The 64,493-nt window shown below is 40.0% G+C and overlaps 1 protein-coding gene, 1 non-coding gene and 1 pseudogene across 2 annotated transcripts; 1 reads left to right on the plus strand and 2 right to left on the minus strand.

Moving 5' to 3' along the window:
• The first annotated feature begins 26,579 nt into the window (after positions 1 to 26,579).
• On the plus strand, positions 26,580 to 43,253 carry EXOC1L (exocyst complex component 1 like). The gene is made up of 3 exons (XM_061420209.1): positions 26,580 to 26,951; positions 36,417 to 36,547; positions 42,876 to 43,253. Exons 1-3 carry the CDS (start codon positions 26,831 to 26,833, stop codon positions 43,140 to 43,142), a joined length of 519 nt encoding a protein of 172 aa, XP_061276193.1. The 5' UTR covers positions 26,580 to 26,830; the 3' UTR covers positions 43,143 to 43,253.
• On the minus strand, positions 40,805 to 40,876 carry TRNAC-ACA (transfer RNA cysteine (anticodon ACA)). Its single transcript has one exon. It is a non-coding gene; the product is annotated as a tRNA-Cys (tRNA).
• Positions 43,254 to 59,202: 15,949 nt separating the features above from the next.
• Positions 59,203 to 60,709, minus strand: LOC133249571 (eukaryotic translation initiation factor 2 subunit 3-like; annotated as a pseudogene).
• Between the last annotated feature and the right edge of the window lie 3,784 nt (positions 60,710 to 64,493).

A 64,493-nucleotide genomic window follows, 5' to 3' on the forward strand; every position in this document is an offset into this window, starting at 1 on the left:
CTTGTATAATTCAACTTAATTTTTAAAAAGCAGTAAACACAATCAAGATTTTTTTTAAATGTGAGAGTATATGGAGATAAGTACAAAGATACCCACATCTCTTAAGATTTAAACTGATTCTGAACCTGATGTAAATCATGGTTATGGACATAAGTCTGTCAAGTTAGTTCTAAACATTCACTGAATTTTTGTGCAAAATCAGATCTAATGAATCAGATCACATCCCTAGATACTGCAACAGACTTTTATCCTGAGGCTGATTCTTGACTCAGTGAATGGCACCACTCTGTCCACTTGTCCAAGGAAAAGTTCTGAAAATCATTCTCGACTTCTCCCCGTTTTCAGTTCCTCTCACATCCGTTCTTCCTGCAGCTACCAGAATGGTCTTTATAAAATGCAAATTTTTATCTATGTCCCACCTTTGCTAAAAACCCTTAAATGTTCCCTACTGGCCTGAAGATAAACACCTAACTTCCCTCCATAGACTTCCAAGGCTCTTTCACTTGCCCCCCACACTTTCCTCTAGCCTCTCTTCTCTTCACCAAGTCCATCTCTCTATCTCCAGCCATGGCCCTTGCTCAGTTACTCTGACTTCCCCCAGGTACGAGAATGTCTTTTGGCCCACTCCACCTGAAATGCTCTTTTGCTCTTTCATCCCTGGCTAGCTCCTACTGTCCCATCAGGCCTCTGATTTGATGACTTCCTCCAAGTAGTCCCACTGGCCCTCATAACACCTTACCATAACCCCACTACAGCCCTTAGCATACAGTGTTGTAATAACCCATTTTCCTCCATTTGGCCACTAGACTAAGCTTCTCACCTGTGTACCCTGGAGGAAGCTGTGTGTAGTAAGAGCCCAAGCTTTCAAGTCAGAAAGACCAGTTCCTGCAAGTATAAGTTGTGTGTACCTCAACAAGTTTTTCAGAGAAGGCAATGGCAACCCACTCAAATACTCTTGCCTGGACAATCCCATGGACAGAGGAGCCTGCTAGGCTGCAGTCCATGGGATCGCTAAGAGTCGGACACGACTGCGCGAGTTCACTTTCCCTTTTCACTTTCCTGCATTGGAGAAGAAAATGGCAACCCACTCCAGTGTTCTTGCCTGGAGAATCCCAGAGACGGCAGAGCCTGGTGGGCTGCCGTCTATGGAGTCGCACAGAGTTGGACACGACTGAAGCGACTTAGCAGCAGCAGCAGCAGCAAGTTTTTAACCTGTCTGGGTCTCAGTTTCCTATCTGTAAAGAAAGACCACTATAAAGATTAATGAGACAACATGTAAAGTATTTGCACACAGCCAAGCACTTTTTGGGCTTCCCAGGTGGCGCTAGTGGTAAAGAACCCACCTGCCAGTGCACGAAATGTAAGAGATACGGGTTCAATTCCTGTGTTAGGAAGATCCTCTGGAGGAGGACATGGCAACCCACGCCAGTATTCTCCCCCGGAGAATCCCATGGACAGAGGATCCTGGAGGGCTATGGTCCATAGGGGCACAAAGAATAGGACATGACTGAAGCAGTTTAGCATGCACTCATATAAGCACCTGCTGCTGCTGCTGCTAAGTCGCTTCAGTCGTGTCTGACTCTGTGCGACCCCATAGACGGCAGCCCACCAGGCTTCACCGTTCCTGGGATTCTCCAGGCAAAAACACTGGCGTGGGTTGCCATTTCCTTCTCCAATGCAGGAAAGTGAAAAGTGAAAAGGAAGTCGCTCAGTCGTGTCCGACTCTTCTCGACCCCATGGACTGCAGCCCACCAGGCTCCTCCGTCCACCGGATTCTCCAGGCAAGAGTGCTGGAGTGGGGTGCCATTGCCTTCTCCGCATATAAGCACCTAGTAGGTACTAAATAAATAGCAGTTACAGATGGTAACAGTTCTGCTGCCAAATCTCCTCCATAAACTGGACTGCTCCAAGAGAATGAACACCCTCTTATCACTACCAAGTAGACATAGATGAAAGAGAAAACTGATTTTTCTGACTCTCTTCCAAAAAGATACTCATTAGCTATATATACTTAAGGAGGTTATCTGACTGGTTTTCATGCCTCCATTTATTTATTTGAAAATGCCTCATGTGATTGATCTAATCATATGATACACACGAAAATATTTTTAACAAACACAACATCTTGAAATGATACATTCCTTTGCTTATTATCAATTGAAAGAAAATTAATTTGGGGGGGCAAAATTTTTTGGTTTGCAGGATTTTAGTTCCCCAAACAGGGATTGAACTGGATCTCGACAATGAGAATGCAGAGTCCAAACCACTGGACTTCCAGGGTAATACCCTCAAAGAAATATGGTTTTTAAACATTAAAATATTGAATCTAATTGTAAGCTCAGTTCAGTTCAGTTCAATCGCTCGGTTGTGTCCGACTCTTTGTGACCCCATGAATCACAGCATGCCAGTAAGCTGCTGCTGCTGCTAAGTTGCTTCAGTCGTGTCCAACTCTGTGTGACCCCATAGACGGCAGCCCACCAGGCTTCCCTGTCCCTGGGATTCTCCAGGCAAGAACACTGGAGTGGGTTGCCATTTCCTTCTCCAATGCATGAAAGTGAAAAGTGAAAGTGAAGTCGCTCAGTTGTGTCCAACTCTAGTGACCCCATGGACTGCAGCCTACCAGGCTCCTCCATCCATGGGATCTTCCAGGCAAAAGTACTGGAGTGGGGTGCCATTGCCTTCTCCAGCCCCAGTAAGCTAAGAGACCATAAATAATGTAAAACAGTAAACCCTCACTTTCAGTCATGAGTCTTAATATTTTCCTTTCTGTAGTCTTTTTTGCCAGAAATGAAGTTGTAAAGCAGATTGTTGGGAATTTTACCATACCTTTTGCCCCCATGTGTTCTGACAGTAGGGAACCAAGCAAGTGAGCAGCTAGTAGAGGAAGCCCTAGTAGTTAGGGAGATCTATATTCTGTGCAGCACAGCCTTGCATAACTGAGATTAGATTTTTTACAATCTATCATCCATCTTAGATTCACAGACTATTAGAACTAAAAAATACATTAGCATACTGGAGGAAAAATGGAAGATCAAGCACATATTATATATTTAATTTCCTTCCCTCCACATTCTTCCAAAATGACAGTAAAAAGATTGTGTTAAGATATACAAAATAAAAAGGATGGGAGAAGAAGCATAGCAACAAAATACTGTAAGCCTGAAAACAGTGAATGAGTGGTAATTAACTCAGATAGCTCACTTAGACCTAAATCCTGAAGCTGCAGAGGGAAAGCTGAGAAGCAATCCAGTTCCATTACAGAATCCCAGGAAGATCCAGATCAAGGTTGGCAGCACCAAGTGCCTCTGAAATAGGGGCAAACAGAGGACAATTGAGGGAATGAGTTGATTTCTGTTTAAGAAGCATTAGACCCTCAGATCCCTCTCTCCCATTCAATGCAGCAGATTAGATGTTTCTCCACCACCCCATACAAATTCTGGAAGTTTACTCTGTGGAGATAGAAAACAGAGCTTCTGGACTAGGGGACGCTCAGCCCAGTTGAGAGTCCTTCAGTACTCAGAAATGTTAACAGAATGTATACTGAATGTTGACAAGACCCTACACACAACCCTCCCCAATGTTTTTTCTGAATGAGCTCCAGTTGAAGGGAATCAGGGCTATATCTTTGAACCAGGAAATTGGAAAATATTTCTCTAGAGAACCTGAGTAGTCCAAAATAATATCTATAGATTCAACAAATTTTTCCAGCCAGGTCATCCTTCAGTGAATCTCATAGTCAACAAACCCAGACCTTCCAATCTGCTCAGAGCCCTTAAATATGAACAGATGACCAAGGATCACCAGATCTCCAAAGGAAAGTCTGTGGCACAAAAGACAGAAACTAAAACAAAGGAAGTGGTTGGGGGGAGCCAGCTTGGGGAAAAAAGAGACCATGGAGGCAAAATAATGCTTTAAATAGATGTAGTTAAAGTGCTCAGACAGAGAGGAAAATTTATTTCACCCCAGAAAAAGAACAAGGCACTATCCAACTTCAAGACTTACTATAAATTTACTTAGTAATCAAGACAGTAAGGTATTGGTGAAAGAATGAGCAAAAAGACCAATGGATCAGAATAGAGAGCCTAGAAATCGACCCCTATAAGTACACTCAACTGATCTCTGAAAAAGGAGTCAGTTCCATTCAGTTCAGTCGCTCAGTCATGTCCAACTGTTTGCGACCCCATGAACTGCAGCACACCAGGCCTCGCTGTACATCACCAACTCCTGGAGTTCACTCAAACTCACGTCCATCGAGTCGGTGATGCCATCCAGCCATCTCATCCTCTGTCGTCCCCTTCTCCTCCTGCCCCCAATCCCTCCCAGCATCAGAGTCTTTTCCAATGAGTCAACTCTTCGCATGAGGTAGCCAAAGTACTGGAGTTTCAGCTTTAGCGTCAGCCCTTCCAAAGAACACTTAGGACTGATCTCCTTTAGAATGGACCAGTTGGATCTCCTTGCACTCCAAGGGACTCTCAAGAGTCTTCTCCAACACCACAGTTCAAAAGCATCAATTCTTCAGCGCTCAGTTTTCTTCACAGTCCAACTCTCACATCCATACACGACTACTGGAAAAACCATAGCCTTGACTAGACGGACCTTTGTCGGCAAAGTAATGTCTCTGCTTTTGAATATGCTATCTAGGTTGGTCATAACTTTCCTTCCAAGGAGTAAACGTCTTTTAATTTCATGGCTGCAATCACCATCTGCAGTGATTTTGGAGCCCAACAAAATAAAGTCTGACACTGCTTCCACTGTTTCCGCATCTATTTCCCATGAAGTGATGGGACCAGATGCCATGATCTTCATCTTCTGAATGTTGAGCTTTAAGCCAACTTTTTCACTCTCCACTTTCACTTTCATCAAGAGGCTTTTGAGTTCCTCTTCACTTTCTGCCATAAGGGTGGTGTCATCTGCATATCTGAGGTTATTGATATTTCTCCCGGCAATCTTGATTCCAGCTTGTGTTTCTTCCAGTCCAGTGTTTCTCATGATGTACTCTGCATAGAAGTTAAATAAACAGGGTGACAATATACAGCCTTGACGTATTCCTTTTCCTATTTGGAACCAGTCTGTTGTTCCATGTCCAGTTCTAACTGTTGCTTCCTGGCCTGCATACAAATTTCTCAAGAGGCAGGTCAGGTGGTCTGGTATTCCTATCTCTTTCAGAATTTCCCACAGTTTATTGCGATCCACACAGTCAAAGGCTTTGGCATAGTCAAGAAAGCAGAAATAGATATTTTTCTGGAACTCTCTTGCTTTTTCCATGATCCAGCGGATGTTGGCTATTTGATCTCTGGTCCCTCTGCCTTTTCTAAAACCAGCAAAAGATGGTCTAATGGAGCAAAGCTGTTCACCTCAACAGATGGCGCTGGCACAACTAAACATCCACATGCAGAAAAGGCGTATAGACACAGACCTTACACCTTTCACAAAAACTAACCCAAAATGGATCATAACCTAAATGTAAAACACTGAACTATGAAACTCTTAGAAGATAACGTGGGAGAGAACCTAAGTGACCTTGGATACAGTGATGTCTCTTTAGATACAACATCAAAGACAAAATCCATGAAAGAAAGAATTGATCATCTGGACTTCATTAAGATTAAAAACTTCTGCTCTGTGAAAGACAATACCTAGAGAATGAGAAGACAAGCCACAAACTGCAAGAAAATACTTGCAAAAGCACATCTGATAAAGGACTGTTATGAAAAATATATGAAAACTCTTAAAGATCAACAATAAGAAAAAGACCAACTCAATTTAAAAATGGACAAAAGACCTTAACAGACACCTTACCAAAGAAGATATACAAGTGACTCATAAGTATATGAAAAGATACTCCACGTCATATGTCACCAGGGAAGTGCAAATAAACAATGAGCTACTACTACACACTTATTAGTGTTGCTGAAATCCACAGCATTGAATGAGAACATGAAACGCGAACAAGAATGTGGAGCAACAGGAACTCTCATGTACTGCTAGTGGGAATGCAAAAGTGGCAAACCACTTTTGAAGACAGTTTTGTTTTCTTACAAGATTAAACATATTCTTACTATCCAATCCAACAACAATGCTCCTTAGTATTTACCCAAAGCAGTGGAAAACTTACACCCACACAATAACCTGCATAAGGTGTTTATAGCAGCTTTGCTGATAATGGTCAAAATTCGGAATCAACTGCGATGTCCCTCAGTAGGTGAATAGATAAACTGTAGTGCATCCAGACAATTGAATATTATTCAGTGCCAAAAAGAAGTGAGCTATCAAGCCATGGAAAGACATAGAGACATAGAGTAATCAAAAAATGCATAATACTAAGTGAAAGAAGCCAATCTGAAAAGGCTCTATGATTCCAATTGTTAATATATGACATTCTAAAAAAGATGAAACTATGAAGGTAATTGACCAGTGGCTACCAAGGGTAATGGTGGGTGGGAAGGGAAATGAATAAGCAGAACACAAAGGATTTTTAGGGCTGTGGAAATACTTTGGACAATATTACAGTGATGGGATTTGTCATTAAGCATTCGTCCTAACATAGGGTGTACAACACCAAGAGTGAACCATAATGTAAATTATGGACTTTGGGTGATTATGATGTCAACATAGGATTATCCTTGGTTACGCCAAGTACCACTCTGGTAATGTTGATGTGTGAGGGCAGGGAGTATATGGAAAATCTCAGTACTTCCCTCTCAGTTTTGTTGTAAACTTAAATCTGCTCTAAAAAATAAAGTCTTCTAAAAAAGACAATGTTAAAAAAAAATAAGAAGTTCTTTTGAAAAAGAAACATGAATGTTTGATACCATCAACCAAAATTTCTTGGAAATTACGTGTATAGTAGCAGAAATTAAAGCTCAGTAGAAGATAAAATTAAGGAACACTTCCAGAAAGTAGAAAGCAAAAGCATACAAAGTGCTCACGTCAGCAGCACATTTATTAAATTGGAATGCCATAGAGATCAGTATAGACCCACACAAGGACAATGCACAAATTGGTGACACTTCTAGTATTTTTTAAAAAGAAAGGAAGAACAAGAAAGGATGTGGAGAAATTGGAATTCTTGTGCATTGCTGGTAGCAATGTAAAATGGTCCAGCCACTATGGAAAACAGGCTGTTAGGTCCTCAAAAAAAATTAAATTTAAGTGTTACCACTTAACACATACAATCCAGCAATTCCACTTTCACATTTATACTCAAAAGAATTGAGAACAGGACCTAAACCAGGTATTTGTATACTCATGTTCACAGCAATATTATTCACAATAACGAAAAGGTGGAAGCAACCCAAAAGTACACTGACAGATGAATGGGCAAACAAAACACTGTATATACAAACAATGAAATCTTATTCAACCCTAAAAAGGAAGAAAATTCTGACACATACGACAGCAGGGATAAACCTTGAGGACATGGTATCAAGTGAAAGAAGCCAGACACTAAAGGACAAATATTATGTGGTTCCACTTACATGAAGCTCCCAGAATAGTCAAATATGTAGGGACAGAAAGCAGAATGGAGATTTTACTAAGGACTGGGGGTCAAGGAAGCTTACACTCTAATGGGTACAGAGTTTCAGTCTGGGATGATGAAAAAAATTCCGGAGATGGGTACTGATAATGATTGCACAACAGTGTGAATATACTTAATTCCACTTAACTGTATGTTTAAAATGGTTAAAATCTCATGTATATTTTACCACAATTTTAAAAATGAGAAATTTAAGCATATAACATAGAGACACAGGGGCAAATATGAAAAGGAAGAGAAGTTGGAAGTGTTTTCCTTTGAATAATGGAAGTGGTGGGGGAAGGGATGTTGTTTTCAAACAAGCTTTGTAAAACTACTTATCTTTAAACTATGTGCATGTAAATTTTTGATAGTACTTTAAACAACAACCCTAACTAATTTGAAAAAACTTTTTAATCCTTCAATTTTATAGACAACCAAATCATAGAGAGAGTAGAGTCCTTGGCCAAGGTGATCTGAAACAGTGAGTAGCAGATTAAAGAATTGAACCAACATGTTCTAAACCAAAGTTCAGCATCTCATCATCACAGCACAGTGCTCAGTATTCAGTCATGTTCGACTCTGTGAGACCCTTTGGACTAGAGCCCACCAGGCTCCTCTGTCCATGGGATTTTTCAGGCAAGAATACTGAAGTGGGTTGCCATTACCTCCTCCAGGGGATCTTCCAGGCCCAGGGATCAAACCCTGGGTCTCTTGCATCTCCTGCATTACAGGCAGATTCTTTATCTGCTGAGCTATCAGGAAGCCCATTACAACACATGGTACCTTATGATAGCATCTTCCTGAATTTCTAAAAAAAACTTCTGGGAGTCTTGACTTAAGCCTTCTTAAAATATTTTTCTGCATGTTTTGTTGAATGTACAATAATATTACAGATTTTCCTGTTTTTCCTAGCATTATGTGTTAAAAGTGAATTTTTTTTCTAATCCAAACACACATTTGAAATAAAATACATTTCCAAATCTGCTCCTCTATCCTCATAATTCAAACTGAACAGGATTTTTTGAATCCTGCATTCAATGTTGTTCTGAATAGCAAGAAAGTCTTTGCTATTGATTAAAAAAACACCATCCTTTTTTGGTACTGAGTCTAAAACCTAACCATGGTGACCTTTCAGATCAGATCAGTCGCTCAGTTGTGTCTGACTCTTTGTGACCCCATGAATTGCATCACCAACTGGAGTTCACTCAGACTCATGTCCATCGAGTGAGTGATGCCATCCAGCCATCTCATCCTCTGTCGTCCCCTTCTCCTCCTGCCCCCAATCCCTCCCAGCATCAGGGTCTTTTCCAATGAGTTCCAAAGTACTGGAGTTTCAGCTTTAGCATAATTCCTTCCAAAGAAATCTGATCTCCTTTAGAACGGACTGGTTGGATGTCCTTGCAGTCCAAGAGACTCTCAAGAGTGTTCAAAAGCATCAAATATTTCCACTTCAATTAAACTCAAATCCATACATGACCACACCATAGCCTTGACTAGACGAACCTTTGTTGGCAAAGTAATGTCTCTGCTTTTGAATATGCCTTCTAGGTTGGTCATAACTTTCCTTCCAAGGAGTAAGCATCTTTTAATTTCATGGCTGCAGTCACCATCTGCAGTGATTAAAGTCTGAAACAGAAAATATTTCCACTTCAATTAAACTCAAATCACCTGTTTAATATTAATTTTCTGAATGTTGATTTAAGCCAACTTTTACTTTCACCTTCATCAAGAGGCTTTTAGTTCTTCTTCATGTTCTGCCATAAGGGTGGTGTCATCTGCATATCTGAGGTTATTGATATTTCTCCTGGCAATCTTGATTCCAGCTTGTGTTTCTTCCAGTCCAGTTTTTCTCATTATGAAAAATGCATACAATTAAATGAAGAGGCTGACACCAAGCAATGATATATACTTTACAGGCTTAATTCATGTCCACTTCTATTTTTTTTCCTGACCTGCATACAGATTTCTCAAGAGGCAGGTCAGGTAATTCCCATCTCTTGAAGAATTTTAATTATTTTATCCATACAGTATTGGTTTTGCCATATATCAAAATAAATCAGGTATACATTTTTTTCTGAACCTTCTATCTCCTCCATGCTAACTTTACCATATCACCTCTGGGTCATCTGCCAGAGCTAAATCCAGCCCCAAGCACAGTTATACATGGTTCCCCATCCTGAACCTGCACTGGCGACTTGTTTCATATATGATATTATACATGTTTCAATGCCATTCTTTGGGATTGGAATAAACTGACCTTTTCCAGTCCTGTGGCCACTTTAGTTTTTTACATTTGCTGGCATTTTTTAACTTTACAATATTGTATTGGTTTTGCCATATCCCAAATCATCCCACCCTCTCCCTCTGTGCCCATAGAGAAGTCCAAAAGCCCTCCGTCCTCTCCAACCAGTCTCTCTTTGGGTCAGTGATCCCAGCGTGATTATTGCCAAGATCCAGTTCTTCTGTGGATTCTGCCGACTATCTCATAATACACTATCCATGTTAGGTCAAAGAGACTGTTCTAAATCGAGCCCATATTTGCATGAAATGTTCCTTTGGTATCTCTGATTTTCTTGAAGAGATCTCTAGTCTTTCTCATTCTGTTGTTTTCCTCTATATCTTTGCATTGATCGCTGATTTCTTATCTCTTCTTGCTATTCTTAACTCTGTATTCAAAATATCTACAGACAGCCATTTTGCTTTCATTTCTTTTCCATGGGGATTATTGATCCCTCTCTCCTCTCCCTTGTCCCAAACTCCAAGTTCATCAGGCACTCATCTATCAGATCTAGGCCCTTACATCTTTCTAAATTCCATATATAAGGGATTTAATTTAGTATACTGTATGGTTATGATTTTATCTTGCTGCAATTTACATTTCCCAATATGGAGTTCATCATCTGAGCCACATCAGTCCTGTCTCTTTTGCTGTCTGTATAGCCTCTCTCTTTTGCCTCTCGTCCACAAGGTTTCTGTACATCTGGTGATGTCCATGGTCTTTTGCTGTCTCGTATACAGGGTTTGTTACCAGTGCATTTTCTTGGCAAAACTCTATTAGTCTTTCTAAATTCCATATTAGGGCCAAATATGCCTGTTACTGCAGGTGTTTTAACTTTCTGTATATGCGTTAGTCCCCTATACTGAAAAGGACAACTATTGGTGTTAGTTCTAAAAGGTCTTGTAGGTCTTCATAGAACTGTTCAGCTTCTTCAGCATTACTGGTTGGGGCATAGACTTGGATTACCGTGATGTTGAATGGTTTGCCTTGGAAACGAACAGAGATCATTCTGTCGTTTTTGAGATTGCATCCAAGTGCTGTCTTTCGGACTCTTTTGTTGACCATGATGGCCACTCCATTTCTTCTGGCTTACTTCACTCTGTATAATCTGCTCATCTGTATAATATGCTTCAGTTTCATCACCTCAGTTAGCTGATTCAAATGTATTCTTTTTAATGGCTGAGTAATACTCCATTGCCTTGTATTCATGTACCTGACATAGCTGGTTCTTATCCATTCATCTGCTGATGGACATCTAGGTTGCTTCTATCATCGGTCACATCCACAGCTGGGTATTCTTTTTGCTTTGGCTCCATCCCTTCATTCTGTCTGGAGTTATTTCTCCACTGATCTCCAGTAGCATATTGGGCACCTACTGACCTGGGGAGTTTCTCTTTCAGTATCCTATCATTTTGCCTTTTCATACTGTTCATGGGGTTCTCAAGACAAGAACACTGAAGTGGTTTGCCTTTCCCTTCTCCAGCGGACCACATTCTGTCAGATCTCTCCACCATGACCCACCCCACAAATTGAAGTATGGTTTCAGTGTGTCTGCCCTCTGATGCCCTCTTGCAACACCTACCGTCTTACTTTCTCTTACCTTGGGCGTGGGGTATCTCTTCACGGCTGCTCCAGCAAAGCGCAGCCACTCCTTACCTTGGACGAGTATATCCTCACCACTTCCTGACCTTCAACGTAGGATAGCTCCTCTAGGCCCTCCTGTGCCCGCGCAGTCCTCCGGGCCATGTCCTCGGGCTATTATAAACAGTGCTGTGAACATTGAACATTGGGTACACGACCTGGATGAGTCAAATCACCTGTTTAATATTAATTTTAATGTTAATTTTTTCTCATTAGAAAAATGATATAATTAAAAAGAGTAGCTACACTAAGCACTGATATATAATTTACCAGGTTTAATTCACACTTTAGAATAAAACTCCATGTGGACACTTCTTCCAACAGTAATCCATCAGTTATAAGTTGAACACATACTAATGAGTATGTTTAAAATAATTTTTTAAAGAACTGTAAAGATGTGTCATAAGCATGTCCTCCAATGCTGACAAAAGTACCCATTATTTCCCAGAATAATGTATTTGATAGGTCATCAGTCTTAGAACTCTGTAAATAAAATGTATTATGATTTTAAGGTATCACTCCTTGTTACAGTAGTGTAAATTATTGTGCGTGGTTTCTAATCTTATGTGACTGCCTCAACCAGGTAGGATGGGCCTGAAGGCAAGGTGGCCCAGACTGCATATGTAATAAATGCTCATTAAGCTTTTGGAGTGGCTAAATAATGAATCAGGGTATGGAATCATGGAATGTTAAAGTGGAATGTGTCCCCCGGATCTACAGCTCTAACTTCCTCTTTTCACAATTAAGGAAATACTAAAGAAAGCCTTGAGTGTGTACGCTTAAGTCATACATTTCATGTGCATTTGCTCATGGCAGCCCCACTAGACAGAGAAGGAGAAAGAGTCAGAGAAGTTCAGTAACGTGCCCCGGGTCACACAGGTAGTCAGTGCGAACACTGGGACTCTGACCAAGGTGATAGGAGACCGGAGCATGTGCTTTGATGAAGCACACAGACAAATGTCTACTGATTTATGGTGATCTTAACAGCTTTGTCAGCAACTTTGGAAAACTCAGCAGTGGCCACAGGACTGGAAAAGGTCAGTTTTCATTCCAGTCCCAAAGAAAGGCAATGCCAAAGGATGCTCAAACTACCACACAATTACTCATCTCACATGCTAGCAAACTAATGCTCAAAATTCTCCAAGCCAGGCTTCAGCAATACGTAAACTGTGAACATCCAGATGTTCAAGCTGGTTTTAGAAAAGGCAGGGGAACCAGAGATCAAATTGCCAACATCCGCTGGATCATCAAAAAGCAAGAGAGTTCCAGAAAAAGATCTATTTCTGCTTTATTGACTATGCCAAAGCATCTGACTGTCTGGATCACAATAAACTGTGGAAAATTCTGAAAGAGATGGGAATACCACCACCTGACCTGCCTCTTGAGAAACCTATATGCAGGTCAGGAAGCAACAGTTCGAACTGGACAGTTTGACCTGGTTCCAAATAGGAAAAGGAATATGTCAAGGCTGTATATTATCACCCTGCTTATTTAACTTAAATGCAGAGTATATCATGAGAAACGCTGGGCTGGAGGAAGCACAAGCTGGAATCTAGATTGCCAGGAGAAATATCAATAACCTCAGATATGCAGATGACACCACCCTTATGGCAGAAAGTGAAGAAGAACTAAAGAGCCTCTTGATGAACATGAAAGAGGAGAGTGAAAAAGTTGGCTTAAAGCTCAACGTTCATAAAACTAAGATCATGGCATCCAGTCCCATCACTTCATGGCAGATAGATGGGGAAACAGTAGAAACAGTGGCTGACTTTATTTTTCTGGGCTCCAAAATCACTGCAGATGGTGACTGAAGCCATGAAATTAAAAGACACTTACTCCTTGGAAGGAAAGTTATGACCAACCTAGATAGCATATTAAAAAACAGAGACATCACTTTGTCATCAAAGGTCCATCTAGTCAAGGCTACAGTTTTTCCAGTGGTCATGTATGGATGTGAGAGTTGGACTATAAAGAGGGCTGAGCGCAGAATTGATGCTTTTGAAATGTGGTGTTAGAGAAGACTCTTAAGAGTCCCTTGGACTGCAAGGAGATCCAACCAGTCCATCCTAAGGGAAATTGATCCTGGATGTTCATTGGAAGGACTGATGTTAAAGCTGAAACTCCAGTATTTTGGCCACCTGATGTGAAGAGCTGACTCATTTGAAAAGACCCTGATGTTGGGAAAGATTGAAGGCAGGAGGAAAAGGGGATGACAGAGGATAAGATGGTTGGATGACATCACTGACTCAATAGACATGAGTTTGGGTGGACTCTGGGAGTTGGTGATGGACAGGGAGGCCTGGTGTGCTATGGTTCATGGGGTCACAAAGAGTCAGACACAACTGAGTGACTGAACTGAACTGAACTGATAGCTTTCTGCTGACAGAGTCAGATTGGCTGACTGCCCAGGGCAATAGCTCATTGTCAGATCCATTAGTTCATGTATTAAGTTTAAAATGAGTTTCTGTCTGGTGATGCTCTTAACTATAATTCCTCATTTTTATATAGTAAAATTTGAGAAGACTGTACTTGTAAATTACTCCTGCAAAATGGTTTCTCTGAAATACATATCTTGGAACTGAAAAGTGTCAGCTTTGATTCTCTTTCATTTCTTAAAATAAGGCAACAGAGGCTCAGAGGGAAGAAACAAATTCAAGATCATGCCACAGCTAAGGGAAGATGTGGCACTGGGACTGGGTCTCCTGTCTCCTGAGGCAGGGCTGCCCTGCCCCTCCATGCCCCTTCCCCTAGCACAACACACTCTTGTTCCATGTGTTAATAGAGACCTCTGTCTCACATGCTCTATAAATCCATGTTCCAGACATATGGTCCTGGAACTTTTCATCTCTCCAATTATTTTCATTTGTATTTACAAATATTTCCAACCTCTAATTTACTCCTTACCATTAATAGATGTAAAAGTGGAAACAGTGACAGATTTTATTTTCTTGGGCTCCAAAATCAGAACAGATAGTGACTGCAACCATGAAATTAAAAGATCTTTGCTCCTTGGAAGAAAAGCTATGACAAACCTAGACAGCATATTAAAAAGCAGAGATATCAGTTTGCTGACAAAGGTTAGTACAGTCAAAGCTATGGTTTTTCCAGTAGTCATGTAAGGATACCAGCGTTGGACCATAAAGAAGGCTGAGTGCCAAAGAATTGATTCTTTCAAGTTGTGATGCTGGAGAAGACTCTTGGGAGTCCCTTGGACAACAAGGAGACCAAACCAGTCAATCCTAAAGGAAATCAACCCTGAATATTCATTGGAAGGGCTGATGCTGAAGCTGAAGCTCCAATAGTTTGGCCATCTCATGGGAAGAACTGACTCATTGGAAAAGACCCTGATGCTGGGAAAGATTGAAGGCAAAAGGAGAAGGTGGTGGCAGAAGATAAGATAGTTAGATAGCATCTCTGACTCATTAATAGCAAATTAATAGCACATTACTTTCAGCAAATTCCAGGAGATAGTGAAGGACAGGGAAGCCTGGCGTGCTGCAGTCCATGGGGTCACAAGGAGTCAGACACAGCTTAGTGACTGAACAGCCACATTACTTTCTACATCAGATGCAATTTATGGGCATCCTCACATGGTCTCTTTGCTACTTGTCACTTGAAAAATCTGGCCCCTGCCACCATTGCCTGTCCTCCAAGCACTGCTGAAGTCACGTCCTTCTAAGTGGAAGACTGGAGGCTAGTGTGACTTCCATCATAGCAGAGCCATGGCAGCTCTTACAGACTTACAGAGGCTCTGGGCTGCGAAGCATGGGATACAAATTTCCCATTGGATGTCCAATGGGGGTCAAGTAACACAACAAAAATGGGGCATATTTTGACCGATGAGAGTCATAAGGAGGAAACCAACAGATAAATTCACATCTTTCTCACAAAGAACTGCTTCAACGTGCAGGGGCTCCAGGCCCACCTGGAGACAGCTAATGGGACCATAGTTCCAGCTGTTTTCTTTTGAAGCCTGTGGCCCGGGCAGTAATTATCCACCCTCTCTCTCTGCCTCACACACCCTTTTCCCTCACTCTTGCTGTCCGGGGATTGCACTAGCCTCTCCCAACCCCGCCCCACAATAAAACATTCACATGAATGCTTTGTCTTGGGCTCTGTTTTTTATCCAACTCATGTCATAAGGGTTCAAATTCTGGAGAAGCAAAATTCTAGAAATTAAAAATATCCTTTCACAATGTCAGCTGGAAATTATTGTGGGTAAATGTTTTTTGCTTTTGCTTTTTTTTTTTTTCCTGAGATCTCCTGGTGGAGAGGCAATGGTGCGGGGAACAGAAGAGGCAGAGAAGAGTTCACAGGCCCCCACTTTTGTCTCCAGTTTAAAAAGTACTTTCATATCTTTGCTATCCACAGATATATGATATTTAATAATGAACCTAAAATCTAGAAGAGAAAGTCTTCAAGTGAGGTAAGGAGCTCCGTGTGTATATTCTCTTAGGATATCTAGAATACATAAGCAATCACTTCTACTATAGAGTCTTTGAATTGTTATTAAGTTCAGTGAATAGGGCAGAAACTCTCTCCTCTTTGAAAGGTATATGTTAGCTACCCTCTCTGACCCCAAAGGAGGGAGGAGGTTTATTTATAGTTCAGAAAAGCAGCTTGAGGCCCTTGGAACTCAGAAATACCAGCCCAGTTATATTTTTTACCATTAAATTATACACTTTATAATTTTTTTGATGGAGATTTGTATTTTGGAAGTACAGTTGACTTACAACCTTGTGCTTGTTTCTGGTGTATAGCAAAATGATTCAGTTATATATATTCTCATTCATATTCTTTTCCATTATGGTTTATTATAGGATATTGAGTATAATTTGCTGTGCTATACAGTAGGACTTTGTTATCTTTTTATATATGGTAGCTTGTATGTGCTAATCCCTAACTCCTAATTTATCCATCTCCCCCCTTCCCTTTAGGTTACCATAAGTTTGCTTTCTGTATCCGTGAGATTGTTTCTGCTTCATAAATAAGTTCATTTCTGTCATATTTTAGATTCCACATATAAGTGATATGAAATATGTTGTCTGACTTCCTTCACTCAGTATGATTATCTCTAGGTTCACGCATGTTGCTATAAATGGCGTTATTTATTCTTTTTATGGCTGAGTAGTATTCTGCTGTATTCTGAGATGTGCACCACATCTTCTTCGTCCATTCAGGGACATTTAGGTTGTTTCTATGTCTTGGCAATTGTAATAGTGCTGCTATTGGGGTACATATATCTTTTTGAATTAAAGTTTTCTCTGGATATATGTCCAGGAGTGGGATCACAGAATCATGTGGCAACTCTACTTTTAGTTTTTTTTAAGGAAACCCCATATTATTTTCCATAGTCAGCCCAGTTGTATTAATCATTATTTTTTATATTTTATGATGCTTTGACACTGGGGTGAAGGGCTTGCAGACCCCAGAGGACTGTTCTTCCCAGTGTTAGCTAATTTCTAGAGATGGAGAACAACTTGCCAGGAACATACCTTTATATACAAAGCAATCAATCCAGAGTCCACACCCCAACAACCTCCTTTATCAAACTCTCACACCCCAGCCAATATGCCCCCTGCCCCAACTCACTCCAGAGCCAGTACTTGATAGCTAGGAACCACTCCTATAGCCCAGGGCCTGAATAAATTATTCAAACTACTCAATCCTAAACTGTGCCCTGCCTTGCCTTTCCTGAAGAGATCACAATAAAAGCTTGTGCCCATGCTTTCTCCTCTTCCTCTGGTGTCCTTCCCCACCCTGGTGCTTACCTATGTGGCCCTGCATAGAATGTTGTGCTGTCTGTTCCCAGACATCTATAAGTATAAACTTCCTCCTGCATGAAAATCATTTCTGTCTGCATGTCTTACCACACCCGATTAAAAACAACCCCAGGTACACTTTTCAACACTCAAGTCTAACAGCACCCCTCCTCAGAGACGGGACTTTCAGCTCCAGGGGCTTCTCCTCTAAGTTTAATAATTTCAAATTCTTAAATTTGCTCCCCTAGTCCTAGGGTAGCCATTGCTTTCCTGCTGCATCCATGATGCTGAGGGTTTCTTTTATCTTTTCAGGTAAAGATTCTTTATATCTAGTCAACTGGTGTTCATATTACATTTTTTGCCATCAGAATAACACATTGTGTTTTCTGCCTCTTGACTAGACCCTGACGAATACACAGCTTTATGGTTAATCCTGGCACTTCAGTTTGCTTCAGAGCTTAATAATTTATCAATAGCTCATGAGATATTGCCAAGGTTGGAGGCGGGGTGGGGGAGGAATTATGGAATAAATCCAGCCAGTCAAATTCTGGGAAATCAAAAAGATTCAGATCAACTTACAATATGTTATTCTCAAGAAAATAATGCTAAATTCTTCATAACTGCCAATTCTTCATCTTATGCAGAAATGCTATTCTAAATCTTCACTTTTTACTAGATCGATAATGGAGACATATCAAAGTATCTGTTGTCAATAAAGGTCGTGATATATTTCTAATCTTATGAAAATCAAGAGGGTTTCAAAAACACATGTCATTGTTAGTTGGAGCCATTATAACAAAATGCCATAAATTAGGTGGCTTATCAACAAGCATTTAACTCTCATCATTCTGGAGGCTGGAAGTCTGAGATCAAGGTGTCAGCGTGGTCAGTTCTAGTGAGAACCCTTATCTGGATTAGAGACAAATGACTTCTCCTTGTGTCTTCAAATGATGGAAAGAGAGTAAGCTAGCTGTTCAGTTCAGTTCAGTTGCTCAGTCATGTCCGACTCTTTGCAACCTCATGGACTGCAGCACACCAGGCTTCCCTGTAGCCTCTTTTTATAAAGTCACTAATCCATCATGAGGGCTCGTCTCTCATGACCCATTTACCTCCCAAAGACCCTACCTCCTAATAGGATTTAACGTAAGAATTTTGGGGCAACATAAACATTCAATCCACAAAAACATATATAATAGAGAATGAGATCTTGCCCCATGAAAGGACAGCCTTAAGTCCTGCTGCTGCTGCTAAGTCACTTCAGTCGTGTCCGACTCTGTGAGACCCCACAGACAGCAGCCCACCAGGCTCGCCCGTCCCTGGGATTCTCCAGGCAAGGACACTGGAGTGGGTTGCCATTTCCTTCTCCAATGCATGAAAGTGAAAAGTGAAAGTGAAGTCGCTCAGTCATGTCCAACTCTTCGCAACCCCATGGACTGTAGCCCACCAGGCTCCTCCGTCCATGGGATTTTCCAGGCAAGAGCACTGGAGTGGGGTGCCATTGCCTTAACTCCTAGGATGTAAGAATGACTCAGGAGTGCCAGCTATTACTGTGATGGTAGGTAGTGAGAAGTTCTGGTGGAGTAGGTGGCAAAGTGCCTGGTTCTAATCCAGCTACTTCACACTTGACACTAACTTGGTGACCTTGGAAAGAGCATTAACTTCCCTAAGTCTCAGTTTTGTTATCCTTCAAATGGGATTATTAATACAACCTATTCCACATCCCTTACCGGCTTACTCAACTCACTATTTATACATCAACTATAGGCAAGATCTTGTGGCAAGTATTCCAAGATAAACAAAGAGAGCTGAAACATGGTCCCTGACTTAAAGGAATTTATAGTCCAGTATTTTTCTATACTGCAGTCCATGGGGTGGCAACGAGTTGGACACGACTTAGGGACTGAACAACAACAACAGATTCTTCTGTGCATTCAACAGTATGGAACACCTGCTACCAGGCACTGTGCTGGGAACTAAGAATGTATGTTCAGTCACTCGGTAGTGTCTGACTCTTTGTGACCCTTTGGACTATAGCCCATTAGGTTCTTCTGTCCATGGGATTTTTCAGGCAAGAATGCTGGAGTGGGTTGCCATTTCCTCCTCCAGGGGATCTTCCTGACCCAGGGGTAGAACTCAGTTTTCCTGTGGCTCCTGCATTGCGGGTGGATTCTTTACCACTGAGCCACTGGGGAAGCCCAGGAGCTAAGAATACAGAGGTGTTTATGGCTCTCTCCTTCAAGGGGTTCACAGTCTGATAGAGAGCTAAAACAAGGACACAGATGACTAGAACAAGAGGTTAAGTATGTGATTAAATTTGAAAAAAAGTCAGTGTGGCAGTTCATAAAAGGGAAGGCTTACACCCAGTTGGAGAAGACTCTTGAGAGTCCCTTGGATTGCAAGGAGATCCAACCAGTCCATTCTGAAGGAGATCAGTCCTGGGATTTCTTTGGAAGGAATGATGCTAAAGCTGAAACTCCAGTAATTTGGCCACCTCATGTGAAGAGCTGACTCATTGGAAAAGACTCTGATGCTAGGAGGGATTGGGGGCAGGAGGAGAAGGGGACGACAGAGGATGAGATGGCTGGATGGCATCACTGACTCGATGGACGTGAGTCTGAGTGAACTCCGGGAGTTGGTGATGGACAGGGAGGCCAGCATGCTGCGATTCATGGGGTCACAAAGAGTTGGACATGACTGAGCGATGAACTGAACTGAACACCTAGTTGACAGGGTCAAGAGAAGCTTTGTGGGTCTGGTGGCATTTGAACTGACCATGAACAAAAACCTGAAACAAGGAAAAATGAACTGGGTGATCAGAAAAGTGAGCCTAGGTGACGGTCAGTAAGAGCCTGAAGTAGAGTGGAGTTGGTAGAACTCAAATAGAAGCAATTAATATAAGCGATATGAGATGAACACTGCTTGGAAATCCAGGGGGATAAACATCTAACAGTAACTGAGTTACTGATAAGGATACAGAGGTGAATAGGTGGGCATGGCCTCTTTTCCAATGATTAATTAAGACTGGGAAACATTTTTTAAAATTCCCCAATATGGTGTCTGTTTTTAAATATAGTATAGAAATAGTACTTTGGAGGTTCAGTAAGATCAGCAAGTCAGGAGATAATTGCCACCAAAGAGACAGTTTGTAATATTCACAGATCCCAAGAGGAGGGGTCATGCCATGCCACACCACAGGAGGCTATTCAGAGAAGCACCGAGCTCTGTCAGGAGGCAGAGGGGGAGGGAAAAACCGTGAGCTAGGATGTTTACTGTAGTTTTCAAAGGAAGGAACAAAATAGGGTAAGCAGGCTTAAGATTGCCTGGCTTGATTACTTTCAGCAGGCGCTGGGGCTAGCAGCTATTCCTGGTGGATCAGACAGTAAAGAATCTGCCCGCAGTGCAGAAGACCTGGGTTTGATCCCTGGGTGGAGAAGATCCCCTGAAGAAGGAAATAGCAACCCATCAGCATTCTCACCTGAAGAATTCCATGGACAGAGGAGCCCGGTGGGCTAGTCCATGGGGTCACAGTTGGACACGACTGAGTGACTGACAGCTATCCCTAGATGTCTGGCCCATGGCCTCAAACGATTATGCCAGGTGGGCCAGAGTATGAAAACCTGATAAGGAATGTGATGGAGGTGTGACCTTTCTAGGGTCAGCAAGGCCCCAGATGTCAAACCAAAAGAATACAGAAAATAAAGCACACCGTTAATACAGTCTCCTTTAAAATGTAGGAGTTTATTTAGTTTTGTGTCCCTAACATCCACCATGATCCTTCGTACATAATATGGAGAGATACTGTAAAGGTTTGTTAGCACATCCCCTCTTTTGACTCTTAAACTTTGTTGGAGTTGGACAACTCCAATATATGATTGTATGTCACTTGTGGTGGTCACTACGGAAGGTTCTCAGACTAAGGTAGGTGTCCCTGAGATGGACACTGCGATGCATGCCCCAGTCCCCCTTCAGTGAAGAAGGGCTCACAGCAGACACCTTCTGAGTCTGCCTTTGGGAGACTGTAAACAAGAGTTAAATAAGTGATCCTTTTAAAAATTAAAGATACCGTTAAAACCAAAAAATGAATGAATGAGTGCTTACTTCTTAAGTGGTAAAACTACTTTCTAACATAATTAGTGTTCTTTCAATTTCAAGAGACAGAAATCTAACTCAAACTTGCTTAAGAAAAATAAAGGGAGTTTACTGATAATATGACTGGAAAACTGTCTTCGGGCAAGGCTGGTTCTAAGGAATCAAATGACTTCATCAGAATTCTCTCCATCTTCGCTTGTCTCTCACATATATTTATCTCTATGCATGACCTCATCTTTGTGTTTGTGTGTGTGTGTTTTTCTTAACTCAAAATAGCTTCTCTGCGTTTGGGAACCATGGCCTCCAGCTTACTTTGTGCTTACAGCTCTCAATTCTGTAAGGAGAGAACGATCTTTTTCCCCTAGAATCCCTATGTAAAATTTCAGAGAGGAAACTGATGGACCTTTTCATCAGTCAGTATCCAGTCTGGAGACAGAAACCACAACGGCTATTTGAACAGAGAACAGTTACAAAACAGCAGTTATTAACTTTAGATTAAGGATGGCTGAACAATAAAAGACCAAGGTTTACGGGAATTCCCTGGCAGTCCAGTGGTTAGGGGTAGAAGGCGATGGCAGCCCACTCCAGTGTTCTTGCCTGGAAAATCCCATGGACAGAGGAGCCTGACAGGCTACAGTCCCTGAGGGTCTTGAAGAGTCAGACCTGGCTGAGTGACTTCACTTTCACTTTTCACTTTCACACATTGGAGAAGTAAATGGCAACCCACTCCAGTATTCTTGCCTGGAGAATCCCAGGGACAGAGGTGCCTGATGGGCTACCGTCTCTGGGGTCGCACAGAGTCGGACACGACTGAAGTGACTTAGCAGCAGCAGCCAGTGGTTAGGACTGACACTTTCATTGTCAGGGGTGCAGTTCAATCCCTGATCAGGGAACTAAGATCCCAAAAGTCTACCAGGCTCCTCTGTCCATGGGATTCTCCAGGCAAGAACACTGGACTGGATTGCCATGGCCCCCTCCAGAGTATCTTCCTGACCCAGGGATCAAACCCAAGTCTCCTGCAGCTCCTGCATTGCAGGCAGGTTCTTTACCACTGAGCCACCAGAGATCCTGCATTCTAATTCATTTAAGAGACATTTATTAAGCACCTTCTATGAGAGGAGCTCATCCTTACTAGTCCTAACATCTTTGTGGACACAGGCTAAATTAAAAGGTCTAAAAATGAAAAGGCAGCTGGAAAAAAGACTGAGACAAGAAAATGATACCTTTATAGATTAAATGTCCTAAAAGATAGATCTACACCTTCATAGCAAAGTTTTAAAATACCGCTGCTGCTACTAAGTCGTGTCAGTCGTGTCCCACTCTGTGCGATCCCATAGACGGCAGCCCACCAGGATCCCCCATCCCTGGGATTCTCCAGGCAAGAACACTTGAGTGGGTTGCCATTTCCTTCTCCAGTGCATGAAAGTGAAAAGTGAAAGTGAAGTCACTCAGTCGTGTCCTACTCTTATCGACCCCATAGACTGCAGCCTACCAGGCTCCTCCATCCATGGGATTTTCCAGGCAAGAGTCCTGGAGTTAAAATACTACTCATGGTCAAATCAGAACAAGGCAGCGTGACCCCATGGTTCAGAGGATTAATCTTGAGCACAATTGTGGCCATACAAATCTAGTCTCATTAAAATGTGACATGAGACAGGTAAGCGGTTACTTATATGAAAACTTTCTTAAATCTAAAATTTGAATAACAATAATACCTACCTCGTAGGACTGGTGGGAAGATTACATAAGCTAACATCTGTAAAGCTCTTAGAATAGATCCTGACACTGAATAAATAACCAATATGCACGTGTGCTAAGTCACTTTCGTCGTGTCCAACTCTTTGGGACCCTATGGACTGTAGCCCACCAGGCTTCTCTGTCCCTGGAATTCTCCAGCCAAGAATACTGGAGTGAGTTGCCATGTCGTCCTTCAGGGGATCTTCCCAACCCAGGATCAAAACTGCGTCTCTTTTGTCTTCTGCATTGGCAGGCAGGTTCCTTACCACTAGCCCCACCTGGGAAGCCCTAGGAATCACTATATGTTAGCTCTTACTATGAAGTTGCTATTACTAGTTGGATATCAAGTAAATGCGACTTTCTCTCTGTTAACTAATTTGAAATTCCTTTATCTCCAAAATTAAAAAAAAACTTCTTTGGAAGCATCTAACTGCTATATCTATTTTAGCACTCACAAAAGAGGCCATTCTATAAAAAATAAGTTTATTATATTCATTACCTCTAACATTAAAGTAGTCTTTTTATGAACATAAATCATGTATTCCATGGAACCAAATTTAAACAAAACAAAAACTGGTTCCTCATGTTATTCTATAGACTATGGAAGAAAATACAAACCTTCCCTTTTTCTTCTTTCTTTAAATGTTTGTGCAATTGTATGAAAATACAAACTCTTTCCTGAAAATCGATCTGTATGTATATCTTGTCAAAAGAAAATTTTTTTCACAGAGTACTTTTAGAACTTCTTTTTCATTTCTAAAAGCAAACTGCCTCTGTAAATCCAATGCTTTATAAAATGACACTAGAGTATTTCGAGCAAGAAATGTACTCCCTCTCTGGCTGAGTCAGAGAAGCCCTTTCCTAATGAATACTCTGGCACTGATTGTGAACTGCCGAAGCCTTCCTACTCTAACACATTTTGCAATATTAGTAATAAACCAAAGTCCAAGGTACCGAGACCCTCAGAGAGTCCTCATCGCAGAATGTTAAGAGGTCAGGGAAGAATGGGCATGAAAGGAAGGAATTACATTGCTTTTCTTCTCAGGGACAGGGCTATGCTCTCTAGTAACTCTTATAACAGACAGAGTTAGGGGACTATATGGAGGATCCATAACCAGAAAAAAAGCAAATAGAAACAAAAGAAAATATCTTACAAAGCACATCCATTTAGAATCTATCCTAAGTCATCAAAGCATGTACACACACACACACACACACACACAGACACACACACACACTCACTCACTTCCTGTGCAGGCTGCCATAACAATACCACAGATTGAATGGCTGAAACAACAGAAATTTATTTCTCATAGTTCTGGAGGCTGGGAAGTTTAAGTTCAAGCCAACAGATTCAGTTTCTGGTGAGGAACTGCTTCCTGGTTCTTTTCCTTCATCCTCCTCACAGAAAGGGCAAGGGAGCCCTCTGGGGTCTCTTTTTTTAAGGACACTAATCACATTCATGAGAGCTCCATTCATGACTGAATCACCTCCCAAAGACCTCAGTACCATCACACTGGGGGTTAGAGTTTCGACATATGAATCTGGGGACATAATAAACATTCAGTCCATTGTACAAACTCATGTACACACACATGCACACACACATACAATATTCCTAAACTAGAATTACCAAGCAATACCTTGATTAAAGAGCAAATATTTGCTGGATTAAAAAAAATATACTATGGTATAGTAATAGAGTTTTTGTGTATAAAAAGGTTAAATATTTTAGTACCAACATGATCCTCATTCCTTCAAATAAAAGTTTAAGAAATATAACATAAAAGATTGGCATTTTCCAATCTGGTATATAATCACACACAGGAAGGTATTAAGTTCAGGGTCTATGAATGCATATTTGGTTGCAATAACATTTTACTACTAAAGATATTCTTACCAAAGATAGAAGCAATAAATAAGTATGAGACAGAGATGCATCATCTTCCTCATCAAACTTTGAGGAGGCTACCATGCTTCCACAGAGTACTCTGCTTCCAAAGAGGAAAACATGGGGACAATCACATCTCTCTCTTAGTTTTTGTTTTTTTTTTCTTATTTTTGTTTTTCTTAGCTTTCTTGAAAGGTTAAATGACATAAGCCAACACACAGGGTCCGGCATTTATTCCTGCCAATTAACAGTATTTTGTCTCCTCTCCCAAAGGCTACTCCAAGGCCTCCTTGTATGAGGATGGACAAAACCACGACATTTTGCTGAAGCAAAAGGGCTGTGGGACGTGAATCTGATGAAGACACAGAGTTAGGGCCCAGCCTGTATTCATAGTGTTTACCACTACCTCCTCCAGCACCCACAGAGAAGTCCTGAGAAGAGCAGAACTTTTGTCAGTATTCTCCCAACTAGTTCAGGCCTGTAATTCCAGAAACCAATGAGTTACCTTAGCCCTGAACTCTGTGGAGACCTACCCTCCTATAATGTGCCAAAGGGAAAAATCCGGGTATCATTTGAACATTGTGATCCTGTTACTTATGGACAGATAGGCACTTACTCCCTGATTTCTTCAGCAGATAAATAATTCTGTGGTTGCAAGAGAATGTAAGAATTTTAATGACTGTGTAGGGAAGTGATTGAAGCAAGATACCAAAACTGAAAATTAAAAGAAAAAGAGTTCCTTGGTCTATGAAAAAGAATCATAAGAATAAAATAGATCCAGACAGTTCATAGACTTAGAAATTAGAGTCCACTCTTGTGGGTCTTTTAGAATCCAAGCTACAGTTCCTCAGTTAACACAGAAGTTCATTAATCTATGAGTTATAGGCAAGGAAGTCTTTTCTTCTGAGTAATTCGCCTCCCTGTGTACCCGCTGGGTTATATCTACATGGACAGAGCTTCACAACATTCTTTCCACAGAATATGTTCCTCCATTTAAATACTTTCCTCTCCAGATCTTCTACCCATAGCACTCTCTGATATTCTCCAGGTACAAATATCTTTTCTGTATTCCTTTTCCTCTTGTGTCATTTATCACTTTTACATATTTACAATTATTTGGTGTGCTCCTCTCTTATTAAATTACAAACGTCTCAAGGATAGGAAATTCAGCCTCCCAAGAAACAGATACCATGTTTTGCCCCAGTAGGCACCTAGGGAATTCTTTGGGAGTAATGAAATGAATAACATTACAGGGAGCCCATTTTAAAAATAATTTGGACCCAGGAATTGATGGTGACTCTCCTGAAACAAAGGTCTAGATGAATTGCAGAAGGGGGAAGAGAGGAGGGAAAAAGACTTGTTGGAAGTGTCAGGAGCAAGCACAGAGGCATTTTCTCTCACGGGTGATAGCAAATTTCTTAATGGAAGATGATCCCAATCAATAGAGCCAGACAGCTGATTTATGTAATGGAATCACACTGAAGGAGTGGTCTTCCCCTGCAGAGCCATGTGAAAGGGGAAAAGGGTTACTAGGCTAGGGAGACCAGCGGACTCCACAAGTGTATCTGCTGGTGTTCATAAATATGTTGCCCATCAACAAACCACAGGAGAGCTCTAGAGAGCAGCCTCCTTGAGCCTGGATGCTGGAGAGTGACGGTGGGGCTGGTGCGGCTGCTGTATTTTGGCTGCTGCTGCCGCTGCTGCCACTGGGCAGATACCGCAGTGAGGGGTCTGACCGCGCTGAGTGCTCTCAAGAGCCTGGGTCTGGCCAGGAGCGAGAAGTTGAGAGTGAGGGTTGGGAGGTGGGCAGGACTCACCGAGGAGCTGCAAACCAAAATAAGAAATCTAGGGAGCAGAAGGAGAAAAGAGAGTGCGCTGGAGCCAAGACCTCAGGCCAAGTGGAACTGGAGGAAATGTCATCATTGGTAAAGGAGGACTTGGAGAAGAAACTGTTTAAGCCACTCTCACAGAATCTGTACGAGTTTATTGAAATAGAGTTCTCGGTCCAGGACAGGTATTACCTCTGTGTGTCAGGTAATCTGTTCTTTCTGTTATCATTTCAAAATGTAAATAACCCTGAGAGGCTTAGGTGATAGAGGGGCATTTGAGGGTGTTTACTTTCTACACAGTAACAGCACATGTACCTTCTTGTGATAGAATTTAACTATACCAAGGTAAAGAATTTGGATTTTACAGCATTTTTGTAAGTGCTAAAATGTAAGGCAAAATGTATTGTATTAGTATTTTGGTTAATTGTTCAGAAATGAAACTGGGTATGTGCTTTTTCTGATCTGATTAGTCTCCAATCTTTTATTCAATTCACTTGCATGGCAAACAGTTTTATTTGTGTATGAGCTCATTTTAAAAAATTAAACAGAAAGCTCTCTGAATATTTTTAAACATATTGGATAACTGAGTTATACGGCTCTATTTCCAACCAGTCTGGAAACCAGCGTTCTCTCTTTTCATGCTGGGAAAGAAAAAAAAAAGACCTAAGATTTTCTTCTGAGGTTTATTTAGACTTCCTGGTGGCTTATTTTGAAAAGAGAAATGATCTTTTAAAAATTCTTTCTCACAGTATGCTCACAGAAACAATATTTTAATGGTAGAAATTAGTTCATGAAGATGAAACTTTAAGGAAATGTTCTCTAAACTATTCAACTAAAATATTTTTCCTCGTGTTTTAAACATTCATGAAAATTGTCCAAAGGTAGGTATAAGCTTTTTCACTTAATTATGATTTACTTAACCTGTAATTATTGTGCTGAACTTAGACAAAAATGTTTGTGCCACTATTGAATTTAATATACAGCATTTTCTCTTTTTAATCCATGATTTTTAACAGTTTTCAGGGGCTTAAGGAAAGAGATTAGAAAATCTAACTTTCATTGTACACTTTGCTTTTTAAGGCACACAGTTCAACATTTTCAGAAAGTCTATTATACTTCCCTTCCTGAAACTTTGCTTAAAAGAACTTGCAAAAGTTGTCAAGAGAGAGTACTGTAAGAAAAGTAGAACATCTTTAAAGAAAGTGCTAAGAACGCTTTAAAATCCTATCATTTCTAACAGGTATACTAATATTTACTTAATAATAAGAATAATAAGATTTATCTTATACTTTACCTAGCATATTTTGCCAAATAAAAAGTGTGAGGCTTGGCATACCAGCCAGGTATGCCTGTTTCCTCAGTCCAGGAAAAAGAAAGTCAAATTATGGAAAAAGATCAAATGAAAAAATTTTAGAAACTGCATTATATTCAAACCGTCAGATCACTATATCTTAAAATATTTTGACTTAATGTATTAGAGAAAATGCTTATTCCAACATTTAATAATTAATTTTATTCCTATTGAAATTCTTTATAAAGCTAATTACTCATCATGTAACATTATAGTATATACACATTGTTTTAAATCCTATGAAAATAAAGCAATCATAATCATGTTTATGTATTTACCAGGAATGATTTAAATCTAATTTACTAGATGTATTTTAATGCCCCCCTCCAACAATATAATTAACTAAACTTGTTCTATCTGGCATGGGGGAAAAAAACACTCCTAGAATTAAATTTTTGGAAATGGATGTAATTTTTCTCCCCAATGTCCTCAAGTTCTGAGAAAGACACTGTGGGCTGGGGTCACCTGCTGTCTTTTTTCATAAATAACATGAATCCTTTTAATCAAGATTGGTTAAAAGGTGTTGGCGTTGTTAACATGTGCGAAGGAAACCTCTTTAGGGGTCAAAGTTTTCACCTGAAAAATAATCAAATAAAGTAAGTGATCACTTTCATTAGTAAAATTCAATGATTCTCTTATGTAAGAAGGGAAAACCAAGATTGTCTCAGAGGTGAGGAAGAGGAGATGGTTTTGTGATATTCCAGGTAAAAGTTAACATTAAAATTAATTTTCATTCATCAGCTTCACGACTCTCCTCTGTATCACGTCCATCAATTTGAGAGCACTTTTCCAAATGTAGCATCTCTTTATGACCATCTCAAATGCATTTAGACAGAACAGTAATTTAAAGTCAGAGTGATGCTTGCTAGAGCTAAACCTTTGGCTGTGCTTTACTCAGAAAATAACTCCATTGAGAGGAATCAGACAGGCCATATCTCAGTTGTGGAGGCAGATAACTCCAGATTTTGAAAGTTGGCCACCTTCTGGGAGTAGAGAGACACATAGTTATGATTTCCTCTTTATAGCCTCTAATCCAGCAGTTCTAAATTTGTGAGAGCCAAGAGTCTAGGGTAGTTAAATCCCATTATACATTTCTCAGATTAAAGAAGGTATGTTTAAATAAATTACACTTTCTGTTTATCTGATCTGAGTCTGTCTTTTGCAGGGGTCTCCCAGCCAGGTGATTGTAATTTACTGTTACCTGGATACTTTACTTCGTCAAGGTCAAAAAACAAACATTACCAATTTCTCTCCCTCTCTGTAGTTTGCTAGTACTTACCTTGGGAATTTCATGGCACCTCAGGGTTTACATGGTCATTTTCCCTTGGAATTGGCTTCACCTAACCCAGAATGTCATTATCCTTGGAGTTAAAAGCAGCGTTTTCTTATGAAGGAGGGAGGGGCTCTATCATGTGCGAGAACAAAAAGAGACAGGTCACTTGTGCCATGATGAGAATGCAAATGAGTTAAGGAAATTCTGAAAGATTTGAAATTGCATAGAAAGCATTACCCATAATTGGATGGGAAGTAGCATTGCATGGTGGGATAGACCATGGAAGGCTAGGAGTCAGACAGAGCTGGAGTGAAATGACTGAACTTTGCCTACCTGCCAGCTACGAAATAGGGGGCAACACTATTACTTATTCAATTTAATATTCAGTTAATATTCAATAATACCTACATTTGCACATGGACTTTCCTAGTGGCTCAGTGGTATAGAACCCACCTGCCAATGTAGAAGATGGGTTCGATACCTGGGTTAGGAAGATCCCCCGAAGGAGGAAATGGCAACTCACTCCAGTATTCTTGGGAAAATCCATGGACAGACAAGACTGGCAGGCTGCAGTTCACAGGGTCGCAAAAGAATTGGACACAACGTAACAATTAAACAACAACATTTGCACATAGTGTTCTCTCTTTTTAAAAATTTTATTTTTAATTAGAAGATAATTACTTTACAATGTTGTATTGGTTTCTGCTATACAACAATGTGCGGAGAAGGCGATGGCACCATACTCCAGTACTCTTGCCTGGAAAATCCCATGGACAGAGGAGCCTGGTGGGCTGCAGTCCACGGGGTCACTAAGAGTCGGACATGACTGAGCGACTTCACTTTCACTTTTCACTTTCATGCATTGGAGAAGGAAATGGCAACCCACTCCAGTGTTCTTGCCTGGAGAATCCCAGGGATGGGGGAGCCTGGTGGGCTGCCATCTATGGGGTCTCACAGAGTCGAACACGACTGAAGTGACTTAGCAGCAGCATACAACAATGTGAATCAGCCATAAGTATACATGTATCCCCTCCCTTGTGAACCTCCCTCCCACCCCACTATTCCACCTCTCTAGGTCCTCACAGAGCATGGAAGTGATGCTCTCTTCTTAAATCCTAACTAGGAAAAAAGCAAACTTGATAAATTATATTCCAAATAAATAAAAGGTAGGGTTATATTGTTAAAATATATAGAAAAACATGTATTGTGAAAACATATGCTTAGATGTAGAAATATAGTATATACTGTAAATAAATATTTATAATAAAAATAAAATATAAAGTAAAGACATAGATATATATTTATGTTATATAGTTTATAAATAAATTATATACATATTGCAATACAGAGTATTTTTTAAGTATTCACATATATTTTGAAAAATATTCTCCATAGATAATTAATTTGAAAATAAACAGTATTTGCTAGAATTATGAAAACAGTACACATAAATTCTCCATACATATTACATTTTGATGTCAAAAAGAACTTCTCTGTGCATCAGAGAATTGAATAATTTTGTCAAATCATTTATAATATTAACAACAAGAGTGTCAAATAAGAATGTCAACAGGAAAAGTAAACAAAATACTAAAGACTAGGTGTTTTATGAAGCACAAACATTAATTTCTCATATTCCTGGAGGCTGGGAAATCCAAGAACATGGTGCTTGCAGATTCAGTGTCTGGTGAGGATCTTTGTCCTCATAGACCACTGTCTTCTCCCTGTGACCTTGCAGGGCAGAAAGGTCAAGAGAGCTCTCTGGGGTCTTTTTATAAGGGTATTAATCCCAATAATACCTTCCAAAGACCCCACCTCCTAATACCATAGACTTGACTTAAGGGTTAGATTTCAACATAGGAATTAGAGGAAATAAACATTAAATCTGTAGTACCCAGTTATTGCCCCCAAATCAATCTGATTAAAATATTTCTAGATAATGTTTTTTGAAAACTATCTTTTTATTAAATCAATAATAACATTCTCAACAATCCCAAGACATAACTAATACATTAAGACATTTTCAGTGAGGCTTCTTGTCTTTAATATCTCACGGTAATTTCCCCCTATTACTTAATTTCAATGATGAAAGCAGTTATATAACTCTAGGGTTATGAAATGATGGTAGTTTATGTGTTTAAAATATTTCTGTGCAGCTTACTTACAAGCTGCTTTTTTTCCTCTTATCTGCCAAATTATATTGGATCATTGGCTAATTTCTTTCCACTTAGCCTCCTGAATGACACTTTTACCATGAGTGACTATTTTACTATGATAATAGAGGCAATTATTAACAACAATGTTTATTACAAAATTAAAAGTGAAAATCAATGGTTGGCATGAGGTTAAGATGGTTATTCTGAAAATGCTAACTAAAATAATGACATTGAAGTAGGTTCATTCTGAAATTCCCTGGGTTTATAGATATCACTAAATCATAAGTGGACAGTAATACATCTGATGTCACTAAAACCAACTGTGCAACATTCTAACTACACAAACACCTTTCTGTTTTAAGACCATGTGATAAGTTGCCACTTTGCCACCGCATTAATGTGGATATGGCCACTTAATTTTAGCTGGCAGCAGAGCTCAAGCATGGAGATGAGGCGTTGGGTCCACTCCAACCTGAGCAGACTTCTTCAGCTCTTGGCTAAAGACAATTCTTGGAACCTCCTTGACTACAGAGGAGATTGTTTTGCCAAATCAAGGAGGATGTACTATCTCTGTGCTGCATCATTGTATCAAAAAGTTAACTTTTAAAGCATGATTGCTGTTTTCTTAGTTTGTAGTTAGTGAGACAATGATCACTAATGTAAGAAAACTTGATAACTAGTAGATCCTACCTTCTTATCTCTTTCTTCACTCCCTCCCTTAGACCCATCTTTGCAGCGGTCCCCAACCTTTTTGCCACCAGGGATCATTTCGTGGAAGACACTTTTTCCACAGACCAGAGCAAAAGAGGGATGGTTTAGGGATGATTCAAGCACATCATATTTATTGTGCATGTTATTTCTTATTACGACATCAGATCCAACCTCACATCATCAGGCATTAGATCCCAGGGGTTGGGGACCCCTGCTTTATAGAACTGCTGAAGAAAACTTTCTAAAATGTAAAGTTCAGCTTGACTGTTTACTTAAAGTCTTCAGTGACAACACAACCACCTGTAAATCTCCCCACATATATAAGTTTCAGGATGATATTTGAACTCCTTAGCCTAGCATTCTAGACCATTCAGGAACCAGGTCCGGCCTCCCCGTTTCCTATCACCTATTCCCCCTACACGTCATGCCAACAGTGGTAAATGCCTGTGAGGACTAGAAGATTCGAGGATCTTACGCTTTTGTGCACATGTTGTTTCAGCACTCCCTGTACCCCTTTATTCATTCTGCTAACTCCCATGGCCCTTTGCAACTCAGAAAACCTGTCAAGAAGCTCTGTCAGGCCTCCAGTGGGATGCAGATATCCCTTCCCCATGGTCCTATAAGACCTGTTCATTCCTCGTTCACAGGACTGTAATCATGTGTTTTCTTTCTGAAGTCCCACACTTTGTAATCTCAGCGGGAACATGATGGTGCCGCAGAGGAATACATTTTTTCAATGCCTAGCCCAGGACTTTGTACAAAAGGGGAACTCAGATATCAAATTAATGAAACAAATCAGTGGGTCTGCAGTTAACGAGCTGGTTATCCTAACAGGTTGATGAGGCCGTGAATTTGCTTCAAATGACATTTTTATACAGTATCCAGTTATTTCTCCCCATCCCCATTCTCTCCCACTTCCTAAGTAGCCAGTGAGACAGCTAGTGAGAACAAGAGTGTCATCATTTGATTCTGAGGTAGAGCCTTTGTCTGGACAGACAACAGCCTCTGAGAGCTTGTCCTTAGCAGGTATGACAGAGGCTACCATGCTTCCACGTCAACTCACCAACCAAATGGCTTCTTTTCTCCTCTCTTCCTTTCCTCTTCCCAAAGCTAACATCTACAACAATGGAAGTAGATCTCCTTTAGGGCTGGAAAAGTAACACGAGCAGAAATCCACCAAGTTTTCATACAATTTCAGGAGACTCACAGATTCTGAGTCAGTTTTCTTACCCAGGGTTAAAAACTTCCACTTAAAACCTTCCACTCTAGGTCCCCTCAGGACATGCCCCTCAATCACTCCTTTGCCCTCAAAATACGCAATCCCTCCTCTTCCAAACTCTTGGAATATGTGCTCTAAATCATAGTCTTTATTCTCCTCCTATTTCTTGTTCTAAACCCTACATAACATAGGAACTGGTACACAGTAGGCACTCAGTGTTAGCCAGTCCAGGAAGGAGGCTTCTGCAAGCTGTCTTCTACACTCCCCGTTATAGAGGAATTGCCCTCAGGGAGGAAATCAATGATCTTCCCCAAGTCAGATTGAGTGCCAGGACTGAACTCTGCTTTTTACCCAACAAAGTGACTTCACGGGATTGTCTCCAAATCTTTGAAATTCTCTGTCCTTTTCATTTCTGTAGCATCACACTGTTGGGCTTATCTCTTTTTTGATGGCTCCTTCTTAGGCCTCTTGGCTGGCACCTTTTTTTTTTTTTCTCTATTCCATCTCACCTTTTTCCTCTGCTTTTTTCCCTATAAACCTTGTCTTGGAAAACTGTCTACACAGAAAAGTCCTAAGTCCATATCTCCATTCCTAACTATCTCCATCTCCATATCTTCATCTCCTTCTCTTCCCAGATACTTTATGGATCTCATCTGTATGTCAAAAACTAAATTCACTATTCTGCCCAACCAGTCCACCCTCCATACTTTTGTATTTTGATTTCCATCAAGTGTTGTCAATGCCTCATTTAAAATCTTAATTAGATTTGCTACTTCTATTTTTACTGCTCACATCTTATGCCTAGATTCTAACAACCTCATAAAACAAAACAAAGACAAAAACAATTACTATAAACTAGGCACTATCCTACATCATTTACATACTTTAATCTTTACACCCTGTAAGTTTGTATCACTCTGATGTTCACTTTACAACATGAGACAGCTGAGGTTTAATCTCTCTATAATTAAGTAATATGCTCAGACCACAGTGTAAGAAGTGATGTCATGATTTGAATCCAGAATGTCTAATGCCAGAGCCCACTAAGATTTACTGCCTCTTCTACCAAACTCTAGTTCCTCTTTCTTTTCTTCTTCAATGTTCTTTGGCATCACTGATTCCAGAAAAATACTCCTCTAATGAGGTGCCACTGTATTAGTCTCTTGCTCAAGAAGGAAAAAGACTTATTGAATGTGTGTTACTATATGACCTTTCACTGAACTCCTGACACAGTGCCCTCTTAGATTTGTCAACCTGCTCAGACTCCCTTCTCTAGGAGACTGAGTTCAGGTCCATTGTGAACTCAAAGCTCAACTGATTGCCTTAATTTCAGTATCACCTGCACTTTCAGGGGATAACTAATCTCTTCACCAGCCCCAACTCTAGAGCCCCCAGTGTCCAGGCCAGACTCCCATCCTTCCCACCAGAGGGGGGACTCAACACCACAAGTCTACAATGGTTTCTGTCACTTTTCAAAACATTTTCACAACCTGGTTAACCTTATCCTTCATCATGTCCTAACACCAATTAATCTATACAATCCACTGTCTCTAATCCTACCTGGTGAAGTTCAGGGTCAATTGTCCTCTCAGTTGGTCATACTGTCCTTCAACTAGAAATGCCTTCAGTATCATCCCTGCCTTTCTGAAACTGGACTAATTTAAAAGCTCTATCTCCAACTCTATTTCTTCCATAATTCTTTCCTTAACTTTTCCAATCCTCTTTCTTCTAAGAACTCCTGTTGAGCATATACTCTGTTCCAAATTGCTGATCTATTACTGTGACTATATTGTAATATATTGTTTTCATCTTAACTAGGAAGCAATGCCAAAGTGATACTTTCTAGAACCAAAAGACAGTCTTCCTCAAAGACAAATTCCAGTCTCACTCTGAGGAGACAGAACCAGCCTGCAACACTCCAAGTGACATCAACCATCTTGAAAGCTTAAGATATTCAATTCCTACTGCCACTCCTCTATGATATAATTGTGTACCTTCATAATACATATTTTATATGACATGTCTGTTAGCCTTTTCTTTTCAACAAAACCATAAGTTACCAGAGGGCAGGCAATCATTTACCCTCACTGGCAATCGTAACAGTTCTATCCGGCAAATTGTGGATACCTAGGATACCCTTGATAACTCACTGAGAACTTTCAATTCAGGAGTTCTAACACCAAATGCTGATTCTCCTAGTGTGTTCGTATGAGACCAAACTCAATGATTTTAAGGCCAGAAAATTATTTCCCTTATGTCGTTCATATAAAGTAAGCAATGCTTTTCCCCACACCCTTCAAAGTATAGTACTAAAGTTTTTGCCTCAATGGCACATTTCAAATACTAGAAGTTTAGATACACTCTGGAGAAGATTAAAAACCTCAAACAATACCAAATAGGTTAGTAAAAGCTGTGTTGCCAGCAATCCTACATTCAAAATCTCAGAGCAACTTTAAAAGAAAGTGTGCATAATATTATTTGCATGCTCTCTCTTCCACAGTTGGTTGCTGGGTGAGCAGAATGATATACTTTCCTGACCTCATTTTCTTATATTGTCATAAATTAAAATTCCAACTTGTTCTGGTAAACACTTTGGCACTGACTGTATGCTCACGCTAAGCCTCTTATTTCCTGCCCTGAGTTGAACTCCATCCTCCACCACAAAGCTCAGAGCTGAAAGCACAGAGCTCGGTGTTCTATCTGACAGACATTACCGCGGCTGTATGTGACCACAACTGTAGCAAAAATAAAGTTAACACACTGATAGAACAGTGAGCAAATTTGAGGGAACATTCATGAAGCTTCAGATACCTCAGAGTTCACAACCAGGGTGCAGATAAAATGTATGTTCAAGTTCATTATATGAAAAGGAGATACATAAATACAGAAAACTATGACTTGGTGAATAATTTATTATCTTGCAAGAGTCTATGTAAACGAAGTCTTTTTCTGTCCCACAGTGACCAAAAATGAAGAAGTAAAAATAATTATGGTGAAACACTACAGAATAGGTTTAGATGAAAAATATGAAGTAACCAAAAAGTGGTCTTTGAATGATCTGCAGATGATCGATGGAAAAGAAGCAGATACAGTAAGTGTTATGTTTTTGTAAGGGAGCTATGGAATCAATATGCTGGAGATCTTGATGGTCAATATCCTACTTCATACATTTTGACATATACTGAGTGTTAAGATGACATATTGTTCTTAAGTAGTACGGTTTAATCTACTGGGATGATCTACTGGTTTGTTTTTTCTGTTTCTATGGGTTTAAATTTGAATTTTGTCTATCAGATTTAAAAGCGTCTTTCCCAAGTGGTTCCTAACAGGTAAAACACACTCTTCTAGTCTGTTTTGAAACTTTAAATATCTGACACTTTCACACCACTCTCTCCCCATCCCAACTTCCTCCACAAGTTGTGGGAATTCCTTTCCTCACCTTCTTCAGATTTTTCTGCCAGTTAGCCACTTGATCCTCCAGAAGGACTGATAACTCTAGGAAATCCTACAGCCTCAGTGTTGAAAGTAGGAAAAGAGAGTGTAATCTCTCACATGACCACTTTAAAGTGGTTCTCCCAGTCTCTCCTTAAATTCTACTAATGGAAAACTCATTACCACATGAAGAAGTCCGTTCTATTTCTGAATTGCCATCCTTTATTTTTTACATGTCCTACTTATGTTTTATTATTTTTTATATTTATTTGGCTGTGCCAGGGCTTAGTTGCAGCATGTGGGATCTAGCTCCCTGACCAGGGATGGAACCCGGGCCCCCTGTGTTGGGAGCATGGAGTCTTAGCCACTGGACCACCAGGGAAGAAGTCCCTCCTACTTATATCTAACCCAAATCTGCTTCACTATGACATCCACCCATCAGTTCTAGTTTTGCCATTTGGTACAACCAGAACAAACCAACCCTGCTTTCACATAGCAGCCTTTCCAATATTTGAAGCCAATTATAAGGTTTCCTCAAGTTTTCTCTTTTCTGGGTTAAATGTAACCATTCATTCTTTAAATGATGTTCATATGAAGATTAAATAAGATAATATGACAGGACCATACAAACACTAAGAGGGAATAGCACTGTTGTTATTTTATGCAGTGACATTGCTACAACACCTTCCACTATGCTATTTTCTCTCCTCTGAAATGCTTGTTTCTCCAGAATTAAATACAAAACTTTGGAGTTAGTGTGACCTGTTTATAATTCCTTTGATCTGAATTCTTATTTCTATTAAACACTCAACTGAGCCTTTGGATCTTTTGGGCATGAATTGCCTTTTAACCTGATCTGCCATACCCTCTATGTACCTAGGATAAAATGTAAATAAAAGCCCTTGATCATCTGGCTCCTTCATCTCTGGTTATTCTCCCTAAAATTTATAGAGTGAAAGTACTTAACTACTGACTCTCAGGGCTTAGAATGCCAGTCACCTCCATCCCTCACCCCATTCTTAGATTCTCCTTGAAGTAAGTCCCACTCATGTCCCCCAGCCCTACAACCCCATTGCGTTATGGATATAAATAATCCAACAAGCTGCAGTTGTTGGCTTACTTTGTCTCCCCTCTGAATAAAAAACTGCAACGCTTACTTTTCATCTTCTATTGTAGCCTTCTGCCTAACAGATATTAGGGACTCAAATACTTCTGTTATCGTTGGATGAATTAGAATTTAAACTCACTACTTATTCTTTATCCTATTTAATGTCATACTCTTAGTTTCGTCTATTGTTCCCGCCCATCAAACCTTCTAATATTTTGATTCGTTAACATTCACTGTAGTATGGTGCAGGTTTAATTTGAACAACATTTAGCACTTCATTCAAGTCAATAATAAAAGTGATGAAGCAGGCACACCTAAAAATACCTTTGGGTAACTGATGGGTTATCATGACTACTACTATTATTACCATTACTAGTAGTACTGCTACATACTACCATCTCACACTTAGTAAATGGTTATCAGATGACAGGGACCAAAAAATCTCTTTCTAGACATAATTTCATATAATTGTCACAACCCATGAACTAGATTCTAGCATTACTCCTGATTTACAGATGAGGAACATGAGACATAAAGAGATTAACTGACTTGCCCAAGGTCAAATAACTACTTTAGTGATGGAGGTAGATTTTACCTCCAAATCTATTAATTCATCTTCTTTGGACTTGTTGTTTACCATTTATACAAATTTTTATATTTGTTCATTCACTGAGAATTTATGGTATATTAGGTCTTGCTAGGCTCTGATGGTAAGTGGTAAGTTAGATGGACACAAGCACTTAATTCTGCCTCACTTATCTAGTCTGAATATCGAAATTTTACCCTTAAGATCTTTACTGAAATCAATACATGTTATCTGCTGTTATCTTCCAGGAATCCTGTTTTTAAAATTTGGTATATTTGACAGGACTTCTTGGTGAAAGTATGCTGAATTTCATTACTTTCTTTCCTAAGTAATCACATAGCATTTTTTCTGGCAAGACATTCTACCTAAACATTCAACACTTTAGGAAATAAATATTCTTGGCATGTCAATATGCTGGAACATTACATGGCCATTAAAAATCATGTTTCCAAAAGAATACCTCAGAACACAATTGTTCATCATTTAATACGTTTTGTAAAAGTCACCTGATACAAAACTCTTCTATAGTATTATCTTGTTTTACATATTTAATCTATCATAGTATCAAAAACTTCAAAGCTGAACCTCAAATTTTAACACAAACATATATAGATGTGTGTATATGCATATTTGAAACTAACCAGTACTTTAGCAATAATTATCTTTGTGTGAAAAGATTATTATAATTTTTAAATTATTATCTTCTTTCTACTTTTATATATTTGCCAAAAGTTCTGTGTTGCATTGAATTTTATCAGAAATCAATGTCAATTTCATTAATATGTAGTTTTAGGAATTAACCATTCCCATTTCTTTTTTTTTTTTTTTTACCATTTTCTTCTTTTGTTATAAGTCCTCAAATATTTACTGATGTCATAACTATTTTCTATGAGCTTGGTCAGTGCCCAGGAATGTATTAATCAAGCCTGTCAACTCAGATACACTGGAAGCAGCTAACTCTGCTCTATTTTATCCTCACCTTTCTGGCATTTAATTTCATTCCTATGTTGTTGATTCTTCCCTTTCACATTTGAAGATCATTATCTTTCATAGTGAACTAGATAGATACAAAAGAGAAGTTGAACATTTTTAATTTTCTCATCTCTTCAGGACCTAAATATTAAACTGTCAGAAGAAAACCTGTAATATCCAAAGTGTAGTTCTTTTAAATATTTCTTTCCTGTGAAGTAAAAATATCTCAATTGTTCTGGGAATTTCCACTTCTCTTCCCTCTTGTAACTGAATCCTCAGGAGTCAGCATTTATTATATTTTTCTCAATAGCAATGATACAGTTTTAAAGAGAGCTAGTTCAAGCCAGAAAGTTGTCAACTTTAAAATGGAATGGAATTGAAACTGAAGTCAATTTATATTGCAGAAATCAAAATGATGGGGGACTTGGAGCCTGTTGTGGTGCAACAGGAGAGAGGATGATGTAGCAAGAAATGGGGCTGGACTGATTGAGAGCTTGGTTCTCATCTTGGCTCTGCCGATAGCTACATGTGTGACCTGGGCTATAACCCTCTGGAAACTATCATTCACAAGAAGAATTGATGCTTTTGAACTGTGGTGTTGGAGAAGACTCTTGAGAGTCCCTTGGACTGCAAGGAGATCCAACCAGTCCATTCTGAAGGAGATCAGCCCTGGGATTTCTTTGGAAGGAATGATGCTAAAGCTGAAACTCCAGTACTTTGGCCACCTCATGCGAAGAGTTGACTCATTGGAAAAGACTCTGATGCTGGGAGGGATTGGGGGCAAGAGGAGAAGGGGACGACAGAGGATGAGATGGCTGGATGGCATCACTGACTCGATGAACATGAGTCTGAGTGAACTCCGGGAGTTGGTGATGGACAGGGAGGCCTAGCGTGCTGCGATTCATGGGGTCGCAAAGAGTCGGACAGGACTGAGCGACTGATCTGATCTGATATTATAATCTATTATAAACAAGAGATTACAGGATGAACTATGAGATTCCCTTTTAGCTCTGTCAAAAGAAAGAAAGAGAGAGAAAGGGGAAGAGGCAGAGAGGAAGGAAGGAAGCAGGGAAGGAGAGGGAGGGATGGACAGATGTGTATTCTGTGTTCATGCCTGCTTGAAGTGAAGTCGCTTAGTCGTGTCCAACTCTCTGCGACCCCATGGACTGTAGCCTACCAGGCTCCTCAGTTCATGGGATTTTGCAGGCAAGAATACTGGAGTGGGTTGCCATTTCCTTCTCCAGGGGATCTTTCCAACCCAGGGATCGAACCCAGGTCTCCTGCATTGTAGGCAGACGCTTTACCGTCTGAGCTAGCAGGAAAGCCCCATTATTAGGCTAATGGAAAAACGTAATCCTCTCCAAGTATTTCAAAAACATAAAGCATATTTTCTACATGACAAGGAGCAAATGGTTCTGTGAGGAAACTACATAAGAAGTGTGATTAGTATCTGGTGATGGAATGGGTGTGATTTCCTTTTGTTGAGATTCTCTGCACAAGTGTCTTTCAACTGGCAATTATGACAGTTAGGAAACATTTTGCAAGATGTGAGTTGGGGAAATGCGCTTAAAATCACATCACTCTTGTACATTCTTTAAATATTGCTTTGTTTTTAAAAAATTGTAATAGTGCAAAGCAAGGTGGTATTACCACCAGTATCATAATCTCTGGCGGCAGATCTGGGAAAAGGAACTATCATTCATTAAGCTCATTAAGCTCCATCCTAGTGTCACAGTTTATATGATTAACCTCATGTAAACTTCATAGCAATCCTATCTAAAAGTGAAGGCCCAATCTGATAAGGATCTTGCCCATGGTTATATCAGTGTCAAAACAGTGGTCTAACTTTAAAACCCTTGTTCTTTTTCCTGCCTGCTGCAAGAATTTTCCTATTAAAAAAAAAAATTGCAATATATAAGTTGTTTATAAACTTTACACACTATACAGTAACACATTATTAATACTGTTGTTTGGTTTTGTCTCTGCTTCCTTATCATTTAGGACAATGTTTACCTCCACTTCACTTTTTCCCTTGTGTTCAATTAGTAAAGAATTTGCCTGCTATGTGCAAGACCTGGGTTCAATCCCCAGGTTGGGAAGATACCCTGGAGAAGGGAACAGCTACCCAATCCAGTATTCTGGCCTGGAGAATTCCATAGAATGTATAGTCCATGGGGTCCCAAAGAGTCGAACACGACTGAGAGAACTTCACTTTCACTTCACTTTCAGCTCAGTTCAACATGTGTTTGTTGAGAAATTCATTGTTGCCATGGATAAGCACCAGGAACACAAAAGATAAATGATTCAAAACCTCTGCCCTCAAGGAGAGTTAGAAGTTAGGCAGATAGTGAATTTGAAAGCATTTTGTAAATTGAAAAAGCACTTCATAAATGCAAGGTATTGTTGTTACTACTATTAGTAACAGTAGCAGTTATTAGTATTTTACCATGTAGACCTAGATCAGATTTGATGCCTACTTTTTCCCAAAACATCTCCACTAGAAGTACAGAGCCTAACTCAATCCAATGAGTCAGTGTCAAATTGTCAGTTTCAGTCAAATGATTTAATGAACCTTGTCATTAACTTTAAAAGTAATTCCTTGCTATTAACTTCAAAGCCAGCAAGTTGGTGACCTTGCCTACCTGCTGCCTGCCTGCTAAGTCGCTCCAGTTGTTTCCGACTCTGTGCAACCCTATGGACTGTAGCCTGCCAGGCTCCTCTGTCCATGGGATTCTCCAGGCAAGAATACTGGAGTGGGTTGCCATTTCCTGCTCCAGAGGATCTTCCTGACCCAGGGATCGAACCGCGTCTCTTGCATCTCCTGCTTTCACAGGCGGGCTCTTTACCACTAGCACTGCCTGGAAAGTTAGAGACTTAGCAAGTATGCGTGCATGTATGCCAAATGCTAATTCTGTATTTCCCCCTTCTACCACTGAAATAGCAAAAAGGACCAAATTGCTAGTTGAGAAAAGGTTTCTCCTTTTCTCCCCTGTGGAAGTCTGCTAAGTGGGTTTATTCTTCTCCAGCCCCTCCATCCTCTCCAATTTACTACCCTGGAAAGATTTGATAACTACACATTCTAACATATGTTTTATTTGCATATTGAAAAATCAAAGATGCTTCAAAATGATCTTTCTTATTGTTATTCTTTTTAGAAGCAATATGTTTGAACCAGGTAGCTTTGGAAAGCTCATTTCTAGATTTTTTGAAATATGTTTGATATCTTACAATCAATAAGCATACAAAAGAATATGAGAGAATCCAGGAAATCGAGCTACTTTCTTAGCTACAAACAAAATCTTGGCTCTCTTTTTCTTCTAGGACAATCCATTCTTTGATCTGCACTTCAAGAAAGTGTACAGTTTGGAAGCATATAGTTGTGCTTCGAAATATGCCTTTGCTCGGACTGTAAACAAGCTGAATCATGAATATCTCAAGAAGGACTTACAGATCGTGAACTTTGATTCTACTTACATTAATGATGATTCCATTTGGTCCTCCAACAACAAGGATTGCTTGGTCCTTATGAGAATATGCTTCTATGCCTTCAATTTAGTGTGCTTGTCCCTGTGTCCTCTGCCACTCTGAATACATATACTATGTTCCTTCATCAGTGTTCTATGAAAATGGTTCCCTAAGTAAATATTGATAGTCATAATTTTGTTTTTTCCCTTTATCGGTGACTATTATTTATATGAAAATAAAGTGATGCTTTGTGAATTGTCTTGAAATGTGCTTTAATGCAGTCATTCAATATTTGGGACTCTTGCCTATGTGTTCTTTGGTAACTTTGGAAGGAGTTAGATGGTGTTGCCTAAATTAGTATTCTACAAAGGGGTATCAAGAAGTATCTTGAAAGACCAAAATAAGTAGAAATGCATTCCATGTTCGTGGATAGGAAGATTTAATATTGTCAAGATGTCAATACTACCCAAAGCAACCTGCAGATCACTATAATCCCTATCAAAATTTCAATGATTATTTTTGCAGAAATGGAAAAGTCAATCCTCAAATTCATATGGAGTTACAAGGGGCCCAACATATCCAAACAATCTTGAAAAAGAAGCACAAAGTTAAAGGACTTACCTCTCCCAGTTTCAAAACTTGCTACAAAGGTACAATGATCAAAGCAATATAGTACTGGCATAAGGACAGATATATAGACCAATGGAATAGAATTGAGAGTTCAGAAAAACTCTTACCTCCATGGTCAACTGAATTTTGACTAGGTTATCAAGTTCATTCAAAGGAGCAAAAAACAAATCTCTTCAACAAATGGTGCTGGGACAAAACTGGTTATCTACATGCAAAAGAAAGAAACTAAACTCCTATCTTACACTTTAAACATCCTTAAAATGGATTAAAGATTTGACTGTGAAACATGAGAGCATAAAACTTCTAGAAGAAAACATAGGAGTAAAACTTTAGAACCTTGGATTTGGCAATGGATTTTATGACGTCAAAATGAACAAAAGAAAACAGATAAATTGGACTTCAACAGATTTCCTTTTGCATTAAAGAACATTATTAAGAGTGTGAAAAACAAACCTACAGAATGAAAGAAATTATTTACAAGTTATATATCTGATAAGGATCTAATACAAAGAACTCCTACAACTCAGTAACAAAAAGACGAATAACCCAATTTAAAAATAGACAGGAAATGCGAATAGATATTTCTGCAAAGAGGTAAAATAAGCACAAGAAAAAAAAACTCAGCATTATTATTCATTAGAGAAATGTAAATAAAAACCAAAATGAGATACCATTTCACCACTACTAGAATACCTATTAAAAAAAAAAATACAGAAAACAAGAAGTGTTGGGAAAGGTGTGGAGAAATTGAAATTCTCTTACATTGCTTGTGGGAACGTAAAATGCTATAGCCATGGTGGAAAACAATTTGCCTTTTCCTCAAAAAGCAAAACACATAATTACTAAACAACCCAGCAATTTTTCTCGTATTTTCCTAGGTATATACCCAGAGGAATTGAAAGCAGGGATTTGAATAGATGTCTCTACACCAATGTTCATTGCAGCATTATTCACAGTAGCCAAAAGATGAAAACAACCCAAGTATCCATCAACAAATGAATGGATAAACAAAATGTGGTATATTCATACCATGGAATATTATTTAGCCATACAACATGGATTAATACTGAAAATATGTGAAGTGAAATAAGCCAGTCACAAAATGACAAATATTACATGATTCTACTTATATAAAATACCTAGAATAGGCAAAATTAGAGAAAGAAATTAGATTAGAGATTGCCAGGGGCTGGGAGAAAGAAGGAATGGGATGTTACTACTGAATAGTTACAGCATTTCTTTTTGTGATGATGAAAAAGTTTTGGAGATATATGGTGGTAAGGATTACACAACATTGTAAATGTAGTTAATGTTGCTGAATTATATATTTTTAAATGGTTAAAATGGCTAAGTTAATGTTATAAATATACTCTAGTTTAAAAAAATAACAATGTAATATGCTAAAAAAATCCAATTATATACTTTAAATGGGTGAGGTGTATGGTGTGTGAATTACACATCAATAAAACTGTTAGAAAAAAGAGCTACTTTAAGTCTACTAGAAGAAAACATGGGTGAATTTTTTTTATAAACTAAGAATAGGGAAAACTCCTAGCTATCAGTCAAATTCAGAAAAAAAAAAAAAGAAAAAATGATAAACCACATAAATCAAAACCACATTGAGACGTCACTTCCCACCAGTTAGGATGACTATCAAAAAGACAAGAAATAGCAAGTGTTGAGTAGGATATGAAGAAAAGGTAACCCTCATGCACTGTTGGTGGGAATGTAAATTGGTGCAAACATTATGGAAGTTTCTCAAAAAGCTAAAAATATAACTAACATATGATCCAGCAATTCCACTTCTGGACATTTAAATACCCAGAAAATGAAAACATGATCACAAAAAGATATATATACCCCCATGTTCACTGCAGCATTATTTACAATAGTCAAGATATGAAAACAACTATCAATAAATGAATGGATAAAGAAAATGTGACATACAGGCACACACACACACACACACACAAAGTGGACTATTATTCACATAAAAAAAAGAGATGAAATCTTGCCATTTGCTACAACATGGATGGTTCTCAAGGGCATTATTCTAACTGAAATAAATCAGACACAGAAAGACAGATAACAGATGATCTCTCTTATATGCAGAATCTTAAAAGAGGAAGAAAGAAGATACAGATAACAGACTGATGGTTGCCAGTGGTGTAGAGTGGCTGGTAGTGGGAGAAATGGGTGAAGGGGGTCAAAGGTAAAAAGAAAAAATAATTACAATAAAGTAAATAAAAATGAAAAGTTTATAAAATAAGATCAGCTTCCTGAGTTAGGTAAAGGGAAGGAAAACAAAGGGAAAAAATTTAAGGTATGTATGAAAGTGAAAGTGTTAGTTGCTGCTCATTTGTGTCTGACTCTTTTGAGACCCCGTTTTATACAATTGCTTGCCTTAATTAACTTTTTCAATTATCTGGAGAGCTGTGAGGAAAGGATCTATCCCAGGCACCTCTCTTTGGCTTGTAGATAGCTGTCTTCTCCTGGTGTCTTCACATAATCGTCCCTCTTTGCAAGTAACTCCATCCAAATTTCCTCTTTTTATGAGGATAACAGTCATACCGGGTTAGAGCCCACATTAATGATCTCATTTTAATTTGATTACCTCTATGAAGAGTTTGGGCTTCCCTGGTGGCTCAGATGGTAAAGCGTCTGCCTGCAATGCTAGAGACCTGGGTTTGATCCCTGGGTTGGGAAGATCCCCTGGAGAAGGGAATGGCAATCCACTGCAGTATTCTTGCCTGGAAAATCCCATGGACAGAGGACCCCGGTAGGCTACAGTCCACGGGGTCGCAAAGAGTTGGACACGACTGAGCGACTTCACTTATGAAGAGTTTATCTCCAAGTAAGTCACTTTCTGAGATATCGGGGGTTGGAACTTCAACACATGAATTGGAGAAGGTGGAAGCAGGTGGGGGTAGTCTGGGGCACAATTCAACCCGTAACACTGAGGAGCTGACTGGAATACACCTAAATGCAGTGTGGGATCCTGGATTGGAAACTACAACAGAAAAAGGTTATTGGTGGGAAAATTGAAGAAATCTAAATCAGATCTGTAATTTAGTTAGTGATATTATACTAAAGTACATGCCTTCAGTTTTGATAATTGGCCATGGTTGTGCTTATTTAACTTCTATGCAGAGTACATCATGAGAAACGCTGGGCTGGAAGAAGCACAAGCTGGAATCAAGATTGCTGGGAGAAATATCAGTAACCTCAGATATGCAGATGACACCACCCTTATGGCAGAAAGTGAAGAGGAACTAAAAAGCCTCTTGATGAAAGTGAAAGAGGAGAGTGAAAAGTTGGCTTAAAGCTCAACATTCAGAAAACGAAGATCATGGCATCTGGTCCCATCCCTTCATGGGAAATAGATGGGGAAACAGTGGAAACAGTGTCAGACTTTATTTTGTTGGGCTCCAAAATCACTGCAGATGGTGATTGCAGCCATGAAATTAAAATTACTCCTTGGAAGGAAAGTTATGACCAACCTAGATAGCATATTCAAAAGCAGAGACATTACTTTGCCAACAAAGGTCCTTCTAGTTAAGGCTATGGTTTTTCCAGTTGTCATGTATGGATGTGAGAGTTGGACTGTGAAGAAGGCTGAGCACTGAAGAATTGATGCTTTTGAACTGTGGTGTTGGAGAAGACTCTTGAGAGTCCCTTGGACTGCAAGGAGATCCAACCAGTCCATTCTAAAGGAGATCAGCCCTGGGTGTTCTTTGGAAGGAATGATGCTAAAGCTGAAACTCCAGTACTTTGGCCACCTCATGCGAAGAGTTGACTCATTGGAAAAGACTCTGATGCTGGGAGGGATTGGGGGCAGGAGGAAAAGGGGACAACAGAGGATGAGATGGCTGGATGGCATCACTGACTCGAGGGATGTGAGTCTGAGTGAACTCAGGGAGTTGGTGATGGACAGGGAGGCCTGGCGTGCTGCAGTTCATGGGGTCACAAAGAGTCGGACACGACTGAGTGACTGAACTGAACTGAACCATTATGTTATGTTTCTTCTCTCTCTGCCTTTGCCTTCTTTTTCCCCCCCCCTATTCTTTTAAAGTTTAATTCATCTTCAAGCCAAATGTCTTTAATTCTCTAGTCTCTGTCTTATATTTTTTCTTTATTCCTCTTTACCTAAGCTACTGCAGTGTGAAATTCCTAGCACCTAGTTGCCAATATTCGGAGAAGGCAATGGCACCCCACTCCAGTACTCTTGCCTGGAAAATCCCATGGATGGAGGAGCCTGGTAGGCTCCAGTCCATGCTAAGGGTCGAACACGACTGAGCAACTTCACTTTCATTTTTCACTTTCATGCATTGGAGAAAGAAATGGCAACCCACTCCAGTGTTCTTGCCTGGAGAATCCCAGGGATGGGGAAGCCTGGTGGGCTGCCATCTATGGAGTCGCACAGAGTTGGATACGACTGAAGTGACTTAGCAGCAGTTGCCAATACTAGCAGAATCATGCATCCAGGCATACAGGTTGTATACTACACAAGAGGATCATATCTAAAACATAAACCTTGAAAAACCTAATTGAGATGACACTTTACGGGTGAAATCCATAATTTGAGGCCACTCAGTTGTGGAATGACTGAGAAAGCTCCCTCCTTCATGAACTCCTGTCTGCACTCATGGAGAGTACCAATGAACTAGCATACACTCTAACAATTGTCCGCCCTCTCACTTGACTACAGTCTGAGCATGTCTTTGTATCAGCTGCCTATTTTCACAAAATGCCATGTAACAAACAACTCTGAGTGGCTTATTAACAACAAGCTTTTAGCTCTTGCTCAGGCATCTTTAGGTTTGCTGGAATATGATTAATCTAGGCTGAGCTGGGCTAGGCTCCAAGCTTCAGATTGAATTCAGGTTTGCTCCACATCTCTCTTCCACCTTTGACCAGTTACTACTCAAATTCATCATTCTTATGGTCAAATACAGGAACACAAAGGGCAAATCCAACTGTGCAAGCATATTTCAAACATCTGCCCGCATCATGTTCACTAATAACCCACTGGTCAAAGGAAGTCACTACGTCAAGTCCAAAGGCAAAGTGCAGGGAAGTAGATTCCATGCAGTGTGAGGTCTTATCAAGGATGTGAATGTATAATAGGAACACAAGGGAATGACAGAGACCAACAACTCAGTCTCTTAACAACAAACTCCTCATGTTGCTTTTCTTGCTCCCCTGCTACTCTCAGAAGTCTGAGCCCTCTGACTTTGTCTCCTTACCTAGATGGAGTTGGGAGTTTGGCTGTCTGCCTGGGCTGTGGAAATCTCCCTTAGGGGGAGTTATTCAGGTTGTGTAATAATATACTACCAACTTTTTTTTAACTTTAAAAAAGGCATGCTTCTTTACAATTCATATCCAGGTATTGCATAAGCAAGGAATTGACAGCCCCACAGAGGGGATATGTCCACAGTCACCAGCTTTCATTCCAAGGTCCTCAATTGGATATTTTCAACCATAAAAGAGAATGAAATATTGCCATTTGCAGCAACATAGATGGACCTAGAGAATACTATACTAAGTAAATTAGAAAAAGAAAGACAAATACTACATCACTTGTATGTGGAATCTAAAAAATAATACAAACGAATCTATGTACAAAACAGAAACAAATTCAGACATAGAAAAAATGTATGGTTTCCAAAGGGAAAAGGGAGAAGGGGAGGAATAAATCAGAAGTATGGGATTAACAGAAACAAACTACTGTACATAAAATAGGTTAGCAACAAGGATTTACTGTATAGCACAGGGGACTATACTCAAAATCTTGTAATAAACTACAATGGGGAAAATCTAAAGATATTTATACACACACACACATATATATATATGAAAAAAAACTTTCATCTTTCAGTTCCTTGTAGCACATAGTATAGTACTTGCCCTAATAGATGTCTTATAAATATAAAATGAGATGTTTAGTAGACCAGATTTTTTTTGTAACAAAGAGAACTTTTAAGCAAGTAGCAAATGTGTCTATGATCCATAAGCCCACTGACTCGTTAACCATGAAGTCTGGTTGTGGGAGAAGCTTGCAAGCTTTCAACCTGGGGATAAGCAGAGCCCAGTACTGACAAAGGAGAACTGTTGGAACACAGACTAATATTTTTCCACAACCTCTGAGAAAAGCTTATTTATGAGCCAAGAGCAACCATTTGTCTCTTCTTGGGGAAATTTGAGCCAAGAAGTTATAAATTCATTATTTCCCAGATACTATAGGGATGCTTAAAAACAATTTTTAAAAATCTTATGTAATATCTTTTAATAATCTCATTCTCTACCCCTACAATCCTACTTAAAGAAACTTCACTGCAAGTAGTGTGGTAATTGTCAGGGACTGGGAGAGGGGAAATGAGGATTTATTGTTGAACGAGTTTCAGTTTTGCAAGTTTTAATATTTTGTCTGAAGATTCTAGGGAAAAACAGGTAACAGGCTTATTGCAGAAGTACCAGAGTTAATGCACAATTCTAGGGGGGAAAACAGTCTTGGGGACTCTCCTAGAAAGCCCTTGACCCTCAAGGGCCTTCATCAGTGGTACAAATTACTTATCTATACTGCTCGTCACTAAGTAACAATAATACCAACAAAACCTTATCTTTGTACAGTCTAAATGCCACTTATCAGAAAGTTACTTACTGACTGGTGTTTAAACATTGATTTTCCATAAAAACAAACACAGTCAAGCTATTTAGTATTTATCTTGATTTGCTTACACTTGTAGGGTGCATGTCTAGGCTTGCCAACAGCATTGCTCCTAAATTCCTCAAGAGCAAAGAGGAGAAAAATATTGTGTCCAGGACCTGACCTGAGTGTATTAACGAAGTCACCCTGAGAATCATTAACCTCTACTTCAAGCCAAAACATGTGGTGTATTTTTGTCCATAAAAGTGGTCAATTTCCAGAAGAGATTCCAAATTAGGTAAGAGATATCTCTGCACTTCTGAGAGAATCTCTGCAAATATAAATAGGGAGCTTAGCCCTGTGCCTTTTATTATAATATCACCCTATAATACATACACTGAATAAGGCAACTGCATAGAAAAAGCTTGACGATACAATGTGATTCTGCAAGTCAACTTCTGCCTTCCTTATGGTATTTGTATGTCTTTTTTATTATTTTTCTATCTTGTTCAAATGTGCATCTATATCTGGTTAATACCTATTTTTAGTATTTATTTAATGAATAGCAATATAGATACTTACCATCCTCATTGTCTACCTGACTTCCTTCTACAAGGCTGTAAAGAAATGGAAAGTATCCTGTGGGGATATTTACATCTGTTTCTAATTAAAAAAAAAAAAAAAAAGCACTGACTGCTTTTTGTGTATTACAGCAGATGCTCTTCTCTCATGCTGTCACTGTTGAGGCCATTTATAAAGAAAGAATCTGGAAACTGGAGCACTATAATCCTCATTGCCCCAAAATAATTTTCTTGGTGTTCTTTGTGTCAATACCAATGGTCTGACATCTCTGAAAAATTGTTCTTCCTTCATTAGACAGGTAATGTGCATAATGAGCTATAAGAAAACAAAGCTAAGAAATAGAAAAGAGAAATATCAAAGTAGCTGATGTAATAAAAAGTCCCCAAAATTAGGAATAAGAAAAAAATGAGATTACATAAACCCATATGATTTCTTCAAATGTATAAAGACTCCTTAACCTAATACCCAAAGTCAATAACTCAAATTAAGGGTCAGTGAGGACTGCAAAAGTGTATTATCCCTCAATCTGCTTCTGTGAGATCTATGGAGTTTTCCACCAAAGTCCACAAAGCCCACCCATTTGAACTTCACCAGGCAGAGTCCTGGGTTTAGCAGGACATGTCTTTCCTTCTTCCTCAGGGTTTTCAATCTGAGAAAAAGGGACTCCCCTTCTCCCACCCAAAGCCAGCTTCCCTGGTGGCTCAGATGGTAAAGCATATGCCTGCAATGTGGGAGACCCAGGTTCGATCCCTGAGTTGGGACAATCCCCTGGAGGAGGAAATGGCAACCCACTCCAGTATTCTTGCCTGGAAAATCCCATGGACAGAGAAGCCTGGTAGGCTACAGTCCATGGGGTCACAGAGTCAGACACGACTGAGTGACCTCACTTTCACTTTCCTCTCCCACCAAAATGGATGAAATGAGTGCAGGTTACTCTGAGGGCTCTGAAATCAAGTCTCCACAGGCTTCATACCTCTGCTTTATTGGTGCAGATATTGAGAGTGATTTCTCTGAGGAAACAAGTTTCTGCCAACATTATTAGGTAATTTTGCCTATATTGTTCAAATATCAATATTCACTTTTCTCAGAGACTTCCCTAGTAGTACAGTAGCCAAGACTCTGCTCCTGATGCAGAGGGCCCACGTTCCATCCCTGGTGGGGAACTAGAACCTGCATGCTATAACAGAGGTCGAAGTTCCTGCATGCTATAACTAAGACCCGGTGCTGCCAAATAAATAAATACTTTAAAAAATAATAATAATAAACTTGTAAAAAATATTTGCTACTCTTGGTCATTTATAATAAACTTTTCCCTTGGAACTCATTAACAATGAAAAGTTTATTTCATGCTATCCAAATACAAGATTGCATCCTACATGACCATATTAATATACATGGCCTTCGGCCTATGAAAGGGAAGCAGGACCTCAGGGCCTGAGGAACTATTTTTTGTCTTTTGAGAACATAAAGCTACCCAATTTAGTTTTCTGAACAACCTGTATGTAAATAATAGCTACCATTTATTATGTGCCAAGTAAAGTGCAAGAGCTTTACATGAAATATATCTCAGAAAATTGTAGGACAGTCCCAAAAGATGGTGATTATTATCTTAAACTTACAGATAGCAAACTAAAGCTCAGAAGAGTTATTTGCCTGTTGTCATTAAGCTAATAAAGACTGACTGGAGCCCAGGTCTGCATTACCCCCACAACCATGTACTTTCCACTATCTTATGCTGCTTCCCAAGTCTACTTTATGCAGAGGACTATAGTAATATGAAGAGACATTCATTGAAATATTACTATGTGTCCATGGGCTAAATAATTAATCTTTGTCTTCATTTTCTAATCTTTAAAATAAGGATAATAAAGATTCATACCTCATTAGTTATTAGTAGTTATTACATGTAAAGTGAGATGAGTGCAATTATGCAGTAGTTTGAGCATTCTTTGGCATTGCCTTTCTTTGGGATTGGAATGAAAACCAACCTTTTCCAGTCCTGTGGCCACTGCTGAGTTTTCCAAATTTGCTGGCATATTGAGTGCAGCACTTTCACAGCATCATCTTTCAGGATTTGGAATAGCTCAACTGTAATTGCATCACTTCCACTAGCTTTGTTGGCAGTGATGCTTCCTAAGGCCCACTTGACTTCACATTCCAGGATATCGGGCTTTAGGTGAGTGATCACACCATCATGATTAATTGGGTTGTGAAGACCTTTTTTGTACAGTTCTTCTGTGTATTCTTGCCACCTCCTCTTAATATCTTCTGCTTCTGTTAGGTCCATACCATGTCTGTCCTTTATTGAGCCCATTTTGTATGAAATGTTCCCTTGGTATCTCTAATTTTCTTGAAGGGATTTCTAGGCTTTCCCATTCTACTGTCTTCCTCTATTTCTTTGCATTGGTTGCTGAGGAAGGCTTTCTTATCTCTCCTTGCTATTCTTTGGAACTCTGCATTCAAATGGGTATATCTTTCCTTACCTCCTTGGCTTTTCACTTCTCCTCTTTTCACAGCTATTTGTAAGGCCTCCCCAGACAGCCATTTTGCTTTTTTGCATTTCTTTTCCATGGGGATGGTCTTGATCCCTGTCTCCTGTACCATGTCACGAACCTCCATCCATAGTTCATCAGGCACTCTATCAGATATAGTTCCTTAAATCTATTTCTCACTTCTACTGTATAATCATAAGGGCTTTGATTTAGGTCATACCTGAATGGACGAGTGGTTTTCCCTGCTTTCTTCAATTTAAGTCTGAATTTGGCAATAAGGAGTTCATGATCTGAGCCACAGTCAGCTTCCAGTCTTGTTTTTTGCTGACTGTAGAGAGCTTCTCGACCTTTGGCTGCAAAGAATTTAATCAATCTGATTTCAGTGTTGGCCATCTGGTGATGTCTATGTGTAGAGTCTTCTCTTGTGTTGTTGGAAGAGGGTGTTTGTTATGACCAGTGAGTTCTCTTGCACTTACCTCACATGCTAGTAAAGTAATGCTCAAAATTCTCCAAGCCAGGCTTCAACAATATGTGAACCATGAACTCCCAGATGTTCAAGCTGGTTTTAGCAAAGGCAGAGGAACCAGAGATCAAATTGCCAACATCTGTTGAATCATCAAAAAAGCAAGAGAATTCCAGAAAAACATCTATTTTTGCTTTATTGACTATGCCAAAGCCTTTGACTGTGTGGATCACAATAAACTGTGGAAAATTCTTCGAGAGCTGGGAATACCAGACTACCTGACCTGCCTTTTGAGAAATCTGTATGCAGGTCAGGAAGCAACAGTTAGAACTGAATACAGTTAGAACTGAAACAACAGACTGGTTCCAAATAGGAAAAGGAGTACATCAAGGCTGTATATTGTCACCCTGCTTATTTAACTTGTATGCAGAGTACATCATGAGAAATGCTGGGCTGGATGAAGCACAAGCTGGAATCTAGTTTGCTGGGAGAAATATCAATAATCTCAGATATGCAGATGACACCACCCTTATGGCAGAAAGTGAAGAACTAAAGGGCCTCTTGATGAAAGTGAAAGAGGAAAGTGAAAAAGTTGGCTTAAAGCTCTACATTCAGAAAACTAAGATCATGGCATTTGGTCCCATCACTTCATGGCATATAGATAGGCAAACAGTGGAAACAGTGGCTGACTTTATTTTTGGGGGCTCCAAAATCACTGCAGATGGTGATTGCAGCCATGAAATTAAAAGACGTTTACTCCTTGGAAGGAAAGTTATGACCAAATTAGACAGCATATTAAAAAGCAGAGACATCACTTTGTCAACAAGGTCCGTCTAGTCAAGGCTATGGTTTTTCCAGTGGTCCTGTGCAGATGTAAGAGTTGAACAATAAAGAAAGCTGAGCACCAAAGACTTGATGCTTTTGAACTGTGGTGTTGGAGAAGACTCTTGAGAGTCCCTTGGACTACAAGGTGATCCAACCAGTTCATTCTAAAGGAGATCAGTCCTAGGTGTTCATTGGAAGGACTGATGTTGAAGCTGAAACTCCAATACTTTGGCCACCTGATGCGAAGAACTGACTCCTTTGAAAAGACCCTGATGCTGGGAAAGATTGACAGCAGAAGGAGAAGGGGACAACAGAGGATGAGATGGTTGGATGGCATCACCGACTCAGAGGACATAGGTTTGGGTGGACTTGGTGATGGACAGGGAGGCCTGGCATGCTGCAGTTCATGGGGTCCCAAAGAGTTGGACACGACTGAGCAACTGAACTGAACTGATGCAGATGACACCACCCTTATGCCAGAAAATGAAGAAGAACTAAAGAGCCTCTTGATGAAAGTGAAAGAGGAGAGAGAATAAAGTTGGCTTAAAGCTCTACATTCAGAAAACTAAGATCATGTCATCTGGTCCCATCTGCTGCTGCTACTGTGCTCAGTAGCTTCAGTCGTGTCTGACTCTGTGTGACCCCAGAGACTGCAGCCCACCAGCCCCCTCATCCCTGGGATTCTCCAGGCAAGAACACTGGAGTGGGTTGCCATTTCCCTCTCCAATGCATGAAAGTGAAAAGTGAAATTGAAGTCACTCAGTCGTGTCCAACTCTTCACGACTCCATAGACTGCAGCCTACCAGGCTCCTCCATCCATGGGATTTTCTAGGCAAGAGTACTGGAGCGGGATGCCATTGCCTTCTCCATCCGGTCCCATCACTTGATAGCAAATAGATGGGAAAACAGTAGAAACAGTGGCTGACTTTATTTTTGGGGGGCTCCAAAATCACTGCAGATGGTGACTGCAGCCATGAAATTAAAAGACACTTACTCCTTGGAAGGATAGTTATGACCAACCTAGAAAGCATATTAAAAAGCAGAGACATTACTTTGCCAACAAAGATCCATCTTGTCAAGGCTATGGGTTTTCCACTAGTCTTGTATGGATGTTAGAATTGGATGATAAAGAAAGCTGAGCACCAAAGAATTGATGCTTTTGAACTGTGGTGTTGGAGAAGATTCTTGGGTGCCTTGGACTGCAAGGAGATCCAACCAGTCCATTCTAATGGAGATCAGTCCTGAGTGTTCATTGGAAGGACTAATGCTGAAGCTGAAACTCCAATACTTCGGGTACCTGATGTAAAGAGCTGACTCATTTGAAAAGACCCTGATGTTGGGAAAGATTGAAGGTAGGAGGAGAAGAGGATGACAGAGGATAAGATAGTTGGATGGCATCACTGACTCAATGGACATGAGTTTAAGTAAACTCCGGGAGTTCGTGATGGAGAGGGAAGCCTGGTGTGCTGCAGTCCACGGAGTCACAAAGAGTAGGACACGACTGAGTGAATGAACTGAACCGAATGTAACATGTAAAGTACATATAATACTACATAGAAGATAATAAGTGAGTTGATATGTTACTAGGAACTGGAAATATATCAGCAAACAAGACATAAGCCCTTGTCTTCATGAAATTTCATTCTGGAGAAAAGGAAAGAACAAGTAGACAAATCAGCAAATAATGTGTATATCAGTTCAGTTCAGTTCAGTTGCTCAGTTGTGTCAGACTCTTTGAGACCCCATGAACCGTAGCACACCAGTCCTCCCTGTCCATCACCAACTCCCAGAGTCCACCCAAACTCATGTCCATCAAGTTGATGATGCCATCCAACCATCTCATCTTTTGTTGTCCCCTTCTCCTCCTGCCTTCAATCTTTCCTAGCATCAGAGTCTTTTCAAATGAGTCAGCTCTTCATCAGCATCAGGTGGCCAAAGTATTGGAGTTTCAGCCTCAACATCAGTCCTTCCAATGAACACCCAGGACTGGTCTCCTTTAGGATGGACTGGTTGGATCTCCTTGCAGTCGAAGGAACTCTAAAGAAGTCTTCTCCAACATCACAATTCAAAGGCATCAATTCTTCAGTGCTCAGCTTTCTTTTTAGTCCAACTCTCACATGCATACATGACCACTGGAAAAACCATAGCCTTGACTAGAGGGACCTTTGTTGGCAAAGTAATGTCTCTGCTTCTCAATATGCTGTCTAATTTGGTCATAACTTTCCTTCCAAGGAGTAAACGTCTTTTAATTTCATGGCTGCAATCACCATCTGCAGTGATTTTGGAGCCCAGAAAAATAAAGTCAGCCACTGTTTCCACTGTTTCCCCACCTATCTGCCATGAAGTGATGGGACTGGATGCCATAATCTTAGTTTTCTGAATGTTGAGCTTTAAGCCAACTTTTTCACTCTCCTCTTTCACTTTCATCAAGAGGCTCTTTAGTTCTTCTTCACTTTTTGCCATAAGGGTGGTGTCATCTGCATATCTGAGATTATTGATATTTCTCCCGGGAATCTTGATTCCAGCTTGTGTTTCCTCCAGTCCAGTGTTTCTCATGATGTACTCTGCATATAAGTTAAATAAGCAGGGTGACAATATACAGCCTTGACGTACTCCTTTTCCTATTTGGAACCAGTCTGTTGTTCTATGTCGAGTTCTAACTGTTGCTTCCTGATCTGCATACAGATTTCTCAAGAGGCAGGTCAGGTGGTCTGGTATGCCCATCTCTTTCAGAATTTTCCACTGTTTATTGTGATCCACACAGTCAGTCTTTGGCATAGTCAATAAGGCAGAAACAGATGTATATACTTGATGTAATGCCATAGTATTTCAGGATGTAATAAGAACCGCGAAGAAATACAAAGGAAAAATAGGAGATAAAGAATGCTAGATTGGGGTACTATTTTAAATAGGACCTTCATGGGAGGCTTCGTTGAGGTAACCTTAAGCAGTGACATGAAAGGGATACAGTAGTGAGCCATGCATATATTTAATGGTAAAATTTCCAAGCAAGGGAAAAGCAAGAACAAAGGATCAGTTTGCCTGAACCTTTTTTTAACTTTTTATTTTATTTATTCTTAAAAATTTTTACTTTGTATTGGGGTATAGCTGAATAAGAATGTTGTGATAGTTTCAGGTGGACAGCAAATGGATTCAGCCACACTGATACATGTATCCATTCTTCCCCAAACTCCCCTCCCATTGCCTGGACTTTTCAAGGAACAACAAAGAACTAGAGTAGAGTGACCAAGGAGAGTGGTAGAAGATGACGTCCTGGTGAGTGGGGAAAGGGGGAGATTGTGCAGGATTTCATAGGTCATTGTAAGACATCTGAGGGTTCTGAGCAAGGGGTAACATTATATGGCTCATTTTTTTTTTTTTTTTTTTTTAAGAACAAAGACTTTATTTCAAACAGATTCAGTGGTATGTCTACTACAGCAAAGTCTGGTTGTAGCAAACAGTTTCCTTTCAAATCTGCACTGATGTATAAATTAGACATTATTTGGGAATGGTTAATTTCTGGTAAAATGTAGATTCAATCCAACATGATGCTAATTTCTATATTTATTGTAGGCTCTATTTCAGTACTAGAGGTTAAATTTTCATCACCAAAAAATGAGAATAATCTTACAGCTACTACTAAGGTAATGAGCTGTGAAATTATTTTCCCACTACTGTTCTGAAAATATACCCCTAGATTGTTAAGAGAAATTCCAGCTTCATTCAGATCTGTTAGTTAATTCTTCAGTCATCATCATATACCCCTAGATTGTTAAGAGAAATTCCAGCTTCATTCAGATCTGTTAGTTAACTCTTCAGTCATCATCATATACCCCTAGATTGTTAAGAGAAATTCCAGCTTCATTCAGATCTGTTAGTTAACTCTTCAGTCATCATCTATACCCCTAGATTGTTACTCCTTCATTCAGATCTGTTAGTTAAGTCTTCAACCATCAATACGCCAGATTGTTAAGAGAAATTCAGCTTCATTCAGATAAGTTAAGTCTTCAGTCATCATACTTCTAGATTGTTAAGACAGGATTCATTCAGATCTGTTAGTTAACTCTTCAGTCACCATCATATACTAGATTGTTAAGAGAAATTCCAGCTTCATTCAGATCTGTTAGAAGTCTTCAGTCATCATCATATACCCCTAGATTGTTAAGAGAAATTCCAGCTTCATTCAGATCTGTTAGTTTCTTCAGTCACCATCATATACCCTAGATTGTTAAGAGAAATTCCTTCATTCAGATCTGTTAGTTAAGTCTTCAGTCATCATCATATAAGATTGTTAAGAGAAATTCCAGCTTCATTCAGATCTGTTAGTTAACTCTTCAGTCACCATCATATACCAGATTGTTACTTGCTTCATTCAGATCTGTTAGTTAAGTCTTCAGTCATCATCATATACCCCTAGATTGTTAAGAGAAATTCCAGCTTCATTCAGATCTGTTAGTTAAGTCTTCAGTCACCATCATATACCCCTAGATTGTTAAGAGAAATCCCAGCTTCATTCAGATCTGTTAGTTAATTCTTCAGTCATCATCATATACCCCTAGATTGTTAAGAGAAATTCCAGCTTCATTCAGATCTGTTAGTTAACTCTTCAGTCATCATCTACTGTCGGCTTGATTGTCACTCCTCTTCTTATTTGACCCCAACCAATTAAACGCCAGTGTTTCTCACCTCTTCGGCTAAGTGCAATCTTTTCTCCTACTTCTGTGCACACAGGATTAGTCAAGACGATTTTACCCAAATCAGCCTTGACTGCACTAACTCTTCCTCCTGTCGACAGGGATCCTATATTCACCATAAGCACTTCATTCTTAGACAGCTTTTGTACTTTCGCTGCTTTCTTGTCTCCTTCAGTGCGAACACCTAGAAGCCTTCTAAGCAGGAAATAGGAAATTTCCAATTCTGTGAAGATCTCAGGTAAAGCTCCAACCGCACCAAGTACTTGCCCCACCATTCTGTCAGCCCGGCACAAAGTGGGGTCAATTTTTGTTCCAACTCCAATAAGACCTCCTGGGGCAGCATACTGAAGATCATAATGCTCTGCGAAAAGCGATACAATTTTGGAAAAGATAGGTTTACACATGAGTTTTCCTTCACTGTCTTTGGAAACAATACCAGGTCTGACTTCTATCTCCTGGCCCACCTTTAATATTCCTTTTAGAATACTACCACCAGCTACACCCCCCTTAAGGTCATCAACTTCACAGCCAGGTTTGTTGACATCAAAGGATCTAATAACAATAAGTCTGGGTTCTGAAGTAAAGTCTCTTGGGTGTACTGGAATTTTCTTTACTATGTACTCACAGACAACTTCAATATTGTATTTTAGCTGAGCAGAAATTGGGATAATAGGAGCACCTTCTGCTACTGTACCAAACAAATGCAAGGATCTGTTCATACTGTTCTTTAGCCTGGCTTTCTTTTACCAAATCAATTTTATTTTGTAGAATCAAAATATGCTTCAGTTTCATGATTTCTATAGCAGCCAAGTGTTCAGATGTCTGAGGCTGAGGACAAGACTCGTTACCAGCTATCAACAGAAGAGCGGCATCCATCACCGCGGCCCCGTTCAGCATAGTAGCCATCAGAATATCATGGCCAGGACAGTCAACAAAGGAAACATGCCTGACTAATTTGAAGTTCCCTTTGGTCCCTGGAATGTCTGTAGGAAACTCATCAGGTGTGCTACTTCCACAGGATCTATAACATTCTGGTCGAGGACAACTTGGGTCATCAAGTTTATAAATCTTAGCATTAGCATAGCCAAGTTTGATTGTAATATTTCTTTCCAGTTCATTTTTGAAACGGACAGTGTGGACTCCAGAAATAGCTTTTACAACTGTAGATTTCCCATGAGCTACGTGACCAATTGTACCTATATTAATTGTGGCTTGTCTGCTGATAACTTCATGTGAAAGTGGCGTCAACTTGGAAACATCCAAAGTGGCGAGATCTTGCCGAGAAAGGTGCGGCTGCCCTAAAGTCACACCAGCCTCGCCCCCCGCCATCTTGCCCGGAGAGGTGGCTCATGTTTTTAAAAGGATCTCTCTGGCAACTGTGTTAGGAATCCATGGTAGAGAGAGCAGCAGTAATTCAGGAGAGACAAGATCTTGGCAATAATCAAGGAAAGAGTAGCAATGGAGACGGTAAGCAGTGGCCAGATTCTGGAAATACTCTAAATGTAGAACCCCGAAGATTTCTTGAGAGATTGGATGTAGAATGTGAGTGGAAGACAGGAGTTAAGGACTGGCCTGAGCTGCTGAGATGACAGAGATAACATTAACTCAAATGGAGAAAACTCAGGGAGAAACTGTGTTTAGAAATCTTCTGCATATCATTTAAAATCCTTTCAGCCTCCCATAGTCCAGGTGTTGCTGCAGTGATCAATTTTGTGCAGGCATCAATCTGAAGATCATCTCTCAAGAGCAATATTCCATCCAGCATCTTCCCTCCCTCTCTTCCTGCCTCTAACGTGGGATACTGCAGAAACTAGCCCTCCATACACATGTGTAGTTAGAAGCATGTGGTGCTTCTGACCAATGGCAGACAGGAGCCACTGGATAAATGCCTCCTCTTTGTTCTTCTTCACTATAGTAAAGAATATAAGACACGTTTCATAAGTATTCTCAGAAAGTTCCACAGTATCAATCAACACATGGCATTTGTTAACTCAATAATGCATCCTTGTATTGGGCTTTTGTGACTTCTTTGTTTCCCTTGAGCCCCTATTCTATTCCCTGAACTCATATTCTCAAACCAACCACCAGCATATAAGCCTTTGTTTGGGGCTCTGCTTTCAGGGGAGGGCTTCTCTTGTGGCTCAGCTGGTAAAGAATCCACCTGCAATGCGGGACACCTGGGTTTGATCCCTGGATTGGGAAGATCCCCTGGAGAAGGGAAAGGGTACCCACTCCAGTATTCTGGCCTGGAGAATTCTATGGACTGTATAGTCCATGGGGTTGCAAAGAGTCAGACACTGACTGAGAGACTTTCACTTTCACTTTCAGGGGAACTCTGGTCATCGAAAGTGACTCCAAAAAGCAAAGCCTCGGTATGAAATTTTGGAGGCAGTTCTTACAACACTGATTACAAGACAATAAGGACCCCTGCTGGTGGTTAAGTGGTTGTTGATAAATTGCAAGTGGTGACAACTCCTGCATACAGTAGTAGCAAAGCTAATTATCAAGACTTTACTGTAGTAGATTAGAATGAAGAGCAGATAGAAAATGAAGCATTGAATTACACAGTGGCTATGGTACTTGAGCATTGTGGAAGCAATGATACTGTGGGCTAACAATGACAGGGCTAACAATAATCAAATCATGGCCCATTGTGAAAGCCAGAAGCCTTTAGCGCACAGTAACCACCGAGCAGACTGTGCTAAAAATCAGCTTCAGTATATAGTCATAAGGGTGGCAGGGCTGCAAAGCAGTCTAAATGCACAGCCTTGAAATATCACCCATGTCAAAACTACAGCCCTCGTAGGAAAACAATGAAATCTTGAGATCTAGAATGGGGATATTTGTGTGCCCATGTCTTATAATCTTAAATGCTCAGATTTTTTTGTCATCCTCTCTGTCAACAGTCTTTCTTTTAATAAAGGAAAGCAGCCTCTCTTTGTCCAGAAATACGGCAAAGAGTATATCGGAGGCAAGTGCCTTATTTATGGCCTTATTTTCCCCAATATCCTCCCAACTGCCACTGCTTCAAGCCTGTAACCAGCGTCAGATCTCAGCCCAATCTACATGGAGATTGCAATCCCTGCTCCAGGGGGAATCGGACCAGAATTATTCAATCTCAGTTCTAGTGACATTTGGGGCTGGATAATTCTTTGCTGCGGAGGCTGTCCTGTGTATTGTAGGTGTTTAGCTATATCCCTGGCCTCTACTCATTAGATGTCAGTAGAACTCTCTCAGTAATGACAATCAAAAATGTTTCTAGACAGTACCAAACGTCTCCTTGGCTTCAAAATCACCCATTGAGAATCACTGACCTATAGATAAAGAACTGCAAAACTGTCTAACACAACCAATAGAAACCAGGGGATTATATGCAGGAGTAAATATTTAGAGTGTTAAAACACGGGAATGAAGTTGTAAGGCTAGGTAACAAAGAATTTATGACATGGCACCATTTACTTGTGATTCTGGATTTAAAGTTTGACAAGGATACCTGGAATCAGTCCTAATACAAACCCTTCATGCCTCCTTAAAGCTTGGCTATGCTGATGGCCCGTGCTAAATGAGATGTTAGAACAACTCTGAATGAGTATTGAGAAAGGAATCAGAAGACTCAGGGGAGCAGGAGTGTTAGAATGATTTTATTATGTGAGACAAAAGAACCACCAGAATATGTTTCCCAGAAGTAAGGATGTTGAAACAAACTTATTGTAAAACTAAAGTACCTATCAGCTGGCTATGTTACCCAGAAGGGCCATGATGCATGTTGCCTAATGTTCAGACTATTTGTTCCTGCAGATCTAATGGTACTTGAGGGATCTGTGATGGATAAGAGCCCTGTGTGAAATTTCTGGAAAGCTCCCAGTAAAAGAGTTGCAGCACAGATCCTGAGTATTCTGCAAGGCCATGCCTGAGCCAGAAAACTATTCTCCACTGGGAACACTAGCGCTATCTATCATGAGCTGGATTTTATCAGATCCACTAAGTCATAAGTGTATGAATACAGCAGCAATTGGTTGAAGAATATAAACAGTGTAGGGCTGAGCCTGAACAGGTCCAGAAGACACAAGTAAATTACACAAAAGGGTGACTCAGACTTCCATGGAACATCCATAGCACTGGCACCTCTTCCTCAACTCACTCCTCTGCCCTCCTGGGGCTCCCTACAACTACCAATCTCAGAATAAAAAGCTTAAGTGTGGTTCACAGATGTGTTGGTGTGTAGGAAAAACTGAACTGTGGCTGTGCAAAGCCCTACTCAGGGATGGCTTTAAAGAACAAAGGTGAAGGGAAATCTTGCCAGTTGGCAGAGCTTGGGGCAGTATTCTTCATCGCATGCTTTTAGAGAGAAGTGGCCTGATGTACAAACATCCAGAGACTCCTAGGTTTGTCTTTCTTGCCTGAAGTGACTCTGCCAACATTCACAATCACCAGAATTATAGCATTCCTGATTGTTACCCTAACCGAGGAATATATTTTATAGCCGAAACAAAAAGTGACAATACACACATGACCATAGACTCCACTGAGATGGTCGTATCCCTCATCACTCAGAAGCAGCCAGCTTCTGATGTGGCAAATGCTTCCAATCAACCAATAAAGACAGAGCTAAAGACATAGCTCTGGAAAGCCCGGAATGGGAGCAGGATTAGCCCATTTTATCATCACTCCCAGTGACTCACAGAATTTGTGTTTCCTGCCTCTCAAATCCAGGCTTTGCTGGATTATAATAATTAGCTCTCCAGGGGTTGGGTGGGGGCTTCCCTGCTGGCTCAGTGGTAAACAATTCTCCTGCCAATGCAGGAGAGGTGGGTTTGATCCCTGGGTTGGTAAGATCCCCTGGAGAAGAAAATGGCAACTTGTTCTAGTATTCTTGCCAAGGAAATCCCACGAACAGAGGAGCCTGGTGGGCTACAGTTTGCAAAAGAGTCACAGAACATTGGACACGACTTAGCAATTGAACACCAGTACAAGCACGAGGGGTTGGGTGGAGGAGGCTTCACTGAACGTGAAACTCCCTCCCTATCATTTGGTTGCTTTGAGTTTCTCATGATAGTAGTCCAGCCAGCAAAGGGAGGAGTGACTGCATTGGTGGGAGTAATCAACTGTGATTAGCAAAGGATCTGGGATTGTTGCTGTACA

The sequence above is a fragment of the Bos javanicus genome, chromosome 6 (genome assembly GCF_032452875.1).
Source record: "Bos javanicus breed banteng chromosome 6, ARS-OSU_banteng_1.0, whole genome shotgun sequence".
NCBI classification, from domain to species: domain Eukaryota; kingdom Metazoa; phylum Chordata; class Mammalia; order Artiodactyla; family Bovidae; genus Bos; species Bos javanicus.

Bases quoted from the DNA above. Each gene is read 5' to 3' on its own strand.
- EXOC1L (XM_061420209.1), top strand. From the start codon at position 26,831: ATGTCATCATTGGTAAAGGAGGACTTGGAGAAGAAACTGTTTAAGCCA. The intron at 26,952-36,416 runs GTAATCTGTTCT...TCTGTCCCACAG, and splicing joins GTATTACCTCTGTGTGTCAG to TGACCAAAAATGAAGAAGTA. The intron at 36,548-42,875 runs GTAAGTGTTATG...TTTTTCTTCTAG, and splicing joins ATGGAAAAGAAGCAGATACA to GACAATCCATTCTTTGATCT.